The 72,089-nt window shown below is 34.5% G+C and overlaps 5 protein-coding genes and 1 non-coding gene across 8 annotated transcripts; 4 read left to right on the top strand and 2 right to left on the bottom strand.

Annotated features, from left to right (window-relative positions):
• Nucleotides 1-23,921: 23,921 nt before the first annotated feature.
• DCP5 (decapping 5) lies at nucleotides 23,922-29,808 on the top strand. The gene is made up of 8 exons (XM_085739618.1): nucleotides 23,922-24,239; nucleotides 26,012-26,112; nucleotides 26,471-26,542; nucleotides 26,619-27,659; nucleotides 28,218-28,289; nucleotides 28,698-28,883; nucleotides 28,975-29,085; nucleotides 29,181-29,808. The coding sequence occupies exons 1-8, from the start codon at nucleotides 24,089-24,091 to the stop codon at nucleotides 29,343-29,345; spliced, it is 1,899 nt and encodes a 632-aa protein (XP_085595744.1). The 5' UTR covers nucleotides 23,922-24,088; the 3' UTR covers nucleotides 29,346-29,808.
• A 2,560-nt stretch (nucleotides 29,809-32,368) lies between these two features.
• LOC146957952 (protein CHUP1, chloroplastic-like) lies at nucleotides 32,369-37,741 on the top strand. 2 transcript variants are annotated; one of them, XM_085739617.1, is made up of 10 exons: nucleotides 32,369-32,841; nucleotides 32,950-33,044; nucleotides 33,410-34,189; nucleotides 34,487-35,800; nucleotides 35,894-36,025; nucleotides 36,171-36,352; nucleotides 36,657-36,768; nucleotides 36,848-36,991; nucleotides 37,456-37,528; nucleotides 37,670-37,741. In XM_085739617.1, exons 1-10 carry the CDS (start codon nucleotides 32,760-32,762, stop codon nucleotides 37,681-37,683), a joined length of 2,928 nt encoding a protein of 975 aa, XP_085595743.1. In that variant the 5' UTR covers nucleotides 32,369-32,759; the 3' UTR covers nucleotides 37,684-37,741. The 2 variants fall into 2 exon arrangements, with proteins under 2 accessions (XP_085595743.1, XP_085595742.1); XM_085739616.1 differs by having other exon boundaries at nucleotides 37,456-37,741.
• Nucleotides 37,075-37,193, bottom strand: LOC146957953 (U5 spliceosomal RNA). Its single transcript, XR_015025076.1, has one exon. It is a non-coding gene; the product is annotated as a U5 spliceosomal RNA (small nuclear RNA).
• Nucleotides 37,742-56,576: 18,835 nt separating the features above from the next.
• On the bottom strand, nucleotides 56,577-61,842 carry LOC146957951 (uncharacterized). The gene is made up of 3 exons (XM_085751345.1): nucleotides 60,646-61,842; nucleotides 59,496-60,306; nucleotides 56,577-59,413 (listed from the first exon to the last, which is right to left on the bottom strand). The coding sequence occupies exons 1-3, from the start codon at nucleotides 61,840-61,842 to the stop codon at nucleotides 56,577-56,579; spliced, it is 4,845 nt and encodes a 1,614-aa protein (XP_085607471.1).
• Nucleotides 61,843-64,695: 2,853 nt separating this feature from the next.
• On the top strand, nucleotides 64,696-66,501 carry LOC146957950 (uncharacterized). The gene is made up of 2 exons (XM_085739615.1): nucleotides 64,696-64,853; nucleotides 65,941-66,501. Exons 1-2 carry the CDS (start codon nucleotides 64,851-64,853, stop codon nucleotides 66,343-66,345), a joined length of 408 nt encoding a protein of 135 aa, XP_085595741.1. The 5' UTR covers nucleotides 64,696-64,850; the 3' UTR covers nucleotides 66,346-66,501.
• Nucleotides 66,502-67,970: 1,469 nt separating this feature from the next.
• LOC146957949 (coiled-coil protein (DUF572)) lies at nucleotides 67,971-71,434 on the top strand. Of its 2 annotated transcripts, none has more exons than XM_085739614.1 (7): nucleotides 67,971-68,098; nucleotides 68,868-68,931; nucleotides 69,015-69,094; nucleotides 69,545-69,653; nucleotides 70,172-70,331; nucleotides 70,613-70,776; nucleotides 70,865-71,434. In XM_085739614.1, coding segments are annotated over exons 1-7 (939 nt in total). In that variant the 5' UTR covers nucleotides 67,971-68,096; the 3' UTR covers nucleotides 71,225-71,434. The 2 variants fall into 2 exon arrangements, with proteins under 2 accessions (XP_085595740.1, XP_085595739.1); XM_085739613.1 differs by having other exon boundaries at nucleotides 67,971-68,105; nucleotides 68,869-68,931.
• Nucleotides 71,435-72,089: the final 655 nt, after the last annotated feature.

Below are 72,089 nucleotides of genomic sequence, written 5' to 3'. Positions count from 1 at the left end.
GCAATTCAAGAATCAAAGCTTGAAGTGGTTACGAATGCTTTGTGTCGTAGCTTGTGGGGGAGTGAGGATTGTGCTTGGGCCTTCCTCCCTTCGGTAGGCAATAGTGGTGGTATCATTTCAATTTGGAGAAAATCGGAGTCCAATCTCCTTTTTACTGTGGTGGGTGAAGGTTTTGTAGGTGTTTGTTTGGAATGGGGAAGAAGTAGGGAAAAATGTTTTGTGGTGAATATTTATTCTAAATGTGACTTGGTGGCAAAACAAAGGTTGTGGGATAAACTTGTTTTGCTCAAAAACACATTTGGTGAAGGGGTGTGGTGTATGATTGGTGATTTTAATGTGGTATCACACATTGATGAAAGGAGGGGGGTAAATGTTGATGCGTCCCCAAGTATGGTAACTGAGATTAATTATTTTAATTCCTTTGTCTTGAATGTGGAATTATTTGATGTTGCCCCCTTTGGCTGAATTGATAGAGCTTTAGTTTCGGAAGGTTGGAATAATTGTTGGGGGGATGCATCTCTTTGGATTCTTCATAGAACTATTTCGGATCATTGTCCGTTGATCCTTAAAAGTAGGAATAGGGATTGGGGTCCGAAGCCTTTTCGCTTCAATAATTTTTGGTTGGAGCACCACAACTTTAAAAAGGTTGTGGAGGAGTCGTGGAGTAATCATAATACAAGTGGGTGGATGAGGGTGGTGTTGAAGAGGAAGCTCAAAGGTTTGAAGGAGGACCTTAGAATTTGGAACAAACAAGAGTATGGGGATATTGATACAAAGGTGGCCGCTTTGGTGAACGTTATAGCGGATCTTGATGTCAAGGGCGAGTTAAGGGCTTTGAGTAGTGCCGAAGTTGTTAATAGGAAAGCAAAATTTGATGATATGTGGAGACTTCTCAAATCTAAGGAGGCTAGTGTATTCCAACGGTCGAAATCTAAGTGGCTTAAGGAGGGCGATGAGAATTCCAAGTACTTCCATAGGTGTGTAAAGGCAAGGGTGGTTAAAAATTCCATTAAGGCTCTCAAGGTGGATGGCGGTTGGGTGGATTCACCTACGGATGTGAGAAGGGCGGTGGTTGATTACTTCCAACGGCAAGTGGCGGGTGAAAGATGGGAGAGGCCGATGTTGGATAGAGTGCCTTTCTCCATGCTTTCTAACGAAGAAAACCGAGATTTAATTGCTCCTTTTACGCTTACGGAGATTGAAGCGGTTGTCAAAGGTTGTGATGGAAATAAAAGTCTGGGCCCCGATGGTTTTAATCCCGCTTTCTTCAAGGAATTTTGGTATCTCTTGAAACATGAAATTCGGATTATGTTTGACCAATTTCATGCAAACGAGAAAATACCGAAGAGTTTCTTATCATACTTTGTGACGTTAATTCCTAAGGTAAATGACCCATCATCCTTGAAGGAATTTCGTCCCATCCCTCTCTTAGGAGGCCTTTATAAAATTCTCTCTAAGGTTTTGGCTACTCGGTTATCTAAGGTGATGAATTTGATCATTTCTGAGTCTCAATCGGCATTCTTGAAAGGTAGACATTTGGTGGATGGTGTGTTGGTGGTAAACGAGGTGGTTGATTTGGCCAAAAAATCAAAACGGGAGTGTTTAATTCTCAAGGTAGATTTTGAAAAGGCTTATGATTACGTGGATTGGGGCTTTTTGGAGTATATGATGAGAAGAGTGGGAATGTGTGACAAATGGGTTCGTTGGATGAAGGCTTGTATTTTTGGTGGTAATATGTCTATACTTGTTAACGGTAGTCCGACGGAGGAAATCAACGTGCAAAGAGGTTTGAAACAAAGCGATCCACTTGCACTGTTCTTGTTCCTATTAGTGGCGGAAGGCTTTAGTGGCTTGATGAAAAATGCGGTTCGCCAGAATTTGTTCAAAGGATTTGAGATTAAGAATGGTGGCTTGCTGATTTCTCACTTGCAATATGCCGATGATACTCTTTGTATTGGAGAGCCCACGGTGGATAACCTTTGGACTTTAAAGGCTATGTTGATGGGATTTGAAATGGCATCCGGGTTAAAAGTTAACTACCACAAGAGCTCGTTGATATGAATTAATGTGCTCGAGAGTTTATGGATGCGGCTTGTGGTTTTTTGCATTGTAGAGAAGGGTGTGTTCCATTTAAGTATTTGGGGCTTCCGGTAGGGGCAAATTCAAAAAAGATGGCGACTTGGGAGCCAATGGTGGAGCAATTGCGGAATAGGCTTAATTCTTGGGGGACAAAGTATGTGAGTTTTGGAGGAAGAATCACCCTACTCAATTCCGTCTTGAATGCGATTCCTATTTTCTTCTTGTCTTTTATGAAGATTCTGACAAAGGTGTTGAAATTAGTCACCCGGATCCAAAGAGAATTTCTTTGGGGAGGGGTTCGTGGGGGTCGGAAAATTTGTTGGGTAAATTGGAAGAGGATTTGCCAACCAAAGAGTAAGGGTGGTCTTGGGGTGAGAGATGTTAGGAGGGTGAATTTAAGTCTTTTGGCAAAATGGAAGTGGCGCCTTCTACAAGAGGGAGCTCCACTTTGGAAATTGGTGTTGAGAGAAAAATATGGTGAGAATATTTCCGGGGTCAATCCGGTGGTGGAGACTAGGTGGCCGCGCTTTGTATCGGGTTGGTGGAAGGATTTGATGACTTTGGAAGGCGGGATGGGTGCAAGTTGGTTCACAAATAATGTGAAGCGCAAGGTGTCAAATGGGAGGGCTACTAGCTTTTGGAATGAGAAGTGTATTGGTGATCAACCTTTAGCCTTAGCTTTCCCTCGGATTTTTTCTATTTCTACACAAAAAGAGGCTAAAGTGGGTGATTTGTTGAGTGGTCATGAAGGGGTAGTGTCGTGGAATTTAACTTGAAGAAGGCAACCTTTTCTTTGGGAAAGGAATTTAATTGCTAATTTATTTGCACTTTTAGATAGTTTTATGTTGGGTGTTGAGGATGATAAGTGGGTTTGGTTGCCGGAAGAGGGTGGTAATTTCTCGGTGCGTTCGTCTTATAGAGTGTTGAATGAGATGGCACTTCTTGACGAAGGTTTGAGTGTTCAAGAGGAAGAGGAGTTTGCGAACCTTTGGAAGAGCCCGGCACCATCTAAAGTGGTGGCTTTCTCATGGATGGCGATCTTGGACCGCATTCCTACTCGGCATAACCTTGTGAGTCGAGGTGTTTTACCTACCGGTAAGCCTACTACTTGTGTCTTGTGTGGGGATGGGGAGGAAACAACGTCCCATCTCTTCTTGCATTGTGAAGTGGCTTCGGTGATTTGGCGCAAGGTTCTTAATTGGTTAGGCATTAATTTTATCACATCGCAAAACTTGCTTTGTCACTTTGCTTGTTGGAGTGGGGAGGTGAACTCGAGGAAATTGCGGAAAGTTTTTTGGTTGATTTGGCACGCTTCAATTTGGATGATTTGGAAGGAGAGGAATGCCCGAATTTTTAAAAACCAATTCAAGAATTTTGATGAGGTTGTGCATGAGATTAAGGCGGTGTCTTGGTGTTGGTCCTTGTCTAGACTTCGAATCGCTTCTTGCCTTTTCTATGAATGGTGTTGGAATCCGAGAGAGTGCATGGGGCGAAGTCGGAGGACTTGATCATTGTGGTTGGGTTGGTTGTAGGCTTTGGTGGCGGTGTGTGCTGGTATTGTGGGGCTGCAGCTGTGCTGTCATCATGGCCGTTTTGCCTCTACGTGTGCTGCTACTGTTTTTGGTCTGTTGGAGCCGTTGGTTTTTTTGGCTTGCTGGCTTTGTATCTTTGTTTTGTAGCTTTTGCTGTTTTCTTGCGATACTGCCATTTTGTTTTCTGGTTCCTACTAGTTTTAGAATCAGTTAATTAGGGGGTTTTTTATTGAGTTGGTGTTGCAAGGTTATTTGCTTTTAGGCCTTGCTTGTACTCTTTTTCCTCCTATTGCGGGCATTGTACGCCTTGTGCTTGCCTTGCTTATTAACATTATGATGATTCAAAAAAAAAAATTTGGCATTTGGCATGAAACAACAATTCGGGTGTCACTTGTCAGTTATACTATTGTACCCAACTTTTTTTGCTGTTGAATGAAACTGTTGTATAAAATTTGTAATTATAGCATTATTACATTACCGAAGCTATTAAAGGTCCCCATTAAAAATAACTTGATTTTTTTTACAAAGGACTAAAAATAACTTGTTTTTTTTAACAAGCAAAAATGATATATATTAACACTGACATGCAATCTCTTCAGCATAAGGTGTACCAAAGAGACCACGGAGAATATACAAAGTCAGCACCTAAATAAAATACAAATCAGCCGATGTCCAAACAAACAAGCGGCCTCGACCACCACATATGAGTCCCAAAAACAAAATGAACTTTCTTAGCTTGAAGCCACCATAAAGAATACGACTTAACTTTTTCTAATAATTGAAACATGGTATTTTCTTTCTGCTTAAATAACTTGTTGTGGCGCTCATTCCACACAATTCAAGCACACAGTAACCAAATCAACTGAAGAAAGGACCGCCACGATTTCAGACCACATGTGTAATAAATAAACTGCTGAAAATGATCTGAAATCACCTGAGAATCCACGTCATCAAAATCGATCCACGACCGCACTAACTGCCACAAAGTACCAAATGTGCTACATGAGAGGAACAAACGTTGGACGCAACAATAACATTAAGGAAAACAACTTGGTTCATTTGTCAAAAAAAAAAAAAAAGACAACTTGTTTCAAGTGGTAATGGGCTTGTGCCCTTAAACAAGTAATCAGAGTTCAATCTCTGACTTTTGTATACCAAAAAAAATTATTTGAGATGAGATAATTCATCTTATGTGCCTCCACAAGTTTTCCGGTAAAAATATAATCGTTTACATTCGATAAAATCTCTAATGAAAATTAATCATCTTAACTTGCTAAAAAAACAAAATCACTGTGGTAGCACGTTGAATGGTCTAATTTAGCTAACTACCCTTCCATTGTGTAAACGAAATTTAATGGGAATGGCAAAGAATATCATAGGGGAATTGAACTATAGCTAACAAAAAAAAGAAGCTACAACAAGTACCACCTATTGAGGAAAAAAAGAAGAGATCGAAGATCCAAACGAAAAGGACTAGGATTCTAGGAAATTTAGGAGGAAGGAAGGACCACTCTTAATTGAAGTGGATGGGAAGGATAATAATGAAATCATTCATAAAAGGCTAAGCAATTATAGCCAAAGCAAACATAGCTTTGGTGCTTCTCATTGCGGGCCTAACATAGCTTGATAAGTCTTTTTCTACTCAACTCTTTTCTGGCTACCTCTTTCTATTGAGGATAAGCTACCTAGCTAGCAACAAGGTACTACTTAATTAGGATCACAAAGACATGCAAAAGGCCAAAAAATGTCACGCACCATAGTTATGTGTTAACTTAAATGCGTAATGATAAGTGGTACAAAAGGAACCATCTTATTTAGCCTCCTTTATTTTTTGAATAAGCTCTAATTTAGCCTCCTTAACTTACCTCACCTATAAATCTTGTATTTTTACTTTAATCTAGAAATTATTATCATAAACGGGTCGTATGTAGTTCACAAAGAAAGTACAATATACTACATTTTTTTAGTATGCAACAACTGGGTTTTGTTTCTTGGTTCAAATCTGATTTTTATTTTAAATGATTAAAAATAAGTGTACAAGCTAGCTTTGCTAACTCAAACTTTCAAATTACAAAAAATCAATGAAGTTGGTTCAGTTGGTTAGAAGTTGACTTATCCGTAAGATTATAGATTTAATTTTCGTTGCCGATGTAAAAACTTTTTGACAGGTGATTTGTAAATACATTTTCAAATGTTCTTTGTACATTGAAAAATGTTCTAAGGTTGATTTTAAAGGGGAAGGTAATGTAATGATCCTAAATAGAAAAAACCATGTCATCAAATGAAGCTAGCGAATTGACATAGTTGTAAAGACACGTGGGAAAATATTGGATAAAAGGAGTTAATCAAGTAGTGTTCAGTTGGTTAGAAGTGGACTCATTAGTGGGATTGTAGATTCAATTTTTGTTACCGATGTAAAAACCTCCTTAACGAGTGATTTGTAAATACATTTGCAAAAATTCTTTTGAACATTGAAAAATGATCTAACCTTGGTGAACCCCAAACACAACTCACATAAAAAAAATAAAAAACTTTTTGTAAAGAAAAAAAACATTCCAATTACATTTATGGACATAATTTTCCAGCATGCGTTTAATTTTATTTATTGTTAATATAAGTTGTTAAACTTTAACAAGCCCCTAAAAAAAAGTTGTTAAACTTTGTGATAGAAAATTAATTCTTTCATTTACATGCATTCAGAAGAAGTTGAGCGATGGGTGTTGACACGATCCACTATATTTTTTTTTTTTTGACAAGAGACACGATCCCACTATATCATCAACATTGATTACTTCTTTATAAATATCGGTTTTCCTATCATATATCATCTACAACCTCGAATGTGCTAGGTAGGTACGACCATATTTTTCTGCTGGATATTAAGTGTTGTGGAGGTACTGTTTCAGTTCATTGAAGATAAAACACTTTATATTTAATTGCACATAATTAATGTGTGATTTGATTTTTTAAATAATTTTGTGAAAGATATTCAATAATTCAATTTAAATTTGTTGGCTTAAATATACTTTTAGTGTCACACTTAACTTTTTTTTTTTTAAGGAAAAAAAGCTTATATCATTTCATTATTTAAAATGTGTTCAATACAATCTGGTATTTCTACCAAAATCTGAAAACTAGCTGAAGATGTAGTCTCCTTAGCTAATCTATGGGCTGCCTCATTTGTTTGTCTCCTCACAAACTCAACACTAGAATTGACATAATATTGTTCAAAGATAGTTTTACAATTATGGATAATCATCCCAAATTATGTACCATCATGATGTGCAGATGAAAAACTATCCACCATTTTTTTGGCATCAAGCTCAAAATCGATAGGTCACAAGTGTAATTGATGAACTCATTCGAAAGTTGATAAGAATCCAAGAGTTTCGCCAACATGCACCTCACAAAAGTGCATGTATCATCCCTTATACAAACTCATGTTCCCACTATCAAACTCATGTTCCCACTATATTATAAAGCTATCAATATTGAACTTAAATCTTTCTTTTGCTGGTTTGATCCATTTCACATTTTCTTCTTGTCGCGGTTGTGCACTAGATGTATTACAAAACCTACAATCTATAGGTGTACTGAGAACAAATCCACCTTGATTGTTGCCTATGACACTATTACATTATCATCATTGTTGACTTTCCTTAATTCATGCATAACAATTATTATTTAGGATCAATTGTAATTACTTAGTATAGTTGACATACCATATTTCTGCATAATTATTTTCCTCTACTGTAATTTCAATTCAATGCATTCAATTATATTGTAAATGCATTTGATTACCTTGTAAAGCTTGGCAGCTATAAAACTATGTACTGCCGTGTGTAAATTATCAATCAAAATATATTAGCCTTTGTTATTTTATATGGTATCAGTTTAGCCATTTGCTTAACAGCATATCCTCTTTTCTTTCGATCCTACCATGACCACTTCATCCTCCACCACTGCTACCACTTTCATATCTTCTGAGCAAAAGGATCTCATGGAATTTAACACTGCAACTCATCTTCCAATCAAACTCACATCCACAAATTACCCAGCCTGGTTCAAACAAATTAATTCTCTTCTCATAGCTCGTGACCTTGTCGGCTATGTCGACGGCACAACACCCTGCCCTGCTGCCACCACTGGCTCAGGAGCTTCTGCAGTATCAAACCATGCACACTCCAAATGGATCCGTCAAGATAAATTTCTCTATCTTGCGCTTCTTGGATCCTGCGACTCTGAAGCACGCTCAGTTATGGCTTCTGCCGACACCTCTCGCGAGGCCTGGGTTGCACTTGAAAGAGCCTTCGCCAACAGGTCTCAATCAAGAATCATGTCGCTTAGAGAGCGTCTTAGCTCCATATCAAAAGGAAACTCTTTCCGCCTATCTCAGTCTATTCGAAACATTGCTGATGAATTAGCCCTTATTGGCCACCCCATTGATGATCTTGAAATGGTCATTCATGCTTTAAATGGTCTAGGACCAACTTTTCGAGAGTTTACCACCTCTATTCGCACTCGCGACAGGCCTATTCTCTTCAACGAATTATATGACAAATTGGTCGATTTTGAAATGTGTCAACAACACGAAGAGCGTCTTTCCACCAACACACCTGTAACTGCAAATCATGTTCAGCGTCGTCATCATGCCAATGGACGGGGACGTCCTTCATATCAGCCAAATACTGAGACTCCCTCTTTCAACCACAAGAAACCTGCACATGCTGGTCCTGTCATCTGTCAGTTTTGCGAAAAACCAGGCCACTCAGCCAAAGAATGCTACAAGATACATGGCTATCCTAAAAAAACCTCGCAATCCAACTGTCAACCTTGCTCACCTATCCAATTCATCTCCTCCTGATTGGCTTTTTGATTCTGGAGCATCGCACCACATTACCAATGATTTCAACAATCTCTCAATCAAGAGTGATTATACTAGAGATGATCACTTGCAAGTTGCCAATGGTAATATACTTCCAATCACACATATAGGCTCCACAATTTTATCTAAATCATCTCCTCCATTGTTACTGTCTAATACTTTATGTGTTCCAGCAGTTACACAAAATTTAGTTTCTGTTTCTCAATTGTGTCAAACTAATAATGTATCTATTGAATTTTTTCCTTGGCATTTTGAGGTAAAGGAGCTGCGGACGGGGGAAGTGCTGCTGCGAGGACTGAATGAAGATAATGTGTACAAGTTCAACCCCAACTCAACCATCCCTCAGACATCCTTAGCCAAAACCGCAACCTCACTTCAGCTTTGGCATCATCGCCTCAGTCATCCAGCTTCAAAACCTCTTCTTCATGCCCTCAAAACTAATAATGTTCCCTTTACCGGTTCTTTTAATGCTTGTCATAATTGTTTTTCCAATAAAAGTCACAAACTTCCATTCTCTAAGTCTACAATTTCTAGCAATTATCCTTTAGAGATTGTATACTCAGATGTGTGGGGACCTGCTCCTTTCAATTCAATAGATGGTTTTCGTTATTATGTTATTTTTATTGATCACTTCTCTAAATATGTTTGGCTTTATCCCATGAAATTTAAATCTGAGGTTTCCATTCTTTTTCCCGTTTTTAAAAAATTAGTAGAGAAACAATTTGATACCACCATTAAAACCTTTTACTCTGATAATGGCGGTGAATATATAAAACTCAAATCATTTTTCCAACAACATGGTATAACCCACCTTACCACTCCACCCCATACACCTGAACATAACGGCCTCTCTGAACGCAAACACCGTCATTTAACTGAAACTGCCTGCTACCTTATCCACCGTGCTTCCCTCCCACTTACATTTTGGTCCTTTGCCTTTCAAACTGCAGCGTATTTAATCAACCGCTTGCCAACTGAAACCCTGCATATGACCACACCCTACAATGTCCTCTTCAAAACATCACCCAATTACACCAAGTTAAAAACCTTTGGTTGTCTTTGCTTTCCTTGGCTTAAACCTTACACCAATAACAAATTGGAACAAAAATCGGAACATTGTGTCTTTCTCGGGTACAGCCTCACTCAAAGTGCTTACATTTGCTATAATTTCAAAACAAACAAAATTCACCACTCACGCCATGTTCAGTTTTTGGAAAATGAATTTCCATACTCATACATTTTTAACTCTACAATTACTCCTACAACCTGTCCCACCACATCTCCTTCCAACATTAACCAATCACTTACTCCCCTCACAAATCACATTCCCTTGTCTACATCAGAGTCCACTCCATCTCCAAACTCAACCTCAACCTCACCAATAACCCCTACAGCCTCAACAAACCAGCACCATATCACTAATACCCCCACAATTACTCCACCTCAAAATTCAAACTCCACTCCATCTATATCCCCTACGACTTCAACCAACGAGACTCATACCAGTAATCATCCAACCATTTATATCTCTCCAAATCCAAACTCAAACTTACACTCTATACCTACTCCAAATCACACGTCCTCCCCATCCAATGAAACCTCCTACAACTCTCCAACATTGTGCACATTATCTCAATCTCAGTCAATTCCAGCAGCACTACCCCCTCTAGTTCCTACTCATACCATGGTCACTCGTGGACAGAAAGGTATCTTTAAGCCAAAAAAATTATTTTCAGTAAGCAAGTATCCAATTCCTCCTTCAGTGGAACCTACTTGTGTGTCTAAAGCTCTTCAGCATGTTGAATGGAAGCAAGCGATGTCTGATGAATTTATGGCTCTAATGAAAAATGGAACATGGTCTCTTGTACCACCTGAACCTCACTTCAATATCATTGGTAACAAATGGGTTTTTAGATTGAAAAGAAATCCAGATGGATCGATAGCTCGCTACAAAGCACGGTTGGTTGCCAAAGGTTTTCATCAACGTCCTGGCATTGATTTCAAGGACACATTCAGTCCTGTAATCAAACCTCAAACAATCAAACTAGTGCTTTCTATTGCTATCTCAAAGAAGTGGGTAATCAGCCAAATGGATGTTAACAATGCCTTTTTGCATGGAACTTTATCTGAGGAGGTCTATATGTCTCAGCCTACAGGTTTTATTCACCAGAATTTTCCGCATCATGTATGTAAACTCCACAAAGCTCTTTATGGTCTGAAACAGGCTCCGCGTGCATGGTACAATGAGCTTAAGTCATTTGTTGTAGAATATGGGTTCAGCAATTCAAAATCTAATCCTTCACTTTTTATTTACAACAAGGACAATGTCATTTCATATTTTTTAGTATATGTTGATGATCTTTTGCTTACAGAAAATGATTCAGCTTTTCTTCACAACTTCAAGCAAGCTCTTGCCAAAAAGTTTTCTCTTAAAGATCTTGGAACACCTAGTCATTTTCTTGGAGTTGAGCTTCTCCCTACATCCACTGGTATCTTCATGACGCAACATCATTACATTCGTGAGTTGTTACAAAAGGCAAATATGCTTGATGCAAAACCTGTAAGCACACCCATGTCTACTTCGTGTTCACTTACTTCAGAAGATGATCCTTCAACGTGTGATGCCTCATCCTATCGCAGCATCATTGGCTCACTTCACTACTTGTCTATCACTCGCCCAGATGTAGCCTTCCCGGTAAATAAGCTTTCCCAGTTCATGCAAAAGCCAAATGCTACTTATATGCAAGCTCTCAAGAGAGTACTTCGTTACCTCAAAGCCACTATATCTCACGGATTGCACTTAGTCCCAGCAAAGTCTCTCACTCTGCAAGCCTTTTGTGACGCTGATTGGGGTGGTGACATCAATGATAGAAAATCCACGGGAGCATATATAATCTACCTAGGATCAAATGCAATATCATGGTCTTGTAAAAAACAGCCCACCGTCGCTCGATCCTCGACGGAAGCTTAATATCGCACCATTGGCTCAACTACTACTGAACTTCTCTGGCTACAACAGGTCCTAAAAGAACTTGGAATCAATATTCAGCAGCCTCCAACTATTTTTTCAGACAACATCGGTGCAACATATCTATGTGCTAACCCGGTTTTTCATACTCGAATGAAGCATCTTGCTATAGATTATCATTTCGTTCGTGACCTTGTAGCCAAGAACCAGCTCACCGTGTCACATGTACCATCCAGTCATCAACTAGCTAATCTCCAAACTAAGCCACTCTCTTCGGCGAGACATAATTTTCTAACCTCCAAGATTGGCGTCGTGGAGTCCTCCTCCATCTTGCGGGGGCGTATAGGTGTACTGAGAACAAATCCACCTTGATTGTTGCCTATGACACTATGACATTATCATCATTGTTGACTTTCCTTAATTCATGCATAACCATTATTATTTAGGATCAGTTGTAATTACTTAGTATAGTTGACATACCATATTTCTGCATAATTATTTTCCTCTACTGTAATTTCAATTCAATGCATTCAATTATATTGTAAATGCATTTGATTACCTTGTAAAGCTTGGCAGCTATAAAACTATGTACTGCCGTGTGTAAATTATCAATCAAAATATATTAGCCTTTGTTATTTTATACAATCTTGTCAATCATGAAGCATAGTTTTTGCTCTTTCCACAATATAAAATTGAGTATCAATTACCTCATTCCACACTTTGTTGTTTCTTTGTTTTCATATATTCCACAACACATAACAAAATAAAGCCCCATCTTTCTTGGATAAATCATGTAATGCTTTAAAAATAATATTTTTACTATCCATATCTTGTTGTAGCAAATGTCACACCGTACTTATTCAAAAATATGGTCCCTCATTTTTAAATCTGGGTAACAAGAAAAAAATCCATTATCAACCAATTTAAGGTCACTTATTTCTAAATCAAAAATTAAACTTTTAACTTTAGAATTTTAGAGAATTTATCCACCGCTGATTTTATGTTCTAAATTCATTAGGACTAAAATTATCTGGAAGTATATTCTCTTCCAAATTCACTTATACAAAAGAATAAATTTTCTGAAAATAACTTTTTATGATCAAATCATTCTCTCACGCTCCCTCTCCACTCTCCAGCTGCCGACTTTGGTTTTTCTTTCTAAGTTTTATCTTTCATTTTCATCATTGAACGGGGTGATTGTGGGTCATTTTCTAACTCAAAATCACACACTCTTCATTTTTTTCTTTCTTTTTTAATTTAAATGTTTGTTTGGTGTTTTATTCATCCTAGTGTGGCATTGTTTTGTTCGTCATCTTGACGTGACATGGATTGATTTTTCATCTTAATGTGGTGTTTGTTTCGTTTTTAGGGACAAATAAGTTTCAATCAACAACAAATTCAATCAAATGACTAGGTCGTCAACATTGCAGATACAGAGACATGAGTATTTCGGTCATTTTGATTTTGGCGACATTATTTATAGGCTTTTTTTGGTTTCTATTATTAACTTGGATGTCGTGAATTTGTTCGCGTATTTATTCGTTTTGTTTTTAGAGACATTGAATGTTTGTTTGGTTCAAATGTATTCTAACAATTTAAATGTGTTTAGTTCTATCATTAAGGAGTGGACTTCTTAATACATCAAAAAAAGACTTCTGATAAATGAAATGATGTTGAAGAAACGAGGTATTTTGTTGAATGTCGAAAATGACATGATCAGCGTCCTTTAGGAGGGTTCTTCCCATAAGTAGTAGCACGAAAATTGAGAAGTAGTTTGACCTCTCCCATGTATCGTAGAGAGATTCACCGTCCTCTTGACTAAAGCTTGTGATCTCTTGATTTTTATCTGTTAAAATAAAGAATCTTTATATTCCTTTAATTGTACAACTTCCTAGATTGATTGTATAACTCCTAGAGTATTCAACTTCATAGGCTGGTGCTTACTAAATAAGCATTCAATGTATTTATTGTAGAGCCATTATAAATACAAGGTGTGTGATCTCATTATTTACACATATTTTACATGGTATCAGAGCTGGTTCTGATTCTGTGACATTTCTCTGTGCTTTGCTACTGCTGCCGGTGGCGGCATTTGCCGCGGGCAGCACTTGCCTCTGGCAGCACCACCTATTAGTAGTGTTTTGTTCTTAGGTATGTGTTTATCACTGTGCTCATCGCTTCCGCTGACCTTCACACCCTTTCTGCTGTGCAAATACCAACTGTCAAAGGTGTTTATCATTGTGTTCATCCCTTCCAGTGACCTTCACACCCTTTCCCGTTGTGCAAATACCGGCTGCCACTTTTTTGGTACCATACCGCTGTGAAATCCTCCGGCGTGCACGATGACTATTTCTCCGCTGCCGTCTTCCGATGCATGCACCTCCACGCTCCACTCCTTTCCCTGCGTGTGAGCCACACATGCCGTCGACAAATCAGTGCATGAGAGAGTGTGTCCAACTATCCGGCCACCACGGCTCTGCCACATTCTGAGACGTTTTCATCATTTGGTGACTTGGTGACTATATTCACATATATGATTATCAATGGTGCATTCTCTCCCCGTTGATGATCATTTATGTGAATATAGTCACCAAGTCACCAAATGATGAAAATGCCTCAGAATGTGGCAGAGCCGTGGTAGCCGGATAGTTGGACACGCACTCTCACGCGCTGATTTGTCGACGGCATGTGTGGCTCACACGCAGGGAAAGGAGTGGAGCGTGGAGGCGCATGCATCGGAAGACGGCAGCGGAGAAATAGTCATCGTGCACGCCGGAGGATTACACATATTTTACATTATCCAAGTATTTTGTTATTTGAAATAAGCTATCAAGAAACCTTCTATTAAGATCGTCTCAAGTGGTAATGGTACCACTCGAAAGTGTTTTCAACCGCTCTTTAGCTCGACATGTCAGAGAATACCCAAATAGCATCAACCTTTTATCAGATTCAGAAACATCAGGAGGGTTGATTGTGTCGCAAGCTTCCAATAAATGTGTCAAGTGTTCATTACAGTCTTCATATTCCTTTTGAGAGAACTGATTGTGCCGCAATGAAGTTAGAACATAATTTATTATGTCAAACGTCACCAAGTTCGACGATTGGAACCTAAAAGACACCCTTCAAGTTGTCGAGCCTCCAATGATCACCAAGAGTAACAATTTAGCATGTCACTGATCTCTTCGTCATACAGGAAATATTTATCAGTAGCTAAACCACTTGCCCGAACTTCAGGTTACTATAAACTCTTTTTCCTAAGAGTTGAAGGGTTTATATATATATATATATATATATATATATATATATATATATATATATATATATATATATATATATATAAAACTCGTTAGGGAGCATATTAGCAAAAAACAGGGTGCTAATAATAACTTTCCATATGAAAAATAAGTCAAGCGGCCCAACACATTTTAAATAGGGCACATATTATATTTCTAAATAGTTGAAGACTTTTCGGATTTTTTAAAATATAAAATTTGTATTGCTTGTAACTTAAAATAATCTACTTCGTTTTAGTAAAAAAAATATATAATAATATATGTGTATTATTGTATACCTCATATTTTCCTACACACGTTTAACGTCTTATTTTATCTATGTCTTTCTCTTCTTATCACATTAGTAAGATGAGTGCTATATATCCCGAAGGATATTATAGCGAGAGTGTCCCGACAAACATTCCAGCCAATGAAAATGGTTGCTGGCCACAAAACATGGGGGGTGAGGTTTTAATTTTTAATTTTTTCATTAAGCAATCAAATGAAACTGAAATCTAATGGTCATTATTTTGCCAACACTTTCGGGTATTGTTCACGAAATAGCTTTTCGCTGGATCTATCTTTTCCCCATTAGTAATATATCACATTTATCATTCTCTCATACATTTTTCTTTCTCAAAGAGTACATGTATAAACCAAACATTTTTCAAAAAATTTAACTTTTACTAGTTTAGTATTGTTAGTAAAAATTAAACAATATTTATTGAGCATGACTGTATGAGTAATAAATGAATTGTCAAAGCTTCTTCCAACTATATAGTCCGATTATAAAAAGTATTCATTTCGGAGAGCCACGATTGTTGCACATTTTACGCGTTTATATAAGTATAAACAAATTTTTATGACAAGTCATTACCTACCTCGCGATCAAAATCCGAATAATCAAAACCAAACGGTTTGTTTTCCGGACAGAATTTAAACACAACCCGTATTTTTAAATGGGTGAGTTTTGAATTGTTTCTTTCTTTCTTTGTAAGTGATTTTTCTCTTATCTGGTGATCGATGCACATACTTAATTTTATGTAATTTTAAAATATGGAGTTGGAAATTGTGTGTTCACATGACCCAACACCATTTCAAATGGAAAACACTTGCTTAATTATTTTTTTTTTACAAATCGTTTAATCTTTTAAAATAAAACAAACGCACCAAAAAACACTATAAGAATAAAAATAAGAAGGGTTGGTTTAGTAGACAAATAATCTTTTACTAACAACTACCTTCTATTGCCATTTCTTCACAAAGTGAGCCAAAGCTTTGACTGTATGGAGAGAGAAAGAGAGAGTTTTTGTGTGAATAAAAAGGAGAAGAATGATAACAAATTAGAGAGAAGATCAAGAGGGGAAGAACAAAATGCAAACACATAGAAAGATGGAAGGAAATGAGGTGTTTTTACTATACATTTTGTTTATGTGCTCGAAATATGATGGGCCACTTTGATGTTCTATGCTGTAAAAACCTGACAATTAAAATACTCTTCAGAACAATGCAAGTTTAACAGTTCTAATTCTTTTTTTTTTTTTTTTTTACCGTTTCAAAATATAATCATTTTCATGTTTTTACAATATACTTACTGGAAATTATTTTTTCTCAGGTTTTCAAATAAGCTATCAGACCGGCTTCCCCACCACAACAAGGTAGTCAATTCCTTCCCTCTCCCTAATTTTCTCTTCTTTCTTTTCTCCATTTTTTTTCTCTAGCTTTCTCTTCTACTAACTATTAATACCTTCGTCTTTGAATATATAGTTTCTTTGAGCAAACCACATAAATTAAGAAAGTTGGTTGTGATATTACCGTCCTAAAGAGTGTCTAATATTCACAAACCAACTCTCGTCTCTAATAGCATTATCGTTGCTACTTTCAATTATCAAGTACTATTTTTTAGAGTTATCTAATATGGACACGGTCCAATGATGGATCATCCTATATTTTGGTAAGTTTCAATAAAATATTATTTTTGCCATCAATTTTTTTATTAATATAGAATATGTTTTTTTCTTTCTAAAAATTATGAAAGTCCATCTTAATTTAGATGTTTTTTAGAGGTTCAAATTAAACATGTCCCTATCTCTGTAGATTTTTCTTCTGTGTTTCCTCTTTCTTGTTTCGTCTATGTGCACCATTTGTTTGCTTAGGATAGGGTAAACATAAATCAAGTATATTTTCGGTAAAGAAGTAGTGTTCAACTTATTTGTGTGATTGTTCTTAGCTCAATGTGTTGACACAGTCTAATGATGCTCCATTTTCATGTTTTTTGTTGGTCTAAGTTAACAAACCCCTGTTGTTAAACCAATATTTGTTTCATATAAATGTTAAACCTATTAAATCCACAAATGTTACATAAAGATTAACTAGACGTGACATTTTTTAAATCTTTGGTTTTCATGACACATGTTGTGACAACGTGGTGGTTCTAAAACTTATATTTATGTCAAAAATTCGTTTTTTCAATTGTTAATCGGATGAGAAATCTTTTTAATCCTTAAGTATTTAGGACACAAATCGTACAATTTGGTCATGGTAATTGATAATAACTTTAGGACACAAAGTGGTAGATCAACAAATCGATTAATTGATAATAATTGAGAGAGAAATCATTTACTATATGTCACTACATTAAGTCAAATTGCAATCCACTACTTCAATTCTCGTGTAACTATAATAACTTCTGTGAGCATTTTTGATTATGTGATGCTCACTTTGATCTTTATCAATTGCTCTCATAGAGCAACTAATTCAAACAGATAACAAAGAGCACATTCTGACCAGACCAAGCTAGAAAGGCTTCACGGCATTGCTTTCATGAACATCCAAGAAATTATGGACGATAATTAGAATGGGTAGCATTGAATGTTATCTTAATACCATTGAATGTTAGCTTGAATATGAATTTTGTGCATTAGTAAATTTTGATTTCATATATTCATCGAAGTGTGTTATTTGTTTTTTTTTTTTAATTACTTTAGCCCTAGTCAGTGAGTGTGTGCACCCTCATATTTTACCAAATAAACTAGTGATCGACAGTTGCATTTTACATAGTTGTTTTGAATGAATTTTGACATGGTTAAATGTGTATGAAAATCATGGAAAGGATCGAGGTCATGTCTCTCAAATAAGTGTATACCTAGTAAGCCAAATAAGACCAACCCATGAGATAACGACTTTTTTTCTACCCCTTTTGAGCCCAAAAAATTAAAAAACATTGTTTTGAATTTTGTTGACCCTAAATTGATAAAAGAAAAAAAATAATGTCATGTCGTTCTGTCCTACGATGGTAAAGAGTATTTGTTATATTAAGGTTTCATTCAAGTTGGGGTTGAGAAAAATAAAATAAAATAGGTGATTGTGAATAAAAATAAATGCTTTAAAAAGTTAGCTTGACAGTACAAAAGAAAATACAAATCAAAAAAAGAAAAAGAAGAGTGAAAAAGTTGTCAAGCATTATTCAATAAGAAAATCATCAAAGAATGAAAATGTTTAGTGGAAAAAAAAAAGAGTGATGGTTATAGATAGCTAGTATATAGAATGCTCTCTTATTTTTAGGTTATTTTAAATCCAAGAAAAATAATGAATTTTTATAGTTAGGCCATGTTATAACCATGAAAAAAGACTGTAGTGATCCACAACTAGATGCATGTTTGATTAGGTTGCTTATATTTATTTGAAAACGAATTTGATGTATATGGATTTCTTGAATTGAGAGAAACACCACCCGCTCGAGCGTATATAGTTGAGAGGATCATGATTTTGAATTAACTAACCCATGATTTAAAAATTTGAAATCTTACTTTGAATAATTAGTTAATTCATCTTCATGCTATGATGCATGTTTATTCATAGAATTTGATTTTGAATTTGCATTTTCATATATCATGAAAACTTACACTGTTTGAGTAAAGTATATGATTGATCACAAACCTTGTTTGCATTGTGCACTATATTTTTTTTTATAAATATTGCCCTGCACCAATTTTTTGTAAGACCCATATACTTTAGAACACTTATTAACTTGTCTTGCAAGAAACATAATGAAAATTCCCGATTTTGTGCAAATATTACAAAGTTAGGTCATATATAAATTCCTTGTATTGTTACACTTTTTCAAATACATTTAGTAGTATTTTAAACATCAAAGAATGAAAAGTCGATCAAACAACCAAATATAACTCAAAGTGAAGCAAATTAGTCTCACAATCCAAGCAATAGATCGACAAACTAGGCCCGAAAAGTTGAAGTATTGGAATGGAGAAGGTTTTCCACATCGAATTCCATTTCTCCTGACGAATATGAGTGGTTTAGCTATCCACGTGGATGAGCTGCCAAAGACTTAATGGCGAGGAAACATCAATTTTTTCGGCAAGCACATAAATGGCCAGTCAAAAATTCATTTTTTAGAGTTCTAAAAATAGAGGACTTCACTTCACATTTGGGCATTCTTTCACTTGGAGAAAACCAAGAAATATACAAAGAGAGTTGCGGAAAGGCTTTCAAGTCAATGTGGGTCATTAGAGGATTATAGATCAAGTCATTTGATGCAATATCTTGTTACTTTATTCTTTGTACTGTAAGTTGCCTGTGTAAAAAAAAATCATTTAGGCTTAGATTAAACAGATTTAGTTTAAATTCTAATGCAAATACTTGGTCCTCCTGATTATATATAAATTATATTTCATTATATGGATGTTTCTATTCTCATACTTAATGTTTTTATGATGTTCAATCCAAAATTAATCTTTTGATTTAGAAAGTGCTAGACATAGAATTTTTATCTAAGGGGCATGGAATATAAGCATTTATCGATGCTAGTTGTGAGACATCGATCTAGGTTTACAATCACATACACTATCAGAACGCAACGCTATTTTATTAGCTAACTGAGCGAGATATAAAATGTTAGAGAAAAAATAAATCTTCAATTATCTGGGAGACATCAAGATGTATGAAGAGCGATAGGTGGAAGTATAATTGAAGTACGAGTATATAATTGATCAAGGAAAGACATTAGAGGATTAACGAGCGAAACTTTATCCTAACAAAGTTTTCTCATTTGAAAGTTTCAACAAATTTTACTCTTTCACTTTAAAGTATATGTTCACACAAAAAAGAAAGTAGTCAAATCATATATTTCCAACTAAGATGAAGTGGAATGATTTGGTTATCATCTAGCATAATCATCCGACACTTGATGTTAACTCAACTGATAGTTGGTGCAAACTCAGCATGCCTACAAAGTCTAAACAATCTCGGAGGTTGTTTTATGCCTTATGGGAAATATTTGACTGCCAATTATGTCACAATCAACTGATGTTGGGATCAATCGAACCGTCAGTTGATGACTAAATCCACAATTTTAAAAATCAGTTCGGTTGTCGACTTGGTAAGGGTGCTGAATAATTGTGTTACTGGACGAACCATTGGGTCACTCGTCCAATGACTTAATTAGATGATTCGGTCGCTGTATTGATTTTTTTATAGGTATTAAACCAAATTAAATCGGATGACTTAGTCGACAAAATTACAAATTTCCTAAATTTATTACAAATTCTCAATTTTTTTACTTATATTTTTCCCAATTCATTTCATCAATTTTCCTTTCCTATCGCATTGCCTCTTTAAATTTTTTCTAACTTTCACATATATGTATAAATAAATGTCATAAATTATGTAAGGCATGACATATTTATTGACATGTAAATATAAATACTTAAAAGGACAAAAATGGACCACAAGTTTATAGTATCAAATTAAAAGAAAAAGTAAAACACATGCTTAAGCCCATTGTCCCCTCCAATATATAACCCTAATTGTAAATTACCATGTCTCTTAAACGGTTATGGCTGTCACCGCTGCATTTTTATCGTCTCTCATTCCTATTTTTTCAACTCAATCAAGGCCTCTTCCTTATTGCTTTGTCTTCGATCGTGTCTTTCCTCTCACTCCCTTGCCTGTGATTGTGAGAGGCTTCCACGACGACAACAATGTATCTTTCTTGCGACAATGCCTTAAGAGAGGACATCGAGTGACCAAATAAGATGCATACGCAAGTTTTAATAAATGAACCTGCTTGACCAGGTCTGGGTTGAAGGAAATCGACGATTCCATGGTTCATCCAAAAAACTGGTTGAGTCATTCGGGTCACGCTAGGTCAAATGTGTTGGAACAAAATGTGTTTGACAATGAACCTTAAAGAGTTTTGATGATAACAAGGTATTAAAAATTGTAAATTGGACTAGCTAATATTTGTTCAAGTGTACAGGACCACAATTATAAAGTTACATCATCATTGGTTCTGAATGAGCAAATAAAGAGCAAAGGAAACAACAAAAATTTGAAGCTTGGACGCTCCTGAAGGCAACTTGTTACTGAAGGGAAAAAGCACTCCTGAAGTTAAGTCGCTTCTGAAGTAAGGATAGTGCTCCTGAAGTTAAGACGCTTCTGAAGTAAGAATAGTGCTCCTGAAGACAAAAAGTCCAGAAGTCATATCATCAGAAGCTGCATCATCAGAAGCTGCAGAAGTCATATCATCAGAAGCTGCATCATCAGAAGCTGCATCATCAGAAGCTGCCTCATCAGAAGCTATTTCACCAGAAGCTGAATCTCAACTGGATTTGCAAAAGATTCAAGAATTGAAGAATTATCAATGCAAAAGCTGTCTATTGGATTCGAAAACACAAACAAAGGATTAGTGGAATTTTGCAACGGTCATTTCAAAGGTGTTTGAAGGCTTGTGCTTGCAATTTGGACGAAAGCGTTGACATTGTACTTTGTATGAATTGTACAACCACGTTCTCCACCACTCTGTTTTGTGTCCACGCTACAAGACAAGAAAACAGCTCCAGAATACGGTCTCGCCTGCATATATGTTCCTTTGGATAAGGAATGGATTTCAAATTGGTTCTTCATAGGACAACAACCAAATCAGGCAAAAGATCATTGGTGAAAGATCAAGCTTCAACAACGACTCTTTGGTGTGCTGGCAATTTCACAACGTCTCTTTCACACCTCTATATAAAGGAGTGAAGACTTAGAGTTTTGGTAATGCAAGAACGCTGAACGAAAGACTCACAAGATTTTCACAAGTACCAAACCTCTGCTGAAATTGTTCTGCATTCACTTAGAATTTCTGTGTCTCAAAGTCATATCTTAGAAATTCTTAAGTCCATTGAGTCTGTATCTGATTTGTATTGTGAGCACCTCTGATTGTATATCAAGTGTTCAACCTTAAACAATTTTTTGTGTAATTTTGTTTAGTTAGGAAGTCTCTTGCAGTTGTGCTTGAGCAGGAAGTCTCTTGATTGTGTTCTTGAGCAAAGGAAGTCTCTTGCTTGTGTGCTTGAGCATTGGAAGTCTCTTGCTTGTGTGCTTGAGCATTTGTAATCAGATATTACTCATAGTGAAATCTCCTTGGAAGTGCAAGGGGGACTGGACTACTTCCGGATTGTGGAAGGAACCAGTATAATTGCTTTGTGTCGTTCTTCCTCTCTCTCTCTGTTTTATTCCGCTGCATTTAGATTCTGATTATCACTTCAGAAGCTGTCTCACTTAGCTTCTGATCAGTGTGTTCAGTTTTTAGGAGAAACGAAGAATTTTTCAAAACACAATTCAACCCCCCTTCTTGTGTTTTTTCTCACCTTCAAAATGCATAGCCGATCCAACTAGTGATTTGAACCGTTTATATCACCGGTTCACAGTCCGACTATTTCGACCGACCAATTCGATATAATTTATTATACTTTGACTAAACCAATCCTCGACTGATGACTAAACATGGCTACCAAGTCCACTAAGACGTGGAGTTTGTTATTAGGTCTCATTAAGGTCTTGGTAATGTTTAATGAAAGTCTAAGAGGATACAACATAGATAAAATCAAAACCAAAAGTTATACAACAACTTTTCTACAAGGCGGTTTTCGACTATAACTCGATATATGGGGTAGTTACTTAGTGATGTTAGTGATGACTTTACGTTATATGGTAAATAATAGGCAAAAAATAAATGCCTCATGTAAAGATTATTCAAGACACACACCAAACGAACAAATCTTTACATATATTTTTGTATTTTCTTTATTGATTTCCTTAATTTTTTATATCTTCCTAGGTAGTAGTTCACCCTTCTACACTAGATGCTATTTTTTTGGTAGTTTATGAAGCTACAACTAAGAAACGAAGTCCCTTTTTCAGCATAATCACTTGATATAAAAATGAGATTATTATCTCAAATGCAAAATCAACCTTCATGTCATCTTATCAGCTGGAGAAATGATATTTGTACAACCACTTTATTACAACTTTTTGACAACTTTCTCTCTCATACTCACATTATATTTTTATTCTCTCTCTTCCTTTTTCTCTCTCTATTGTTTTGGACCAATGAAAAGGGAGAAAATGAAAGTTGTCATCAAAATTGTCCCTAATAGTTGTACATATATCACTACTCTATGAGCTGAGGAATTCATAAATCAACCAAGTTGTCATGGCCTCAATTGATCACACATCAACTAGATTTTGCACGAAGACGAGTATATTATTGACAAATTATCATTTCAGTTCATTATATGTCTTTTCAAGATCAGTTTTGACAGTCATCCCCATTGAATGACAGATTTCTCAAGCCTTAATCACGACATCCCCTCTTTACCACTTAGAAACAAAACTACTTTGACACAAGACAATCAACTTCTCCGCGAAGCCACACATACATTGAACAATTACTACAAATATCTTGCAAGTAACATTACACAAACTAATAAGGTGTAATCCTTCATGCAAGACGCTACATCGTTCTTGCAAATAAGCCTAATCAAAGTACCATTGATTTCTATTATCTTGCGACATCCTCACTAACCCCTCCCACCATCTTGCACACATCTTCACCAACCACATATCAAAACAAAAACTCGATACATAATAATTTATTTAGTTTTTACAAAAACATTACCAACTAAAATAAAAAAATTATTTTGCTATGATGTAAAACTTTTTTATACATGCATCGAATCTAATGACCCCATTATGTCATTTTATAAGATTACAAATATTTATTTGACATGATTTTATGCCATGAAATATAAAAAAATTAATCTCTTTATTTATTTTTTGGGTGAACTTTACTATATTATAATGTTATAATATATATAGATATTTGTTTTTATCAGACAATCAGACACACACTCACTCATCGTCGAGTCTATCCCTCTCTCTCTCTCTCTCTCTCTCTCTCTCTCTCTCTCTCTCTCAAGAACCGCTTGAACCCTAACGTGTGTGTAAGCGTTTTTGAAAGTCATACACACATACACAGACAGTGTATGGTTTCAAATCTTCATAGGTTATGATGGCTTCGGACACAGCTTCTCGTTCGAGTTCCGCGGCCGATTCATACATTGGTTGCTTGATTAGTTTGACATCAAAAAGTGAGATCAGATACGAGGGTGTTCTCTACAACATCAACACCGATGAATCCAGTATTGGTCTCAAAAACGGTACTTTCCTTTGTTTCTCTTAGATCTTTCATATCAAGATAAAAATTTGTTTTTTATTCGGGATTATTTGTGGGTATTTTGATGTTGGGTTTAAATTGATCTGAATTTGCTGTTTGGTTGAATTTTCTGTTGATTTGATGAAATGGGTCTGTTTAGATTTGGCTTAAAGTTGAATTTGAGTTTGTGTTATGATGATTATGTTTATGAATTGTGCTGGTTTTATTGATGCATGTGAATGTGATTTTTTAACTGGATAATGTTTAACTAGGGTTTTATTTGGTTTTGACTTATGAGAATGTGAATTTTGTTGATTGTTTATATGTTTATTGAGATGGGCAGGGGTGGGGAATTGTTGTTTTGATGAAGGAAGAAATTGATTGCTATTGTGGTTTTCGGGTTTTGGAAATTTTTCAGTTGCGATGAGGTTTTAAAGCATGTTTATTGAGATGGGCAGGGGTGGGGAATATGTTGTATTGAATGCAAATTTGATTGTGAGATCTTAAAGCATGTTAACTGCAATTTTCGGTGTGTTTTACGTGCTTTGGAAGCATTTTGATTATCTGTTTGGGTTTTAGGTTTTGAATTGTTATGTTTTCTTTCTGGATGATGGTTTTTGAGTGTGGATCATTATTTTATTGTTGCGTGGCTGTCACGGTTTGTTTGTTCTGTTCGGAGGATGACCGTTATTGTATCATTTATGGTTTTGCTGCTTTATGACCTAGCTGTTACAGGTTCACTCATGGTAATAGTCTCTCGAACATTGCTAGTGGGGGTAAGGATGTTAAAATTTGACTGTTCCGAAATCCCCACAAGGATGTAATACTGGGCCCCTTTGTGCCATTAAACCCCATGTTAAATGTGTTTTTGTCGCGATCTCTTCGTCCAAAAAAGTTTTAACAGTTCTTTTTGATGGAACGAACCTAACGGTATTATGGAAAGGATTTCGTTATTTATTGAAGAATGGTAACGTCAAGTTTTTTTTACCTTCATGGATAATTAATTATCGGGAAAGAATAAGAATTGCCATACTTATTTCTATAAAAACGTGGCATCCATATATATATATATATATATATATATATATATATATATTTTCTTTTCTAAAAGAGTGGCCCAGCATATAAGTTTCCCGCAATTGTGGGGTCCAAGGGTGGTAAGATGTACCCCACATTTTCCCTATCAGCAGAGAGACTATATGCATGATTGGAGCACGTGACAAACAGGTCGAAAGTAGGGTTTTTTTTGTGACTGAATAAAACCGACCGAATGCTTCGGAAGTGAATCGGTCTGCCCGGTTTTCGTTGCATGAATTTCGGCGCCTTCAATTTGTTTTTGGTTTTTATTTATCATTCCGATACTCAATCCAACTCAATTTTTGATGGTGATCTATGCTTGTTGCTCTTCATATGGAATGCTGCAGGCCAATTTATTGTTTCTGTCAGGATTTATAGGCTAGTTTTTGTTAACTGGACAATAAAACTGTGAAGTTAGGTTTTTCTCGAAAAAACGAGGCTTGGTAAAAAGTCGATCAATTCAAACTGAATCCACGGAGATCTGTTCAGTTCTTTGATGTTTTGTTTGATTCATCAAGTTTTCTGTCAAATCTAAACCAGGCCATTCGTCAAAACCTCTACTTTCTGCAATTATATTATTTCCATGACTTTATGTTGCTATACAACATGTTTCAATGTTTTTCTGGTTGCAAGTTGGCTTAGTCGTGTGATTTTTTTTTTTTTTTTTCTGTTTTTTTTTTTTTTGTGGTTGTGGTGCAGTGCGCTCTTTCGGAACTGAAGGAAGGAAAAAGGACGGTCCACAAATTCTGCCAGGTGACAAGGTCTATGAGTATATACTGTTCCGTGGGACGGACATCAAGGTAGGATATGCGGAACTTATGCAAGCACCTTTGCATAATAGCTACTGATCACTTAGGAAAGAATGGCATTAATTTCTCTGTGATGTTTTATATGGGGATTGCTTCATCCTTGAAGCATTGTAATATTTGGTTATGCAGGTTTTATGGCATTTATTTTATCTTAAGCCTTTTGTAGAACGTTCCTTGCACTTGCTTGCAAATGATAAATGCTAACAGTAGATAGATTAACAGGCAGACGGAAGCGAATCCAGCTTTTTACTCATGGATATTGTTATTATATGACACAAGATGTATTAAATATATGTGCCATTCATACAAATCCGATAAGCTGATACATCTTTTATAATTCTTTCTGCAGGATTTACAGGTGAAATCTTCTCCACCTGTTCAGCCTGCTGTACCAACAAATACCGATCCAGCTATTATTCAGGTTGATGAGTGCCCTTTTGAGTACAAAATTTGCATCAAATTATATTGATATCCTAATTTTTGGAATTGCCTTGCAGTCTCAGTATCCTCGCTTAGCCACAACATCTACAAGTTTACCAGCTGTAAGTGGATCTTTGACTGATGCTAGTCCTAATCCTAATACAACACAGCTTGGACACCCAGGGTCAAACTTTCAGGGGCCTTTGTATCAACCTGGAGGAAATGTAGTGTCATGGGGAGCTTCTTCGCCTGCTCCAAATGCAAATGGTGGTGGGCTTGCTATGCCAATGTATTGGCAAGGATATTATGGTGCCCCAAATGGGCTTCCTCAGTTACACCAGCAATCTTTGTTTCGACCTCCGCCTGGCTTATCCATGCCTTCATCTATGCAGCAGCCAATGCCGTCATCTATGCAGCAGCCGATGCCTTCGTCTATGCAGCAGCCGATGCCTTCATCTATGCAGCAGCCGATGCTTTCATCTATGCAGCAGCCATTGCAGTTTCCCAGTTTTAGTTCCTCATTACCAACTGGACCTTCAAATTTTCCAGAATTCCCATCAGCTTTCCTACCCGTGGGTACTAGTTCCCCTAACATAACATCTACTTCTGCACCTCCATTGAATCTTTCAACAACAATTTTACCTCCGGCACCTTCAGCTACACTAGCTCCTGAAACTTTTCAAGCATCAGTTTCAAACAAGGCACCTACTGTGTCACTTCCTGCTGCCACACTAGGTGCTAACTTGCCATCGCTAGCTCCTTTTACCAGCGGTGGTTCTGATATAAATGCTGCAGTACCATTGGCCAATAAACCTAATGCAATTTCAGGTTCAAGTTTGTCATACCAAACTGTACCCCAGCAGATGACTCCTTCAATTGTTGGCTCTTCAAATTCTGTCCGCACTGAACCACCAGTCCCTTCTCTGGTAACCCCAGCTCAATTATTGCAGTCTGGACAAACTGCAGCAGCTTCCTCCAAGCCTTCACAAACACCACATAAGGATGTTGAAGTGGTTCAGGTATCATCAACATCGGCTCCAGAGCCGTCTGTGCCTGTTGCTGCTGAATCTCAGCCACCAATACTTCCATTGCCAGCAACTTCTCGGCCAATTCACAGGGTATTCTTCTCTTGCTCTCTTTTTATCCATGCACAGACACTTTCCCAGATTTTGGTTTCATATGACTTGTAGGTTTATAACTTTATATATGACCAGCCCAATGGAGACTGGACTTTTGTAAATAGGACGGATTGTATATATGTCTATTAGATTAGTCTAACCTATCACCCTGAGGCTACTATGGGCAGGTGCTCCCTGTCCATCCCGTAAGCTACACTTTGTCTATTAGATAGCCTGCATGTACTTTTCTGAGTTTTCTCTGTTCATTTACTATTTGTTTCATTCTTTTGGCGAGATTATGAAGTAAGATATGGCCTCTTATTGGTCTATAGTTTAATTGGTCAATTGCCATATATTATTCATGACTTGTGATAATCAATGAACAATTGAGCTTCTATTTGCTTGTCTCTGTGTTTTTACATTTAGATAAGTTTAGCCATGTATACTACTCATACATATTACTGCAAGCATGTGCATTTTATCATGTTAGATTTTCTATTAAAATCTTGTCTTTTGATTCTGGACCCCTCACCTGACATTTGGTTGCACTTTCTCCAGCCCGGTGGAGCTTCTAACCAAACTCATCATGGCTATGGTTATAGGGGGCGTGGAAGAGGCAGAGGAATTGGGGTAATGCTCTATTTACTACTTTATTTTAGATGAAGCAGGAAAAATTTAATTTCTCTCAAGTATGGAAGCTAAGAAATTGTTAGAAAATTTGTGAATTTTTATAGTTAAAGTTGGGACTAGAGAGTATTTATGGGGGGTATGGGTGTTATAAGGCTTGTTTGTTGTTTTAGAATTTTTGAATTTGCCAATCTTATACTTACTATTGTGTCAAAAAAATGAAATTTGCTGAGTATTTCTTGTTTTGTTGTTTTTATCGGGTTAGCAATTCAGATAAGATAAAAATTAAAAAGAAAATGCAGGATGTCTTTTCTGTCACAAATTTGATATTTTTTAAAATCGATAATTAAGATTGTGATGTGAGTTGTGACAATCCAGTTTAGGCCTTATAATTGAATTAATGTTTTGCAGGGTTTCCGCCCAGCTGAAAGGTTCACTGAGGACTTTGACTTCACGGCAATGAATGAGAAGTTCAAAAAGGATGAAGTATGGGGTCACCTAGGTAAAAGCAACAAGAAAGACGGGGAAGAAAATGCCAGCGATGAAGATGGCGGTCAAGATGAAGACAATGGTGATGCATCAAACCTGGAGGTTAAGGTAATATTCTCTGTAACTCATTGCAGTCAGTTGTTAATGTGAATGTACTTATGTTGTCGCAATATATGACTGTTTTTCATGGTCTCCACAGCCTGTTTATAACAAGGATGATTTCTTTGACTCACTCTCCTGCAACTCGCTCAATCATGATCCACAAAATGGAAGGGTTAGATATTCGGAACAAATCAAGATGGATACTGAGGTAATGTGTTATCACCACTGTGGGTTGACCTCTTTATTGTAGGGGAGGAGGAAGAGGGATAATGTTTATAATTCACATACTGTTTTATGGTGCAGACATTTGGTGATTTTTCAAGGCATCGTGGTGGCTGGGGTGGCCGTGGTCCATGGCGCGGTGGTGGTGGTGGACGTGCCCGTGGTGGTTATTATGGAAGGGGCTATGGTGGCTATGGCGGAAGAGGAAGAGGAGGGGGACGTGGCATGCCTGGTGGCCGTTATTAGATGGAGGCTGCAATGCTAAGTTGTGGTGGTAGGGAGGTAAGGAACAAAAGCCAAGCCACCCACTTAAAGCAGCTTTGTTGAGGCTAGGCTTCAATGTTGTGATTTCTGTTGTTCTGTTTGGTCATAAGTTGGACAGTTTTTCTGGTCATTTTGAGTCGTTGACACCTTATTACCCAAAAGAACCTGGTTTAGTTTGGTGGAAAGATGTTTCTCTACCATTTTCTATATTCATACATCTGGAATGCACAAATTCTAGACAAGTTTCTTGCGGTATATTGTTCTGTGTATGTAAGCAATCAGCAAGTTCTGGAATGCACACATTCTAGACAAGTTTCTTGCGCTATATTGTTTATGTATGTAAGCAATCAGCAAGTTTTCCATTTGAGACAGGTCGAATTGTTTTGCATTGTTGTAAACGCATGCGACAGGTTATTTTAAGACTAAATTATACTTTTGAACCTTATTATTTGGTCTATTTTTGTTCCTGATTGGTTTATTTTTCATTTCATTCCTTGCTTAGAAATCGAATTTGATTTGATTTGATTGTTTTCAAATGATCCTTCACTTTACAAAAGTTATACCATGGTCATGTTTTATTTAAAAATGGTTCTTTATTTTATCGAAGTTATTCTGAACCACATTCAAATTCGAAAGGACCACAATGGTATGATCTTCCACCAATATTACCAGATTTAATAATAATAATTAACAATGCTTTTATTTTTATGAAGTATTGGGTAGTCAAACATCTATTTTGAGAAAACTATGTTAAATATTTTTCAATGGCTGTAAGTATAAACATGAAACCTTTCCTCTCTATTTTCTACAAAGGTCTGAGGTTTTAAAATTGGCTCACTCTAGCTGTTAATTATATTGGCTCAGCTATTCTGTGTAAGTTTTGTATCTATGCTACTATAGTATGATGATTTCTCTAAATCAAGGAACATGGATGGTAAAATGTTTAATAATGACAAAAGCATTTTTATACAACACAATGTCCTTCTGCAATAACCTTACCTAGTACTGTTATATTGTGAATTTGAATCGAGTGATATGATTGTTATCTTGCTTTATTGGACTGATCGATTGTTATCTTGTTATCAAGTTCAAATTCCGAATAAGAATTTTCATATGTGGAAAAGGCAAGAAAAGAAAAGTAAAGAATTATTCGACAAACTTTTGTGTTTTTGTCTTTTTCTTTAGACGAAAGGACAAGAATGAAAAAAGAGCTTATTTTGGGTTTGTTTGTACTTTGCATTGTTAGTTTGTTACCCATTCCACTTTTCTCTAAGCACACACCAACACCATGACAAGCATGTTCCGGTTCTAGATAAATGCCAAAAATACTAACATGTGATGTAATATATAATAGTATATGGTGATAATCCTGAAGAGAGAAAAAATAAAAACCTCTTGAGCTGTGTTTCCATGCCAACAGCTCATATTGAGCCATCCACAACGTAGAACGATAATAAAGGTTACATGTGACACAAATAGTAGATAAAAAAATATATAAATAATCAAATCTTTTGATTATTTATGGTTGTATAAGGGTTTTTATAAGGGAGCTTCTACGGTGCAGTCATGAAACTGACTTGTTTGAAAAAGTTAATTTTAATCTTAATGTTTGATTCATTTTTAAATTGTTGATTACTGATTAATGATCAATAGTACTCCCTCCGGTCCTAAATATAAGCAAATTTGACTTTTTAGGTTCATTCAATTAATGATGTATGTGGTTCATAATATGGACCACATACATCATTAATTGAATGAATCTAAAAAGTTAAATTTGCTTATATTTAGGACCGGAGGGAGTAATTCATCTAGTAATGCTTGCAACATCTTGGACTTACATGTACTATTTTATCGTTGGTATCTTTAACATGCAAACAAAGTTGCTGATACCATGTGATAGACTTAAGTGTTACACTTTGTTGGGTGTTATTAGTTAAAACAAGGTAGGATAAAATTAGATTAAGTGTATTCTTGTAAATCTGATGAATTGATGATACTATGAGAACTGAACTTTTGATGCCGCTGTACAAACAGTGGGGTGTTACTCACAACACTTTCGATGCTATAGGTGTTAACTTCACCAGAAAAGTCATTATCATGACTTCACCATAGAATTTTCCTTTTTTTTTTTATAAATGTATCAAAATGAATGGAAAATTATGCTGTTTCAATTTCAACGGCACTCTTATCTTTCTAAGCTGTATTAACATTGCTTTTTTTTTTTTTTAAAGTTTTTTTAAGGGTTTTTTACAATTTTTTTTAACAGGTTTTTTACAAAATTATTATGTTGGATGATGAACAACAATGTTGGACAAAATCACTAATGCAGAGCTGAATATTATTTTTTTAAACCATCAATTCTTTAATCATTAAAAAAATTAAATAAGAGAAATTATAGAAAATTCATAAAATATAAGAGAGCTATAGAATCAAGTAAAGTATTTTTTGTAAGCATACACCGTAAGCCTCATCACATTCACTCTTTCTTTTTCTTAAATATATATTTCGTATAATTGAAGTGGTGAAAGATGCATATAAATAAAAATAATCAAAACATTATATTCTTTGGGAGATTGTAAACAATAACAACAATGACAAGATGGGTTAGATTTTTTATTCAAAAAAAGCTTGGTTGAATTTTAAGCCTTAAAAAATAAATAACCTCAATGTTATTAGGAGGACGAAAAGGCAAATGCATCAAAAGAGAATGACAGAGAATAAAAATAAAATGATTAAAACATATTTTGGTCCTTTACATACTTACATTAGATTAGTCCATATAATACAATAAATCAGAAACTAAATTTAAATCTTTGTAAAATAAAAAATGTAGAGAATAATTTGAGTATTATTTTTTATCAAGTGACAAATTAATAGTGAAGGACCAACAACAATAAAACAAACGAGGAAACAAACCTGTCTTTGTTCTTTTCTTAAAAAAAAGAAACATGTCTTTGTTTTGTTCTAGTTTTACTATAGAAGGTTATTTTCAAATTTCAATCAACGTTGTTCCTTTGTTGTATTTAAGGGTAACTCTAAATTCTCCCACTTCTCTCACCAGATCTTCTAAACATATTAATTAATATTAGTATAGTCCAAACCCATTTGTGAATTTTTGTCATTAACTGTTATGTGTCTCTTTGGTATCAAACTTGTGTCTGTAACTATGAACATGTTTTCAGTTTCTCACTGAAAGGTGGTGAAGTTGAAAATTTAGTAGCATTTTCCTATGATTAATTCTGCATGTAAATGAAATTTCTAAATCTGTATTTTTCTTTAACAATTATGTGGGTCACTGTGGTTTCATTTTCAAAGCATCAATGGTTTGAAGAATCAGTTATGGAGGTTAGTTTGGGAAATGGGATTAGTTAGGATTTTGATTTGGCTTATAGTTTCATGATAGTTAGGTTAGGATTTCTTATAGCTGCTTCAGTTGCAGCCTATACATTCCAGCAGAATGTGAAAGGATCAAAATCAGGTAATTGGTGCTAATTTACCAGTTTTAAAAAAAGTTCTCTACTTTTTCTTATTTTATGGCTAATCCTATATAATTAAGCTGACCCTTTATGTTATAATCTTCATTAAGAACATGATCAAGCAAGGATTAGGAGGAAAAATCAAGATGAGGTAACAAAACAGAAGCAGTCCACTTGTTCTACTAATGGTCTCAACCAGAACGAGGTAAAGTATAATTAGATAATAGACTAATGACCCTATTTGGTCCCTCACAATTTGCTCACGACCCAATTTAGTCATTCACAAAATTTAATAATCAAATTAGTCCCTGATATTTGCATACGGAGGACTAACTAGTCCATCGGTTATAATGAGTCCGAGTCTAATTTATCTCCTATATGAAAACGTTCCAAACTAATTTGGGAATTATTTTTATCCTAAATGGTCCGCGAACAAATTGTGAGGGACCAAATTGGATCTTTATTCTAGTTACCATTGCCAATTTTTTATTTTATTTTGTTTTGTATTTATGGTAATGAAATGTGATGATTTCTCTTGTATTTTTGCAATATGTTTTGACATTGTTGTAGAGGGAAGAGGAAGAGCTAGAAGAGGAGGTTAAGTTAATGGGCAGCATAATGAATCTAGCTAATGATTTTGACGATGAAATTCTATCTGAATTCAAAAACCTTCTATCTGAGCAGATTGAGTTTCCATTACTTGCTGAAAAGACAGACGATTCCAAGAAACATGGAGGTGACGAAACTGAAATGGCAAAAACCAGTAGTGATAGTGAAATAGAACGGTTGCGGAATATAGTCGAGGAGCTGGAGGAGAGGGAGGTGAAACTTCAAAATGAATTGCTTGAGTATTATGGTTTGAAGGAGCAGGTACCAGATATTGAGGAGTTTCAGAGGCAGTTGAAAATCAAAACTGTAGAAATCGATATGCTTCATATGACGATTAAGTCCTTGCAGGAAGAGAACAATAAACTTCAGGAAGAACTCACACATGAAGCTTCAGCCAAGCGAGAACTTGAGGTTGCCAGAAACAAGATCAAGGAACTGCAAAGGCAGATAAAGATCGTTGCTAACCAGACAAAAGGCCAGTTGTTGTTGCTTAAACAAAAAGTTTCTAGTCTACAAGCAAAAGAGGAAGAGATTGTGAAAAAAGATACTGAGATTGAAAAGAACTTGAAAACTGTGAATGATTTAGAGATTGAAAAGAAATTGAAAACCGTTAATGATTTAGAGATTGAAGCCGTGGAGCTTAAGAGAAGAAACAAAGAACTTCAACACGAGAAGCGAGAATTAACTGTTAAACTTAATGCTGCTGAGTCTAGAATTACAGAACTCTCCAGTGTTACAGAGGTGAGAGTCCAATCGTAGATACATCTTTCCAGCAATAAGTTGAACAGACACGAGAAACCAATATTTAAGATCTGCTAATATTTTGATAAAATAAAAATTTGCTCATAATTGAACCACTATATGCTTTGAAGTTTTCAGTTACTTAAAATGATTTTGTTTTAAATGATTAGCATCTGAGTCATCCTTGTTTGTGTACTTCTTTCATGATAGAGACACATTAATATTTATTAGATTAGTGTCTTCTTTTACATGTAATGAGCGTAGTTTAATTTTAAGATGCATTGCCTTGAATCGCAGAATGAAATGGTTGCCGACGCAAAATCAGAGACTGGCAGGTTAAGGCATGCAAATGAAGATCTGCAAAAGCAAGTGGAAGGACTCCAGATGAATAGGTTCAGTGAAGTTGAAGAAATTGTATACCTTCGCTGGGTCAATGCATGCTTGAGATACGAACTCAGGAATTACAAGGCACCTTCAGGAAAATCATTGGCGCGTGATCTAAACAACAGTTTCAACCCAAAATCACAAGAGAAGGCTAAACAGCTAATGTTAGAATATGCTGGATCAGAGCGCGGGCAAGGTGATACAGATCTTGAGAGCAACTTCTCCCATGATCACTCTTCACCAGGCAGTGAAGATCTTGACAATGCATATATCGATAGCCCTACTTATAAATATAGTAATCTTAGCAAGAAAACTAGCTTAATCCAAAAGTTGAAGAAATGGAATAAAAACAATGATTCAAGTGCTTTTTCATCACCAGCTAGATCTCTTTCAATAGGCTCTCCTTGCAGGGTGAGTACGAGCTATAGGCCGAGGAATACACTTGAATCCTTGATGCTAAGGAATGCTCATGATGCTGTAGCGATCACTACCTTTGAGCAGAAGGAACACAAACCTACTCATTCTCCTGAAACTCCATTTCTTCCAAGCTTGAGAAAAATTTCATCAAGTGATGACATCCTGGATTCTGTTTCGGCTTCATTCCAATTGATGTCTAAGTCAGTTGACAGGTCTCTGGATGAAAAGTATCCTGCATATAAAGATCTTCATAAATTGGCATTAGCAAGGGAGAAACAACTTAAGGAAAAAGCCGAGAAAGCGAGAGGGGAGAAGTTTGGTGACAATTCAAATCTCAATACGACCAAGGCTGAAGAAGAGAGGTCGACGTCTTTGGATTCAGAACTTACTCAAGTAAATGAGAAGGCATGTGTTTTTGATGGCTTAAATAAACAATCTGAAGATGTTAAGGATTTTGATAATCAAACCATTACCAAGATGAAGCTTTTCGAAATTGAGAAAAGGCCTCCAAGGGTGCCTCGACCACCCCCTAAACCATCTGATGGTGCTCCTGTTTCAAATTCTTTGAATGAAATACCATATGCTCCATCTGTGCCTTCTCCACCTCCACCACCAGGAAGTCTACCAAGAGGAGCAGTAGGTGATGACAAAGTTAAAAGGGCTCCTGAGCTTGTTGAATTTTATCAATCATTGATGAAACGGGAAGCAAAGAAGGACGCCTCATTGCTAACTTCTTCAACAAGTAATGAAGCTGATGCCAGAAGCAACATGAATGCGGAAATTGAGAATAGATCATCATTTATCTTAGCTGTATGTGTTTAAGATTTTCCTTCTGTTATATTCTTTTTAAAGAATCTTGGCATTTCAGTCATTACAAATATTATATATTTTTAATGGATGTAGGTGAAAGCTGATGTAGAAACACAAGGTGATTTTGTCATGTCCTTGGCAACTGAAGTTCGAGCAGCATCGTTCTCAAAGATTGAAGATGTAGTAGCTTTTGTGAACTGGCTAGATGAGGAACTCTCTTTCCTGGTAAGCTTTTAAATATAATTGCCCCTCCATTATAGAAAAATATGCTTCAAAACTAATTCATTCAACTTGTAGATTTTGGGAGAAATCATGAAGTTTGTACATTGATTTTTGCATTGTACTAATTTCCTTCTATTCCTTATATAAGAGTGACGAACGAGCTGTTCTCAAGCACGTTGATTGGCCTGAAGGGAAATCAGATGCACTACGGGAAGCATCTTTTGAATATCAAGATCTGATGAAATTGGAGAAACAAGTCTCCAACTTCACCGATGATCCCAAACTCCCATGCGACAATGCTTTGCAGAAAATGTACTCATTGCTTGAAAAGTAAGCATCTTTTTGAATGTTATAGTTTTTCGTACCATAAATAGTTGCTTAGGAAGCTGAGATTTGGTGGACATTCTCTTGGATCTCAATCCAGAAAGTCTCTTGCTTGTAAATGAATATAGTTTTTGTCCTGATATCTGCTTTAATGTTTTCGATTCAGACTTTGCAAGTTACAAATATAGAACATGACATATGTATGTAGATTAAGTATTCTTGGTGTATGCGTTCCTTACCATTTTCTAGATATAGCATGAAATTTATTTATCAACTAAGTTCTTCAATTTTGTTTTGTTTTCATTTGTAGATTAGAGCAAAGTGTATACGCACTCTTACGGACAAGAGATTTTGCCATTTCACGGTACAAGGAGTTTGGAGTACCGGTAAATTGGCTATTAGATTCAGGAGTTGTAGGCAAGGTATGCTTCCCAAATTCCTTGTGTTTGATTATATCAAATGACCACGTAGTAGTTACTGCTGATAACTCCACCATTGCAGATCAAGCTTTCTTCTGTTCAACTGGCAAACAAGTATATGAAACGTATTGCATCTGAAATTGATACACTATCTGGACCAGAAAATGAACCGACAAGAGAGTTTTTAATTCTGCAAGGCGTGCGATTTTCTTTCCGCGTTCATCAGGTAATTTTAGTCCTCTTTTTTCACTTGTCTGTGCTAACAATACATAATATTATCTGATATACTGAGCGAGCTAAATTGTACAAAATCTCACTTAAATTATAATTCTTCAAAATATTTGACATATGCCTCGATGTGTGGTGAACACACGGTATTCTTTAGTAAAAGAAGAAAAAATAGTTCGCTATGTACTCACTACGAAACTGTGTCTAAACTAAAATGTCTCTTGTGCGACTATTTCATACTCAACATGATAACATAACATAGTTATCTAGTTGCAATTGATCATTACTAACATCGTGCCTGCAATAACATCATGCTAAAACCTAAGAAATTCTCTTGCACTGTACCATTTAATCTGCATCATTGTTTGTCACTTTAAATACATTTTTAATATTACATTTGTAATGTGGATAGTTGGGAGTACAAAAACAATGCATTCAATGATAGTGTGAAACTGTTTTCAGTTTGCAGGAGGCTTTGATACAGAGAGTATGAAGGCGTTTGAAGAACTAAGAAACAACATTCATGTTCAACCAGGTGAATATACTAATAAACCAGAAATGGCGACAGAAGATGATCATTAAAAGTTTTTTTTTTTTTTTCATATATAATTTTTTTACTTTTACACTTGTAGTTGTACTTGTTTCTAATATAAATGTTACCACCTCAACTGTACAGTTCAATTTTCATAAAACATATGCAAGGACAAGCGCTTAAGGAAAGTGTGTGACCTCCACTTCCATAACACAATACCATCATGTTTTTTTTCTTTCATAAATTGGACGTTTCCATGCATGCACAACTGCAAAAACTAATCTATAAGTGTGAAACGTGACAAACTCATTCTAAGAGTTTTAGGGTTTCTTTGGGAGTTTAGAAGGACAAGAGAGGCGAGGGCTTTGGAAATATGAAACCGAAAGGTGGAAATAATGATGGACTTTGAGAGTGGAGGGATTATTGAGTTTATTTTTCTTCGTAATACAAAACCTCTTTAGAGAAACTCTTCTATTGACACAACTACAAATGATAAATATTTACACACACTCACATCAAATGCAAATATTAAAAGAGAATAAAACTAATTGATGTGATTTAATTATTTTTGTTTTAAATTTTTCCATTTGATGTGAGTGTGTACAAATATTTATCATTTGATGGTTGCGTCCATAAAAGAGTTTCTCACCTCCCTAATTTAAGAGTTTAGATAAATTATTCAAATTTAATAAAATAAAACAAATGGAAGCATGTCAATGGACATTGGACACATACCTTTCTCCTACATTGGTATTTGGCACTATACACAAATAACTAATACTCAATAATGATCAATATAGACCGTATTTAGGTTCCACAAGACTCATTAAGTTAGTCGCTGCACTTGCGCATGATATACTTGTTTTACAAAAAAAAAAAAAAAAAAAGATCAGATTTTTGTTTTTGGTGTGAGCGGGATATCATTGGGGCGTAAAGTTCTCCTTTAAGAATTCACAAAGCTAAATTCAAACTCATGACCCTTAGTTAAGTTGCAAATGACCCTTTATCTTCTCATCCAAATACTCTTCGATTATATAGACCACGTTCTATCCCACTAATTGAAGGAATTTTATCATCAAAATTAAAACAATTATTAGATAAAAAATGGCAGCATAATATTACAAATTTGCCATCAAATTAAATCGGCAGAGGATTTTTATTTTACTAAAATATTATAATTAACAATAATAAGATTAAGATACGAATATTAGTTTATTTAGAAGAAGCGTTGTTGACTTTTAAATCAATTTTCATAATAAAAAAAAGACTTTCAAATCAAACATCGTAAAAGGTTAGACTTATTGACCAAAAAACAATAAATGTTGGTCATAATTTCGTCCTTATGTTAGGAAATATAATTAATGTATATATTTTTTTCTAGGTGCAAAATATTTTTTTAAACAAACAATTTTGGACTAAAATCGAAATTATCAAAATTTAGCAGCGATGTTGCTTTAATTTCTGATAATATCATTTTAGTAATTATGTGAAGTAACACTTATTTATTGTCGATGACTAATTTTTATCGAAGAATTCGATCGGTCGTTTTTAGTCAATCTTTCCTTCCAACCATATTTGTTTCATCCCACGACTTGAGTGTGTGTCCTTAATGCTAGTGTAATTTATTATAAGGAAAATGCTAACCAACTTATCATGATATGATCGGTATTAAATGAGAGAGGAGTTATAATTATTTATTTATTTATTTATTTTTGAGTGGTTAGTTTTTTTAGTCAAGAGAGGGTTATAGTTTTTATTACTCCATTTTCCAATACCTCAAATAAAATAGAATAATATATTTGTGAGTTGACATTCATAAAAAGGTCGGTGTTTTAAATTTATTTATGGGCGGTTATAGTTTATTTTTTGTCGAACAAGTACAATTCAATTAGTAAAAGGTTGCATGACATTTGATATGATATATAACGTAGAGTTGATCGTGCAATTCTCCATTTGGATTCGAACCTCACTTCTCGATACTTGGTGTTGACGAAATAAATTTATCAATAGTATTGGTATGAGCTTCTTAAAACCACGGTAAAAAGGAATCCAAACGTACGACCAAACGCTTCGTAAAATGTTTTGTCTCTAAAATTTGTACTAAAAAGTACCGTAACCGTGCATATATACATCTTTTTAGTCTTAAATATTCAGCACCATTTAATTATTCCATTAAAATTACACCCACACGCCATGGACGACATACACATGAAGGTCTAAGACAAATTTGAACAAGGTTTTGTTAAAGACGGTGATAGTACTTAGGTAATCAAAATCAAGGGCTAACACAAAATGGAAGGCCGACGACCCAACACATATGGAGGTCTAAGACATATTTTTATAATCGATTTCGTTTGATATTACTTTTTAAATTAATAATAAAGTCAATTGATTTGATCTTTATTTATAAAATGCTAATTTTATATCTGATTTTATTAATTTTAGCTTTGAAAATGAGGCTTTGCAGATTTGATTTTAAATATCAGATCTAATTTAATCTTACCCTTGATCCACCCCAAATATGCCCGTACACATACATGCTTGAAAAGTATGATTGATAGATAACTTGAATAATTTAGATCAATCCATTAAATCATACTATTTCACAAATCAAACAAAAATACTATGCAAAAAAATTAAGAATAAATAGCCAGACACTATAAAATTGCACTTCAATTTTTATTAATATAGCTCTCATGATTTAAAACATAAGATTGTTTAGATCATGGAGTTTGTATTATTCTTGACCTTACATAAGATTATTTAGTTGATTTTAGACAAAGGCTACTCAAAGGAACTTGAAGGACTACTCCTTGGTGTCCTTGGTGGCTCAGAAAGCTGATTCCCTTCACTATCATAAAAAATTGCACCTGGAAATTCCAATGGTTGACATTTTTCCCCCATCAGTATGGTCTTCTTCCACAAGCACTTATCATCTTCTTGCTTCTTCTTCATTTTCAAAATCTGGCCATAGATTGCCCTGTTGATTTTCTTGATGATATTCTTTGTGCTCGTTGATAACTCCTCCAGCTTCTTTGTTTTGAGGCAAATAATATATGAGATAATTGCCTTGTTAATCTTATTTATAATCATCTTTGGGGAATTAATAAGTGATGATGCCATTGGAGAAACACAAGTGATGTTGATGGAAATTGTTGGTGTGCTAGGATGGTCTCTGAAACGACTCAAACTATCCATCTATTGTGTCATATGATTGTGATATTGTGAATGGATTTATATACTTGGGGTTGGTCAAATGTGAATGGGTTTATATGCTTGACGTTGGTCAAAGGAAAGTAAGAAATAAAAAGTGCTTGAAAATATTAAAAAGAGAATAAAATAGTTTAAAATGAGGTACATCACTTATTTTATGAAGAGAAATGATATTTGTATAACCATTTTATAACAATTTTTGTGACAATTTTCTTTATCATATTCACATTATCTTTCTACTTTCTCTCTTTATTGTTTTGGTTTCGTGTCAATACTTACTTTTCTTTATAAATCTATAGTTGTCACATATGTTGTCATACAAATGGTTGTTCAAATTACATATCTCTTTTATAAATCACCTTTTGTAAATATAAAAAACCACAAAAATCTAGAGTGTCCAGTAAAAAAAACCTCTAGAGTGTCGGTTACAGTTATTAAATTATGAATAATCAATTTTACATATAATTTGTTGCAATAAAATAATAGTATATTTATGTCATAGTACTTCATCTCCTTAAAAAAAATGTCATAGTACTTCATTGTAATTTTTTGGAAAATGCCTCCATCAAATATTTGACTAATATTGTTCTTATTCTAATGAGATTGGTTCAAATTATAATGAATTTTTACGTTTTAATAATTAAAAATTTGATTATTAATATTATGTTTGATATAATTCTCTAAAAATATATTCTTTACCAATGTTAAATCTCCTGAAGGGGAGATATGTCATATATTTTGATCCTACCCAGTTCGAAAGATTAGTCTCTGCCGCTGCATACATATGTTACTCGATTAAGAAAATCATAAAAGCCATTAACATATTATAATTTATTTTAGATGTTACCTTGATGAGTTAATAATGTAATTTACCACTGTAAAAACTCAAGTAAGATTTTTGGTAACAAACATAATATAAAACAATAGTGTTAAATATTTATTTGGTCCCTATAAATATTTCAATTTTTGTTTAGTCCTAAAAAAAAATTCTTTGACTTTTTGTCCCTTAGAAGTTTTCCATCCACACTTTTGATCCATGCTATTATGTCAGACCAAGTATACCCTTCAAATATTTTAATGAGTTTTGTTATGAATGTTTAGAATAATATAAGGGTAAAATATGCTTTTCGTCCCCGCAATTATAGGCCATTTGAATTTTCGTCCCTGAGCTTACTAATCCTCCCATTTCGTCCCTGTAAAAGTTAATCACTTGACATTTCGTCCCTCTCCCCTTTTAATCACTGCCATGTCAGCAAATTACCAAAATGGCATGGGAATTGGCGAAAATACCCCTGGCTTATTTTTTTTTGTTTTTTTCCTTCAAAATTTTTTTTCCCAGTTTTTTCCCAAATTTTTTTTTACGATTTTTTCTCCGAAAAATTTCAGTTTTTTCAGTTTTAATTTTTTTTCTGAAATTTTTTATGATTTTTAATTATTTTTTCAGATTTTTTTAATTTAAAAAAAGAATTTTCAAAATTTTGAAATTTTTTTAAGGAAAAAATAAGCCAGGGGTATTTTAGTCAATTCCCCATGCCATTTTGGTAAATTGCTGACGTGGCAGTGATTAAAAAGGGAGAGGGACGAAATTTCAAGTGATTAACTTTTACAGGGACGAAATGGGAGGATTAGTAAGCTCAGGGACGAAAATTCAAATGGGCTATAATTGCAGGGACGAAAAGCATATTTTACCCATAATATAATAACCTCTTCAAAAGAAATTAGAATTTATTAATATTTATATTTCAAAAAAGATTCTGTTAAAAACATAAAAAATTATTAATCTCTTCAAAATAATAATATAATAAGAATTTTTAAGCGCGAAAAACATAAAAATTCATATTTAATTCATGTTTTGTTAAAAGATTCTAATATTTTTGGAAGAGATTTTTATAATATTGTAAACATGATTGCGAAAAAGTTCAAAATTTTGAAAAAAGTAGGGACCAAAAATGGCGATCGAAAGAAATATTTTTAATGACTAAAAGCCGAAAAGAAAATTTAGGGAGACTAAAACGAAAAATTAAAATATTTATAAGGATAAAAAACATATTTAACTCAAAATAATAAAGTTTACTCTAACATTGTCTATGAGAGGTCAATAGGTAAAAACTTGACATTTTTTTTTGTGGTGGCTGGGGTTTGAACCCTAGACCTTGCATATATTATGCATTGTCCCTACCAGTTGAGTTAAGCTCACAAGGACAAAAAAAAAAAAACTTGACATTTTAACCTCAATAGACGGAATTCAAATCTCCCGATAATTATTGGAAAATAATTTCCTTTTTTTCTTCAAAAAAAGTTTGATCCAACATTAATTATTATATTTTTAACTAAACATAAATTAATCATTTATTTTTTTTCAAAAATAAATGATTAATTTGACATGAAAGATACAATTTTTAAAACATTAAGTTTAGTTAGTGGAGTCCTAGCACAATTTTTCCTTTCTGTTTGTTTTGATTTATTTTTTTATTCTTTATTTGTACTACCTCCGCCTCTAATTATATGACCCTTTTGAAAAAATAACGAGAATTAAGAAAATTAAAAGTGGTAATATAATTAAGGACGGAGGTAGTATTTTGTAATTCTTTCAAACATTAATTATGTTTAACACACAAAAAAAAAACATTAATTATGTTTTAAGTATCACTTAAGTTGGTCTTTCATTGAAACAATAGTTTATCATACTTATCTTTTTTCCTTTGAATTTCAGATCATATGGATCTCTTTCTTGTATGAAAACACCATTTTGGTTAAATGCCATAATACTTCACTTTACTAGCAATCAGATTGGTCTAATGGTGAACATTGATAAGAATAACCTCTTGCAGTTTAAGCAACCTTTGTTGACCATGCATGTTTGCTCTAAAAGAAAGATGCTACAAAGTGGAATATAAAGGATTGCACTTGTTTGTGTTGTACGTGGGGGAGGTCGTGGAGGGTTGTGCAGAAGTCACTGAGTCTGAGATCCAGGAGAGTGGTGGTGCAGTCTGTGCATAGAGATCAGAAGTTACCAGAGAAGGTAGCTACAAGGCCGGAAAATACAAGATCAAGATCACTGTTTGCATCATTGCATGTTATCTTTGGACGCGATAAATCAAGAGAAAATAGAGAGAGAATTTAGGGCTAAACGTAAGGTAAAACATATGACCAATGAGAAATCAACTAGGTTCACTAGCGTGAAAGCAAAAGGTGGGGCCAGTAGTGGAGAGAGTGCTAAAATTCAAGTTACAGTTGTAAATTTTAAAGGAAAGAAAATACGCATTGTTGGATAGGATAAAAAGAAAGTTTCACTGACTTATTGGACTTCAATAGGATGGAGAAACTTATTGATAGTTGATAACATGATATTTTGTATATTTTTTTTTATAGCATATTTTATTTAATAACTTAATGTTTTTATTTATGTTTTATTTGTATTTATTACATTTTACTTTATTTTCAATATATAGGATAAAACAAGAGGAAATGAAGAAATGATGGAAATATGATGGAATAATTGTAAATATTGAAGTCTTATCGACAAATCAAAGTTTTACGGCAATGAAACATTTTTCAATTAAAAAATATTGGAAAATCAGTTATAACACTCCAAATGTAGGGAAATACTTGAGTGATTTTGTATTTTGGTGACTTTAGTGTATTTTAACTGAGTGAGAATTATTGGTTATGAGAGAGATAGAGACAACGTCACCAAACTTAAAGTCATAGAAGTGTTACCCCAAATGTGCTGCTTAAGTCTCAGTCGCCGAATTGTAACACCGTACGTATTAACAACCTATGATATTCAATTTTGTTGTTTTTCTTTGGGCAATTGGATGATCATATGTAAATATCATTCATAACACTTGTAATCACATAGTAATGCACGAGTTTAGTAGTGGTTAGGCTGTAAATAAGTTTGTAAATTGTAACCACATATTTTTACAATTATTCATAAGGCAATTGGACCACTTTTCGCCGTAGATTTGGTTCAATATTGTTTGTTTCAGGATCGTAAATGTTGAATATGATTGTGAGAAGTTAATTAGAAGCATCTACGAAGAAGATAAGTAGAACCAACACATTTGGAGGGAAATGGTGAATTGTATAAAGAAAAACTAGGTTCATTCCAGAATGTTTTGTTCAAGCTTACTAAATGATGGAATAATTTGTGATGGAATAATTTGGCCGCTCATTACTTATCTAAGCAGACCCATATTGAAGGAGATAGGGTTTACTTTGAGGAAAAGTCCATAGGGCTATTTTTTTTAACATGTTATAGAGTCGAAGTTTTTAGCGCCGATCAATAGTGGTTAATCTTTGTCCGAAAATTTGTGGAACACATGGTTCTCCTCTCTCAATTGAATTTTCTGCACACGCAATAGTCAGAGATCAAACCCCTAATAACTTGGTTAAACGATCAAAATATATTACTACTTGAATCAAATTTATTATTGGTAGCTCATGACTATTAGCACCTATTTGTATCAAGACTTACACACCATTAATAATTTCATATTTTATTTATAAAAAAAAAGTGCTTGATTTGGTATATAAATAGTTTTAAAAACCGGAACGGACCGGCCGGTCGGACCGGTTGGACTGTGAACCGGTGGTGTGTCCGGTTCGGTTAACTTAATGAATCGGTTATGTAATTGGACCGGTGCAAACCGGAATGGCTCGGTTAAAACCGGCCAAAACCGGTGACTCGGCCGGTTTACAGAACCGCTGGTCCAATGCTTGGTTTTGAAAAGAAAAAAAAAACAGAAACAGAAGAAAAGTCTGGAAGCAGATCGCACCCTGCTGAATTCATTCAGCTCTCTCTCTCTCATGCGTTTAATCCAACCGTAAAAGGGATTTTAAAAGAAAAAAAAATGGAAATAGAAAAGCTGCTAGTTTTATTTCTTAAGGTTGAGTTTGCAGCTGAATGGACAGCAGGAGAGGAGAAGAACAAACAGAGAAAGAAAAAGAAAACTTGAACTTGCTGTGCAGCGGCTTTTGTTTGGGATGATGTTGTTCCAACTATCAGCTAATTAGGGTTTTCACTTTTTGTTGATGGGCTTGTGAAATAAGCCCAATTCAAATGTTTTAGGAACGAGCAATTACAATGCCTATGTCAAGAAAAATTATAAAGCATCTTTTAAAAATAAAATAAACTTATAAAGCATTGTATTTTAAGAAAAAATTATAAAATAACTTGTTATTTCTTATTGAATAATTGTTATTTCTTGACATTCTATGGCTTTAAAAAATAAATCTAGTTTGCTATATACTTTTAATATGTCAGTTTTTTAATTTTTAAGTGGCCGAGTCATCGGTTGAATCCGATTTAATATGATTAAATATCTATAAAATTTAATCGTATGACCGAGTCATCTAGCCGAGTTATCCGATTTAATTTGGTTCAGTCATGCGGTTCAACCAGTGACTCACTGGTTCGACCATTAACTCATTGACCCTATACCCCTATCGAGTCGATGACCGAACCGAGTTTTAAAACTATATTATAAAGTCTCACACGGTTTGGGCATTGTGGTTTTTGATCAGGTGGCCTTTCATTTGCAGTCGCAGATACTTGTGTCTGATCTATCTCTATCTCGTAGGTTATTATGTACAAATTGTAATCAAGCACTTTGTTGATTTCATCATATAGGAAAAGCTATTGACAGTGGCAGTGGATCCACTACAAGTGTTAAATGTCTAAACTTGAAAATGCATTTTTGACAAAGACGTGGCTTGCTGATTATTTAAGAATGAACCCACTAATTATTATGTTTGCTATATATGGGGCAGTCGGCAAATCCTATTTTTAATTAAAAAAATTACAAAGACTTTGGAGATAAGACATCACTAGTTTCCTTTTACTTAACGATTTTAGAATAGTTGCTGGTTTTTTTAGAGGAGAATAGTTGCTGGTTGTTGGCCTATTTCTAGATTCACTTAATATAAAATGTATGCAGTCAAACCATGATTTTTTTTTTCTTCTTCTGATGGGTATATTATTATAAACTTAAAGGATTTAAACTAATTTCATTGACATTGAACAAAAGAGAAAATATTTTATTTTGTGAAATTTTTTTGCACAACTTTCTTTCTCATATATTTATTATTGACAACGAACTAAAAGATCTTGAACCTCTCGCGAAAGAATTGCTGCCATTAGATATGCATGGATGGAAATCATGGAGGGTTAGATATAAAATTGAGAGAGTGCTACAGTTACAAAAAAGAAACTTCCAAAGCGGTCGGGATGATTTCGGCATAAAGTTTCTCGAGAGAACAAGCATTACCGATTTATTATATACTTACTCTTTCTTTTTCTTCCTATATTGCTTTTAACCAACAAAAAGAGGAAGAAAAAAAAAAGAATGTTGCACTAAAAATTATCACAAAATGGTTGTATAAATATCATTAATCCAAGAAAAAAATTAGTATTATTTTACTTCACCACTGATCTATTTTGGTAGGTGTATTTTGAAATTGATTGTATGAAATGAAAATTTGAAATCTCACATTAGATATCATAGTATGAGAGATACGTAGCTCACTTGGTTGAACTAAGAGACTAAATGAATTAAGAAGTTAAAGATATCTAGTGTTCGACAAAAAAAATACTAATATAACAATTAACATACTAAAATTTATCATTGAAAAAAAATGTTAAGAGTACAAAATAACATACTAATATCAATTAAACTCTATTATTGTTTCCTGGTTACCATATTATCTATTAGTATGAAGTTTTCACTTTCGATTAGTAATGAATAATTTATGTCGAACCTCTAACCACTTGTGTAAGGGGTCCAAGTCCCTTATCACATGAACCATTCTGTTGTTCGTCTATTATTATTTTCTTGCTACATGAAAAAAATATTAATAGCCTTGGTCTTTGTCGAAAAATGTGGGTTTTTTTTAGTTTGGATTGAACCTTTGCCTAACTTATTGCATAATTATAATTTCTTACCAACATGTATATATAAACCCAATTCAAACTACGAGTGAGTGAAAAACATGTCAAAACAAGATGGAAAATTGTTGCTTTTGTTGAGGGTGTTAATTTGCATTGTTATTTGGTCCCATATGTATGAGTCATAACATGTTAATCGGACCAAGTTAAACATTCTCTTGGAAGGTTAAGGGTGTTAATTGTACAATGCTTATAGAAGGATAAGTCAAGTTTATTTTACATATTAATGCAATATAATTATATGAGAGTGATCAATACGTAGATCGTATGTTGGTTCTCTAAAAAAACGTAGATTGTATGTTGGTAAATGTCTCATCTTTGATTAGTTTGGGTCGCCTGTTTCAATATGGTCCCAATGTTTGTTATTTTTGTATATGGGTTGAGTATCTCCTCACTATTCTATTTATCATTTGCCTAATTTTAAAAACTTATATAATAAGTTTTTTTTTTTAAAAATGGGGAAGGAGGAATTTTTTTATTAAACATAGTGGCACTAATGGTCATTTTACCACCTTGAGGTCAATGTTAAGCTCTTACTAACACCTTTAAGTGTTTATTTGTAAATTTAATTTATATACATGGTTGACATAAATACTTTTTGCACATCATAATAGTTAGATCAATAAAAAATATAAACTCAAATATATATGATTGATTGTAATTTATTAACACGGTAAAACTTATCAAAATTAAACACATTTTTTTTATTTTGGCTTCTTATATGAACTACCTGTTATTTTTCCCCTAAAAAAAAACTATCTGTTATTTTTAGTTTGTAATCTGTGAGATAGAAAGTAGAAAAATGTATATGATGATATGAATCCAAAAAAGGATGAAGTCTTCATGTGCCTAATATATAACCAGTAGGGTTATTATGATCACGTGAATGCACAAAATGTATTTTATTAATCTTCAAAGCTAATCTTCCAAACTCATCATATATATTTAATTATTATGCTCCAACTGAAATCTTCCCAATGTGTGCCGTGCCGTCTCAGTTATGTTTCGTTGAGATCACTCACCTACGCATTATAGAATAATATAATGATTTCTTGTTCACTTTCATGTATCTTTACATTAACGAAATAACCAAATCATAATAATCACCAAATTAAATTTGAATGCCCTGAAAACATGAAAATGCATATAGTAGTACTATTTACTTTCTGTACAATATCTCATGCAATAGTGTATCATATAGTATGATACTACACAAAAGTATTATGGTCAATTCTGGTCCCTGGTTTCATTAATATCGATCAATAAGCAGACAATGATGGAGATCAAAAAGAGAAAGTTAACAAAACAAAAAAAAAAAATATATTAATTTAGTATATAGCATCGTGTTACCAGGCAGAACCTCGTTCCCCTGAGAATCAGAGGGTTAACACAAAAATAAACTGAGAATTCAATCAATGGTGTAACGGGTTTGGACCAGTAGGCACACGACGCTTCTCAACCCCATAACGTGGATCGATCTTTGTGTCTGAAGGATCCTTCTGCACTGCAAAACCTTGAGGATGATGATGCTTAAAGAAAGGAGAGAAGTGAAATTTTTTTGCTAGAACTTTTCTGCTGTGATGAGAGGGTGATGAATGATGACTTGCTTGTATGATTTGTTTCTTGTAGATCTTTGAGTACTTGAGATTGTAATACTGATGAAAGAGCAAAAATAGAAGGGATAGCCATAGTAGAATGTGAATTACTTGATAAATTTTGAAGGCCATGATGATGGAGGAAGAGAAGGAGGTGGTAAATGGTGAGAAGGGGAAGCATGGAGCATGAATTAAGATATGGAGGAAGAAATACTCTTAAGATAGAAAATAGTTTTTGAGTTGATGGAGTTTTGACAACTTGGACTTGGTGGATTAGAATGTGAGATGAGAAATGAGTGTGAATGCCCTTTTCATATGAAACATGAAAGCTTAGAGTAACATTTTGATGCTATAATCTCAATGAGGAGAGTGAGGAATATGAGAGGTGGAAATTAATAGTACTTCTTCCAATGAATGTTTCCTTAGAAATAAAGAAAAAACTTTTATTATCATAATGTCAAATGTCAAATCCGAAATTATGCACTATTATTTTGCTTATTATTATTCACAATATATTCTAGATGCACCGGGAAAATGAATAAAAAGAGATGATTGGGTGTAAGGAAAGATCCATGCTGGTTTTGAGTGTATTGCAACTCAATAAAAGGGTGGGGAATGTGCAATCTATATTTTCTATTGGCAAAGCAATCTAAATCTAAGAACTATTTGACAAAAGGTAAGTTCATAAGTGACGGTGCAAATTGAAATATTGCATAAATGTGAAAGACAAGTTTGTTGGATAGTTCATAGAGTGTCGAGAGTAACAACGGACTAATAATATATGCCTACTAAGAGATTAAACATCACATGATCATTATACAAATCATTAAGATACGGGATATATGAACCATCTTTCTTTAATATTCAATAGTTAGTTCATCCATATTTGACGTGAGACTAATCACTCACACTTGAACTCTGATGGAGAAATGTCCGAGCTCGAAAGAGCTCTTATCAACTAACATAGCACATGAAGCAAAGTTAGGAACTACAAAGAAATTCTCAAGGCCATCCGACCTATTCAACCTTACGATAGACATGTTAAAACTTGTAACTTACAAGCTTAACAAACAACCAAGAAATCTAAAAAATTATATATGATAACAAAAAGATGTCTTCTACCGCACCCCTTCACTATAAGCTCAAGGGCTTCTTGCGAATCTAACTCAACAATCTCCTTCTTATAACAATAATCTAGAGCTAACTTTAGTCCGATGTGAACTACCCAAAGTTCTTCCATGACAATGGAACCATCAATATGATTACAAGAAAACCCAAAAAAAAATTCCCATTTGAGTTTCAAACTCCACAGTTTAACTTTTTTTTCCCATCGGCTAGCTGGTTGAGTTACGTACCTATATGATTTTCTTTTATATTAGTTGTTTTTCTTTTGAAGTTAAATAATTTTTTTTCGGGTTTATCTAACATATGCAACATTACACATGTTAAAACAACTAATAATAGTAACTTTTTTTTAGAAAACAACAATTATTTATTCAAAAAATTTATATTTAATATAAAATATACAAGTTTCAAAACAAATTTTCTATTTTAAACTTCTTATCATGTGCAAATTTGCACATCATAGAAAAACCCGTTTCTATATTAACTAAACATTTTTCAAAATTCTTTTTTTTTTTTGACAAAATTTTTCAAAATTCTTTGTTACTCCTAAGTTTTGTCGGGTACCATACATAACTCTGTAGACAAAATTAATTCATATTTTAAATTCTTTTGAAAATAATGAAATAATGAAATAAAGATGTTTCTAGGTGCAAAGTAACGTCTCATATCTTTTTTAATACATTGACTAGATCATTTAATATTTTTTGTGACATTGACTATCTCAAATAATTTTAATTTCAAAAAACTTTTGATTTTGGCGAAAGGGTTTGAGATGGTGAAAGGCTAGGGATTTGAACTTCCTTTTTAACATCACAATAAATTATAAATTGGTCAACAAAGAATTAAACACATTACTAACGATCACACCTCCCATTAAAATTTAAGTAACTAGTATGGAGCCCGTGCCAAGCACGGGTGATTATTGTTATTTGCATTTCGCCAATTCCTTGTTAAAATAAAAAGAGTTAACATTTGTAATTAAAAAAAATATACGATGTATATTGTGAGCTATTTAGGAAATGGAAAATATTTGAGAGTTATTTGGGTCCTACTTACAACACAATTGTAGTTATGACATTAATGTCATTGTGGGATTAACGAATGGTGTGAAATAAATCAGATTCAAATATTGTTTCAAAAACAAAGTAGGCTCGTTTGTTCAACCCAAATACACTTGAACGATGGCAACCAAGATTTTGTGATTTGTTTGAAATTGAAGGCTAAGATATGTAAAGAAATAGTGAATTGGATTGTTTTCTAATATTTGGTGACTTGACAATTACCTGTTAATACACACAAGTTTGTTGCAGAATTGTAAACGTGTATGAAATTGATTATGGATATAGATTTGTAGGCATGTTGTAGAATTTGAATCAAGATGTACACAAGTAAAATAAAATATTAAATCCATGCTCAAACCAAATTGTCTTCAAATCCAGGATCACTTTGTACCATATTCATTCTTGGTGTGAGAATTTTGTCGCATGCACGGCAGTTGCCCTAAGCAAGTTCATGGCCAACTCATTGATTGTTATTCTAGTTCCATGCATAACTCAACTGTCTAATCATTGTGTTTTATTAGCATTGCATGATATCATTTCAAAGCCTCAACTTCTGGTTTGGAACACCTGAACACTTTGTCAATCAAAAACTCATTAGCATATGCATCACTTTTTTAGCCTCAACTTATGGGAATACCTGAACAATTTATGCAAAATGGATTCCACGATGTCAATAAAAACATGCAGTTAGGACGAATTAAAACGCCCGATCGAGATCGAACAGTTTAGAGAATATGCATGTTGATTTTGTTATTTTATTATTAAAAATATTGAGCTTGAATCTGCACCATCCAATCAAGATCCATCGTTCCACATCGTACAACTGCATGATTGTAGGCTTTTATTGCTTGCAGAGAATCGCGGTCCCACTTTCTGTCATTCAAAAATTCATTATCATAAATCATCTTTTTTTAAAGCTTTAACTTGTGGTTTGAAATACGTACGTGAACACTTAATGACATTCAAAAAGGCATTAGTAAACTATTCAAGGTTGACTTACAAACAAAAGTCGAGCTGAAATATTCTTTCTCAATCCCTGAGATTAATTTTTTATGAGTTATTCAAGGTAATAGTATAATCAATTCAAATATGTATCTCTCATACCCATAAATTAAATCCAGGTTCAACAAAATTGTATCTATCATACCTTAATAAGAGTAAAGTTATTATAAATGGCATCATTGCATTTTAACGTCATGTGTTGGTTTAACAAATTGTTGAAAAATTTATTCAATAAAAAATAAAAGAAAAAAAAACTATATATGATGTAGACAAAACATCTATCCTTCTTGTCCATGTGTTGCACCATCATTAGCACCATGCAAAGACACACCAATAGTAGACTTATATCAAAATTTAGAGATATACTAACAAAATGATCATAGGTAGTCAAAAGTATAACATTGAATAGAGAGAGGAATACATCTAACCAGATCCATCATATCTATATTCGTAGATACAATCTTCTAGTGAAGGTTACTTGCATCAAAAGTTTAATTGAAGGCTTGTTATAATCCTCTATCTATGTCTAAATCACATATAGCATCGCATAACACTGAACCTTTAAATGATATAACCGTATACATAGGCGGAGGCTTGGCTACCCAGTTTTTTTTTTATAAGATAGTGTATTTTTATGTTTAGCTACTCTAATGATGTAGATTTAGTTATGCCAAATGTGTTTATTTTTTAAAAGTATTAGAAGAAATATGAAAGACAAAATTATCACTTGATACTTATATTTATTTTTTTTGTTTTGACACTTTCAATCTCTATGGTAACTACGCATAGAGTTTTCCCAACAACAATAGATGTAAAAATCATATTCGTAAATATTTGTTTTGCTTTTTCTATATACCATGCCCCTTCGTAAAATTTTGGTTAGATTTATCACTGGTAGTATAGTGGATAACATGACAACCGTTATTGCAAAGACTAAAAATAAAGTACAGAGTAAACATAAATAATAATTAAAAAAATACATCAAGATTAAAGAGTCCTTCATAGTTAATAATTAAAGATCCTATAGTACAAAACAATATAACTTTGAACATAAAAAGGTTCAAATAGACATACATATCCTAAAAAAAAGACAACAATTTAATGAAAAATGATTTGAGAAATTTCTCCTGAAAACCCTAATGTTGGGTGCTATAACGGTTTGTGGCCACAAATTGTAGCTGCAACAACTACTATTGTTGATGGAAGCATGCAAGCCAAAAGCATTGTTTCTGGACCCTACCACTATTGCGTTATCTCGTTGTAGTAGCGCTAATGTCGATATTGCTCCCACAAGCACCCTTTATTTGTCTTTCACTTACTTTCATATATAGTTCATTTAGTAGTTTAAAATATATCCGTAAACAAACTTGTATGGTAGTCCAATGTTTGAACTAACTGACCACTTCTACCATAAAGAGTAAACCTTGTCCAAATCAATTGGAAATTCCAGTGACAAAAATGTAAAAGCTCTCATCAGTATCATTGACTTGATTCTAATATGAGTCACTTTTCTACTTGTAACATAAAGAGTAAAGTTACTTTACAGCATCATGGTTATAAATGTATTTGTCAAGAAATTAATTAGCTATTGTACATAAAACTTTAAATACTTTAAATAGTTTATGCAAATGAAATTCAATAAGACTACAATAACATAAGTACTTATAACCATGAATAATGTAAGCAACGACAATGTTAAGTAAAATTGTTCCATAAGTAACTTCATTATATTATCAGGCTACAAAAACACAATATTGTAAAGAAAATGTGAAAGATTATTTTTAGAAAAACTTTTAATTGCCTATTAGTAGTAGAAAATATGAACATGGATCATAACCTGTACAAAAGAAGGATTACTTTGACACTTTCAATTGTAAAACTGAATTTATAGAATCGACCTCAAATATGGAAATGAGAAAGTATCACTTAAAATTAAATGCATTTATGTTTCGTCATATTATATTGTTGTGCACTAACTTGCTAAAGACAATTTTAAAAATAAAGATTTGCTAGAACATGTCCATTTGCCGAAACAATATTAAAATGAATCAATTACATTAAATTGCATTTACGTTCCATTAAAGATATTGAAAACAAATAATACTGATATCGATCATTCTACCAAAAAATATCGATTTATTAAAATAGAAACATTGCATTCTACCAAAAATACAATTAAAATAAATTTCACTAATATAAACAATCCGAGAAGTGACTCATATTAAGAACATTGTTTAAAATACATCATAAGAACATTGTTTAAAATATAAATCAAGATTTTAAATAAATAAAATTTTCCTAGATTTCAAAAAGATAGTAAATTGTAATTAAAAAAAAAGATAGTAAAGAATACAAAAGGGACTTGGTTGCATGTCCTTGACCTTGCAGAATACCATATTTCAGTTGATACTTATACTTCTACGAACTGGCCTTATTAAGGGGTTCATATATCACTCTTCTCTACTTCTCTATTGTAGAAGGTAGCAGTAACACTAATGTCTTTGATACTCCCTCTTGGTCAAACAAATTAAAAATATTTACTTCACATTATCATTGAAGCTCAATAAAAAGAGTAAAACCAAATATAATAACCTTGAATAATAAATATAAAGTGGAAACACAGCTAAATAAAAAATATTAAATTTAAAGAATACTCAGCTATGTCACTACTATTTTCCTATCAGATATAGAGAATATTCCTTTGATTATAATCGTTGTCATTTAGTGTCGCCAAATTTGAATTACTCTCTGAATAGAGTAATTTTATGTACCATTCAGATAATGCTAGTTTTTTTAGCCAAATTTAAAATCTGTTACTTTGACTTTAATACGATTTGATTTGCATATTAATTATCTATGAAGAAGAACGAATATTGCTTTGATCTGAATTATCCTTAAAAAAAATTCCTTTAATGTGAATTAGAAAACTATCAAATGCAAATTAGGCCAATAACATTCCTTTGTAGGTATAGTTTCTCTATAATTTCCAATAAATATTATTTCGTAAAGTTTTCATCTTTGAATTTGAAGCTCTCTATCAACTTCACATTATTTTTTAAATGGCAAGTATTTATATTTATATACTCCAACAAAAATATAAGACATAGAAGGAGAGTGTGAAGGATCATATATATTAGATCAAGGGCAACTACATAAATGTGTTGAACACCTCATATTTGCCCAACAACTTAGAGTAATTGACTCTAATTTTTTTTATAGGAATTAATTTTTTTAAATAGATAATTTTTGTGATCAAATATGTATAATTATATATTATATATAAATAATGAGGATGCATATATTGACTCCAAGAGTAAGTTGATAGACTTATTTTAAATCTCTACCTTTCATCTTATTTTAATCTAATGGTTTAAATGTTAGTTTTAATTGTTAATAATGTGCCCATCTTTTTGGATCTCCTTCCTAAAAAATACTTTCTCCATTTTTTTTAGTAAAATACTTTCTCCATTTATTCTTTCTTAATTAATTAATGTCATAAATACCCCTGCCAATTCTTTCTTTTTTTTTTACGCACCTCCACCAATTCAAAAAATGTTTCTGATAATATATTTCATTTTGGTTTGTTTAAACAAAATCAAAAACGTTTTTTATTTTTAATCTTTCTTTCAAACATTACAGCAAGGTTGCACTTTGAATTATAAAAATCAAATCTGATTTGAGTGGAAGTGAAAGCCACCACTCTATATAATGTTGTGATTTATATGATTATAACCAATCAAAAGAAATTGGGCGTATACGAAATCAATCGGGCGAGTTACTTATCGAATTGAGTTGGGGTACATAAGAATAAGCATAAACATTATTGAAATTGAAATTATTGATATTGAAGCATAAGAAAAGTGGCAATGATTTCTAAGGTTTATTTTACGTGCCTTATATAGGCCAAAGATTTACAAAGTCTTTGAATGCAGAGTTATGGAGAGCTTATGTGCTTGAATGATTAGATATGGAGAGGTTTGAATTTGATTTTCATAGAAGGAATGGTGAGTGGTACAACCAATTGAATAGGTAAAAAAGTCTTTGAGTATGATTTTTTATAGAATTTAATGTTGCGCTGAAGATATTTTTTTTTGAAGGAAACATGCTTATAGCATTTCATTGATAATAAGAGTCTCAATACAATTGGGTATTTCATAATAAACTGCGGAACTAGCGGAACACGTGGCCTCTCGTGCAAGAGTATGAGCCACCGCGTTGGCTTGTCGCCTAACAAACTCCACCCTAGAGTTAGAAAATAAAATACGAAACAAAGAACGACAGGAAGATATGATACAACCAAATTCAGACAAGTCGTTGCGAGTAGACTGGAAGGCATCAACTGTTAACTTAGAGTCTGTTTCAAAGTCCACATTATCGAGCACCATGTCACTCAACCATTGTAGTGCAGCGTGCAGCCCTAAAGCTTCACCCACATCTACTGAAACAGTACAGGGATATGTAAAAGTCTTAGCCAGAACAAACGTACCTTCCGAGTCGCGAACACAGACGCCAATACCTGTGCGGTTAAGATGAGAAGAAAAGGCTGCGTCAATGTTACATTTGTATCTACCTGGCATAGGGGACTGCCACAGTGTTCTATTTCGTTGGCGTGAGTTGGAGGTCCCCATATTCACGGCCAAAGGCTGCTGAGAAGACGAGTGGGATGTAGGAATTTCCAGCTCATTCGCTAGATGCCAGTCTGTAACCATGTTCCTAGCACGCTCTACAACCTCCGCACTTGTTTCTGTAGCATCATCCCAAACTTTAAGATTGCGGTGTTTCCACAAACTCCACATAACAGTTGACAGACGTTGGGATAACTCAGCAGACAAATTCTCTAAAAGGCATGCGACACCTTTGTCTAACAGACGAACACGCGTCGGTAAACATCCTCGACACATGCGCCAAATTAAGTTCTTAACCTTCGGTGGAACTTTAAGGTTCCAAATTCCAGTCCAATACCCCGGACGCCATAAATGGGAAGAATCAATTAAATCTGTTACACATAACCTGTAGGCACTACGTACAGAGTAACGTCCGTGCCTTTCTGCCTTCCAAATAAGTCTATCTTCCTCGACCTGAGAAATAAGTGGCGTATGAAGTATTTTATCCGCAATATCCACACTAAAGACCTGTCTAACTGCCTGCTCATTCCAGCTTTTATCTTGTAGATTCATCAAACTATTAATAGTGAAATTATGAACGAAGTGAGCACCTGTAATATCACTGCTAATGCACTCCCCATTCGTCAACCAAGGTTCATTAAGAATGGGAATGGTAGCACCTGAGCCTATGCTCCAACGTGCTCCCCCACGTACTATAAATCTAGCGCGCATGATGCTACGCCAAACATAGCTCGGATTATGTCCAACAGTAGCCGTGAGATAGGAGCCAGTCGGGAAATAACGAGCTTTAAAAATGCGAGCAACAAGAGAATCTGGTTCCGTAATAAATTTCCAACCTTGTTTCCCCAACATAGCTAAATTAAAAGCAGAGAGATCTTTGAAACCCATACCTCCATGAACTTTTGGTGCCGACAGCTTCTCCCAATTCATCCAATGAATCCCTCTATGCGTTGTTTTACCATTGCCCCACCAAAAAGAATTCATCATCTTTTCAATGGAGTCGATCAAAGTACTAGGTAGCTGAAAAATACTCATCACATAAGTGGGAATAGATTGCAAAACAGACTTTATCATTACCTCACGACCTGCTTTTGAGAGGCACTTACCACTCCAAGAATTGATTTTCTGCCAAACTCGATCCTTAATATATGCAAAGGTGGCTTTTCGGTCACGACCTATCATAGAAGGTAGGCCCAGATATTTACCTGTGCCCAGAACAACCTGAACTCCAAGAATGTCAGTGATAGTGATTTTAAGCTCGTTAGGGACATTACAGCTACAATAGATCTCTGATTTTGGCAAACTGATCGCTTGACCCGAGGCGACCTCATAAGTGGATAGTATATTTTTCATAATGTGTGCATGCGCCTCAGTAGCTTTAAAAAATAGAAAATAGTCATCAGCGAACAAAAGATGAGAAACATAAGGTGCTTGACGACAAACCTTTGTTCCTGTAAGGACTCCTCTCCTCTCAACATCTCGGATGAGCGCTGATAAGCCTTCTGCGCAAATAATAAACAAATAGGGGGAAAGAGGATCCCCTTGACGAAGACCACGTCCTGGAATAATAGGGCCAACCTGTTCACCGTTAACAAGCACAGAATAATCGACTGACTCTACACACATACGCATCCATTGAATCCAACGCTGATGAAAACCCATTTTATTTAAGACAGCCATCAAGTAATTCCAATCCATTCGATCATAGGCTTTGCTAATGTCAAGTTTGAGAGCAACATACCTATCTTCCCTGCGTGTCTTAGCTTTCATGAAGTGTAGAACTTCAATGGCTACCATAGCATTATCTAGAATGGAGCGACCAGGAACAAACGCAGACTGGTTATCAGAAATGCATTGAGACAACACGTTCTTCAACCTGTTTGCTAAAACCTTAGATATAATTTTATATAGCACGTTACATAGTGCTATTGGTCGCCAATCTTTCATGCTAACCTGCGTAGAACCTTTAGGAATAAGTGCAATGTTAGTAATATTTAAATCAGGTGGAAACTGTCCTGTATCTAACCAGCCACAACATTCCTTGAAAATATCATCACCACATAGAGTCCAAAAGTGTTGGTAGAAACCCGGACTATATCCGTCGGGGCCGGAGCATTTGTCCGGATGCATAGAAAAAATAGCAGCTTGAAACTCAGCCTTTGTAAAAGGTGCCGTGAGTGTATCATTATCAATAGCAGAAATGGAGGTATTAATAACATCAATTACAGAAGATAATTCACTGTTTTGTTGTTGGAAAATATTCACAAAATAATTCCGCGCTACTTCTTGCATACCTTGTTCACTAGTGACGTTATTACCTACATCATCTTCAAGAGAGATTATGCGATTTACCTTTTTCCGAGATGTGGCGGATGCATGAAAAAATTGTGTTACGATCACCATCCTTGTACCAATGAGTCTTCGCACGTTGTCTCCAATATGCGTCATCTTGGGATAATAAACGCTGCATACGTTTTCTTAACTCAAGCATACGGACCTGATCCTCACCAATAGCTCCTAGTCGTGTTTCGTGTAATTGTCTGCGACAAATTTCAATATCTTTTTTTAATTTGTGACAATGAGATTTTTTCCATTCGCACATGTCCTCCGCACATGAAGATAATTTTGGAAGAAGAGTACTAGTCGAGTAAACCTGCCAAGAGTTAGTAACAAGTTCCTTAAACCCCGGTTCTAATTGCCACGCATTTTCATAACGAAAATGTCGTTTAGGAATATGTAACCGAGGTGAAGGTGAAACATTTACAAGAATAGGGTAGTGATCGGAGGAAGGTGCCACAAGAGTCTCAACAGTAGCATTCGGGAAAATATGAAACCATAAATCATTAGCAAGGGCACGGTCTAACCTTTCTTCCACCGCTCGTGGAGTACCAAGACTTTTAAACCAAGTGTACGGATAGCCTTCAATCGGGACATCAGATAAACCTGAATCAATTACCGCTTGACGGAAGCCATTTATAAGCCAATGGGGTCTGAAGTTACGTCCCCTTTTCTCACTGGCATCTAAACTGTCGTTAAAGTCTCCAAAAATGCACCATGGACCTGAAAATTGAGAAGAAAGTTGTCGAAGAAAATTCCAAGCGGCTGTTCTACGACCTCCGTTAGGATAGCCATAATAGCCGGTGACTCGCCAATTACCAAGAGTGTTGTTAACAATTTCAACAGTGATGTGATTGTTAGAAAAATTTACAAGCTGACATTGCAAAGATTTTTCCAAAATAAAGCTAAACCCCCGGATCTACCGGTGCGGTCTACATGAAAACAAGAGTCGTAACCAAGCAAAAAACGAAGTTCTTCAATTTTATTTCGGTGAGCTAGAGTCTCACTTAGGAATAAAAGATCCGGATTGAAGTGTCGGACTAGGTACTTAAGGTCGGGAATTGCACTCGGGCTACCTACACCCCGGCAATTCCATGCTACTAGACTCATTTACCTAGGCAGGCCTGATCATCAGGGCCTGCCATAACAACTTGTTCATCATCTATAGGACCAGCAGTTACATACATATCATCATCCCCCCCCCATGACTAACATTTGATCTTATTACATCATTTCCCACAACCCCATCAGCAGCAAATGGTACTTCATTCTGACGGTTCAACATACGCTTCCTTTTCTTCAAGTCCGAGCCACTTTCCTCTTGTACCTCAGCAGCGGATTCACTGGAGAATGGGACAGCAGGTAAACCGAGCACCAACGGACGGTCTGGAAGCAGACTAGAAGCTGTTGTACCTGTGGAGGAAGAGGCCAGCAGATGCACCTTGCAAACAGAATTCACACCATTACCTTTTTTAGCCAAAACTGCATTTTGGGCAGCAAGCACATCTTGTTTCATAGCAGTGAGTTGAGACTGAAAAGCAAGCATACGGTCATTAAAATTTGCATTATTTCCGGTGCCTTCAGCAGTAGTGGTACGGCCAGTAGGAGCAGCAGCTGTGTGAGGAGTTTGTTGCGACATGGTGGCAGGAATAGGGTCCTGTAACCAACGGTTAGTAGCAGCGGTGCCAATTCTTTGTGAGGTAGGCTTTAGGTGCGGTCCCCAGTTACGGACTCCATCATCAGATTCAAGCTCAAACAAGTCCGGGCACACCTTGTCAGTATGTCCCAACAATCCACACCTGTGACAAAAAACACCGAGTTTTTCATACTTAAAAGTAACATTAACAAAATCTCCATTGGTAGCACGAACGCGCCATGCTTGTTTCAATGGAACAGTGACGTCGATAGCAACTTTGAGTCTCATATAAGAGCTATGGATAGTGTTGCGACCATCATAGACTTTGAGGTTACCTAGAAAACTCCCTATACCTTGACCTACCTTAGGTTGAATGAAACCAAATGGTAAACCGTGAACCTGAATCCAGAACTCGATATGATTCAACGGGACAAAACTCGGGACAACACCTGGGGAGATACGATCCATAACAATATGAAAGTTATCATAAAGCCACGGACCTTCATCAAGAACACGGGCAGCATCGACCTTATGGTGGAATTGGAACAAGTAGCGATCAGCCACAGATTTGGTGATCGTGACCTTTTTGCATGGCTTCCATGCACGAGACATACGCTCGCTGAAATAGGCAAATTGGATCTCGCGATCAGCCAGGACTCGACCTATGAGACAGTGTTCAAGGACAGCAGCGGTTTCGGGTTCAGACTCTAGGTTGAGGACGAGACCTTCCTCAGACAAGGTGAGACCGTCAAGGTTCAGGTTGGTGGGATCCATTGAATCGGTTGACAGAGAGATGACAAACGTGGAAATGATTGAGGAAACAAGGAAACAGAGAAGACACAATTTGAATCGCATAAACTGGAAACAGACAGACTAGGGTTTGTGATGCATACAGACGTCTGTGAAGCAGAAGTTTATAACCAGACTTAGAAACATCTAGATCGCGGATCAGATGTGGAGCAGCTTCTCACGAGGAAGATCCGGCCCAGGTGCGGCACAGCCCAAAGGAGGGTGGCGCTAGGAAACCCTAGGAGGTGGAAACCCTAGGAGACCGAAAAATTATCTCTCACACTTATGATACTAAAAAATTGAATGCTGCGCTGAAGATATGAATGCACTGAAAACTAATTTTCATATTGTTGAAAGCTCATTTCCATGTGTACTTTCAAATTTCAAATATTTGAATTAGTATCATTAATTAATTGTAAAAAAGCCTAGAACCATGCCACGTGTACTTGAGAATAGAAGATGCCTGATTATTATTTATTTATTTTTCTGACAAAGGTCTGATTTGTTTATATTGTAGATTTGTAATAGTAAGATCATTAAAAACATTTGTAGATGATTCTTCTTAAATACAATTTTATGCACATAGGATTCATAATTATTTTACTTTGGCCCCCAATTTTTAATTGCTTGATTTTAGTCCCCCAAATTTTACGGTTGTTCTATTTGGCCCTCCAAATTTCGTTTGCTCGATTTAAGTACCTGAGATTAGTCCCCTTTTTGCAATTTCTAGTCTCCCATTGTCATTTTGACTAAAAACAATGCTGTGACATTTTAAAATAAAAAATTTGTGTTTTTTTACAATTTTTTTTAAATATATAAGAAAAATGTCAACACATGACCTTACTCTCTTTCTTCTCCACCAGTTGGAAATTCATGTTCTCCGTCTCCATTAATGTGTTTCTTCATCTCTATATTCCACAACATTTTTTTAATCATTTATTCTATATCTCATCAACGTCTACAATGAATTCATCATCCACTCCACCTAATTTTGTCAAGTTTCATCTTTTAAACTCTGATATTTTTTCTCCTTCTTGTTCCTTTTTTTTGGTTACCGTTTCCACCATTTAAATCACCAAAAATGATGGAAAAATGTTCAAGCTAATCTCGTGTTACTAATTTATCATTGTTAGCAAAATAAAGAGGCCACATTTTAAGCGGAATCACCGTTGAACGATTGGTCACCTTTCTTTACCATGTCATTCATTTTGTGCAAGCTCATATTGTATTTCTAATATCAATTGTTAGAAAATTGAAGATGCCACGTTTTGGGAGGTATCATTGTCGAACAACCACCCACCTCTTGCATTTGTTAGTCTTGCATTTGTTGAACAACCACCCTCCTCTTGCATTTGTTAGTCTTGCATTTGGTAGTCTTCCACGTGATATTTTTAAATAAAAATTGTTTAATAAAATGTTAACATGTGACCTTTACCCTCTTTCTTTTCAAATAGTTGGAAATTTACCTTCTCTGTATTAAAACGTGTTTCTTCCTCTCTTTTTTTTTTCCTTACGGTTTTTCACCATTCTCTCTACAACTCATCATCATCTGCACTGAATTTATCATTCGCTACATCCAATTTTGTTAAGTTTCATCTATTAATTGTTGACATAGAAGCCTCATTTTATTCACTTTCTTGTTGATTTCTTCTGTTAATGAAAAAAAAAATATAAACAGGGACAGCGATAACGTTTTTTTAAGGGAGAAAAAATAATGTTTGAAAACTACAAAAATTAATTGTCAAAAAAATAGTATGCTTGCTCACATAGATATGGGTATCACAATTGAATTCATAATAGCCTTCTTGTAGTCAAAGTCATCTTCTAACATAATTTTTTTATTCATTAGGGAAGTTCATCCTAAAAACGTTTTGAAGCTACAATTAAGGCGTAGAAGAGATAGAAGAGAATAACTGAGATAAAAGAGCAGGTAAAAACATACAAAGCTAAAAACATAATAATATCACAATATAAACAGGGAGTACGAAGAATATGAAGAAGAAGAAAAAAAAGACCACCTTTACAACCTAAGGAATGAAGCTCAGAAAGGGATTTATTCGAGGAATTCACATTAAATGCTGTCATATTTTGTTTGAATAAAAATAATAATTATGTGAAATTAATTTAATTGATACCGTGTAATTTTTAATAATTGATAACAGTTACAAATTTACGACGTTTCCATTTTCAAGCGACTAAAAACATTTGTATAACAATGTCTACATTTGGTCAATTGGATGGTAATTGATTATTTTGATAATTTGATAATGATTTTAGGTGAGGTAATGATATGATTCGATTGCAATAAAGTGGTATATCAATACATTCTATTTTTAAAATTGATTTACATAGCCCGGGTATAAAGAGAATGAGGCGGTAAAAAGGAGAGATAAGAAGATATTTGAAAAGCTGATATTCATTCATTGGTTTGAAATGTTGAGATGCATAACATTAATTGTAATATGGTCTATAACAATGCCACGTGTACTTTATAATAGAGAGGGATTGAATTGTTTATATTGTAGATTTTTTTGGGGGCTAATGAATTCCTAATTTGTTTGATGGGACCCAAATTTCGCACTTATTTTTTAGAGCATAGAACGATCGCCCTACTCGTCTTGCCTCAGATACGGCCCTTCATCCATTCCTACCAAATATTGTGTTTAACCACTCTTCCTAGATCAAATTTTCAAAATCATACTAAATGGGTTCAGAAATTAAATGATACTCAATATAAAAGAAATTAAAAAACAGGGTAAGTGTATATTTAGTATAGATTATAGATGGAGTATGAATAACAACTTCCAGAGTAAAGTTTTTCAGGCCCATAAGTAGAGCCCAGAGTATTAACATTTGCGGGTCTAAGAACCCGATAGATTCAGCGAAGTGGCTTCTTTTCAATTTTCTCTTCCATTTCCCCCAATCACCGAGATCTTCGTTGATAAACCTTAAGATTCGAAAAGTAATCAAAATTTGAAGAAATATACATCAAAATGGTGCGCATTCTCTTTCTCTTGTTTTCATTTTTCGTTTTGTGGAATGAAATTATCATGATTAGGGTTTTTGGTTTAGAGTCTTTTTTTTCGTGAATATTATTTTTTTCTTCCGATTCATGTTTCTGTTGTTGTAATAATGTTACACAGTTTTCGCTATTGTGAGTGATGAATATGTTCTGTAGTGTTTAGTTTTGAAGCTAAACTATTATCAATTTGACACTGTTACTGAAAAAATACGTCATTTATCAATTTACTCCTTTTTGGATTTAGGAATCAAATTGATGAATTATAGATACATTCTTCACTGACTCGATTAATGTTTAATTCTTGATTTTGTTATGTTTATTTATGTTGTAATGTTGATTGTTATAGTATTGTACCATAGGAATTTAGGAAGGAAGAATGGATATAAAACTGATACATGATTATGACCATATATATTTTTTAAGTTATATCCTATGAAGCACGGAGACTGACAACGGACACAACATAAGCACCGACACTGCTAATAATTTGAGAAAATCACATAATTTTTTGTAATTATATGTGTTGGTGTTGTGTCGGTTTCAGACACGAAACATGTCCGACACCAAGACACGCATTATCCGAGGAGTGTCCGTGGCTTCATAGGTTATATGGCATGACAATAGATAGGGTATTGCAAATGAAATTGTATGTAAGATTTTAATGTGACGTTGCAAAAGTCTGCATTAGTTTTTATAGGCACCAAAGTATTGTTACTTACCTAATTTGTGTAGTATTCAACTCCAAACTACTATTGTTACAAACGTTTAAATAAAAATTGGAAGGATTTGGGGTGGCAGTATCCTTTTGTGCTTGTTGATTGTCTGACATTGGTATATAGTGCTTCCCTGAATGAAATTCTCACATACACACACTCATGGCAGAAACTTGTCATTTTAATAGATTTTAAATGTCTGGGTGATGGGGGGAGGGGATTTATAGTTATCCGTAGTGCAAATTCTGGATTATGTTTTGGTCCACGTCTCCAACAACATATATATGTTCGATGAATTATTTATTTACACCAAGCATGTACATAACTCTAAATCCTTTTTTGAAACAGGAAAAAATCGTCTCTGGTTCTTCAACGATTTCATTGCTTCAGAAATTTCTGAAAAAATCACCATCCTCAAGATCTGTCGCTGCTTTTCACCCTTTACAAACACCAAACCCCGTCATTCCTCTTAATCAAGAACACAATTTACCCACCGAAACCCTCCCAACAAACCCAATATTAACACATCAATTTGTTGGGTCCTCAAGTTCAACATTGATCTTCCCTAGTTTTCCGTTTGGGTTTGCTTCAAAACCCATTTTTGAAAATGGGTTTCTTTCCCATGTGTCAGATGATGCTGAGTTGGATGATGCTCGAACCCTTTGGGCTGATAGCGTGAAGAAGAAGCGGAAGAAGAAGATGAACAAACATAAGTATCAGAAGCTTAGGAAGCGTATGAGGAGACAAACTTAGATGAATGTTCTCAATTGTTGACAAGGCTAATGAATTATGATTTGGTTTTTCTGTGACCAAAAGAAACTCTGATATTGATTGTTTCAGTTAGTTTATAATGGAGGAAAAAACAATCGAGGAAAGTGGAATGATGTTTTAAATTTACTTGGATTCCAATTGTTTTGGTTTTTTGTTTTTGCCTGTAATAACCGCCGTTTCTTGATGATCTTTGACTTGAGATTGTAATGCCCATGAAAGAGCAAAAATAGGAAAGATAGCCGTAGAAGAATGTGAATTACTTGAGAAATTTTTTAGGCCATGATGGAGGAACAGAGTCTAGAGTAACATTTTGATTTTATAATCTCCATGCCATGGGGAGAGTGAAGAACATGAGAGGTAGAGATATCACTTTTCCCATTTATTGTTTTCATTAGAAATAAAGAAAAACCTTGTATGTTCGGTAATGTCATATCAAATCTGGAATGATTATTATCTTATTATTATTATTTTATCCTCGATGCACTTGAAAAAAAATGAATAATATCACTTTCTTGATGTTAATTGTTGGAAAATGGGGAAATAATAAAAATAAGAGATGATTGGCTGTAAGCAAAGATCAATGATGGTTTTGAGTGTGCTGTATTGCAATCTATGTGGCCTTCTGTTTTTCTTACACTAAACAATTTTAAGCGTGATCATATAAGATGGACAACATAAATTTTACCTCTACTGTTGATAACGGAGGCATGTTATAGAAGGAACAAAAACATAACTGTTTGACTAATAATCCCTCCGTCCCTTACTGTAACCCCCTTTGCTTTTTTCACATTTCTTAAGAAAAGTTGTCGGTGTAATTAATGTGTCTGTTTTGTGTATTAATATTACCAAATTGTCCTTTGTTTGTATGTGTAATAAATTTGACTATTCGTATTTCAAGACAAATTAGTAGTATTAATTAGGAGTATGTTTAGAAAAAAAGTAATAAATGCATCTAATATTTTGAAAAGGAGTTTATATTTAAGGACAAAAATAAAATCAAATGGGTGTTTAGATATAGGGACGGAGGGAGTATCATAATTTGAGGAGAATAATATTGCTCATTCGCCGGTTGCACTGCACCTCAGTTTGCCAACTCCTTCGTGATTGCTAATGGTAGAAATGAGTTGATTAAAAGTCACTCCGAAAAAGGCTAATTGGTAAACGTAGAATTAGTTAAGAATTGGTAAATGTAAGGCTAATTGTAAGTTATCGCCTCTATATATTGCTTGCTAAACTATGGATGTCAATTTTCACCTTGTGGTTGAGCTAATTGGTGATTCTAAAATGACATAAAAGTATATTTTTAATATTAATTTTTTAGTTAAGATAATGGTGATGAAAATGAGAGGAAAAAATGATATGTTATAAACTATAGATTCAAACAACGATGAGGTAGCATCTAAAAAATGCTATGAACTCGTTTATACGTTATAAGCTATCTGCTAAATAACTTCATGCAAAACATGAGGGGGTGTACAATAAATTAGGAGCGTGTGATTAATAACATCCATTTGTCTTTATATACGGCCCATAATGAGAGTCCAAAGTATCATAGACCCGCCTTAGAAACCGACTCAGACCAGATAATCAAAATATTCGGACCCAGGAATCACGATTTTGTTTTTCATTCATTCATTCATCCAACAAAACTTTCTCAATCAGATTCAATTCTTCATCGATCAATCTTCTTCTGATTCACGTACTAATCAAAATTTGAACAACCTTACATCAAAATCAAAATGGTGCGTATTCTCTTTCTCTTTTTAATTTTTTTTCGTTTTGTTGCATCAAATTTATCAGAATTAGGGTTAAGGATCAAATTGATGGATGATATATTCTTCATGAATGGACTCAATTAATGGTAAATTCTAGTTTTGATTATGGTTTCATGGATGATCAAATTGATGGATGTTTTATGTTGATTGTGGAGGAGCTTGGAGTAAATTTGTGGGATGTGTAATTCAGGAAAGCTGAATGTTTTGCAGAATAAAAAATTTAGAATATCGAATACGTAGAATTAGAATATGGGGAAATTTTATAAGTTATACGACATGGCAGTATTGCATATAAATTTCACAACAACAAAGAATTCATGGCCATCACAACCCATAAAAGCTCTTTCCTTCAATGCCCCAATACATGGTTTTAAAAGATAGATTATGTTGCTTGATTATGGGGTGAGTGGCGCTAGGAGAGTGTTGAAGAATTTGACGGTAGTAATACACACACTCACGGCATCAACATGTCATTCTAGTAGATTTTAAATGCCTGGGTGGGGAGGGAGTAGGGAATGCAAATTATTAAAATGCAATTTTGTACATGTTTGATACATGTAATATGAGTACTTATGGATATCTTGGCTAAAGTGTTTAATTTCTATTGTCGGACCCTGATCTTTGTCTCTATGTGGAGAAAAAAAAAATATGTAACTTGTATGTATTTGATGTGGTATTTGTTACTTTATTTTTCCAATAAACTTAACTTGCATTTGTTGTATTTCTACAGTCGTCCCTTGCAGCTGCTAGAGCAGATAACTTTTACTTTCCTCCAGAATGGGATCCAAGCCAGGTATATTTGCGTACAACAAGTCTTTTCTGTTAAATTATTTACTATTTAGTGCAGAGATCTTACACTATATTTCCTCCTTTCAGGGTTCTCTGAACAAGTTTCATGGTCAACATGCCTTGAGAGAGAGAGCAAGGAAGTTAGATCAGGGTATCTTGATTATAAGGTAAGTGATTCATTTTAACAGCAGCTACTAAGCGACAGTGTGGCCATTAATCCATTTGTCTTCATAACTCATTATGAAAGTTCAGTTTCCTACCGTAAATCCTTTATTCTCTGTAATATGCTAAATGAAACAATGTGGATGATGTTCATTTTGTACCTAGAATAGTCAGAAATGAGTTGAAGCTTAATCATATCTAAAAAGTATTTGATATGTTTCATGATTTATGAATTCTGACCAATTTAATGATCCATTATGATCGAAAGGGATAGTCTACTTTATGTAGGGGTGCTACTTACTGGCGTGTTATATGGTTTGTGTATTTCACTGCATGCTTTAATTTAACTTCGTGTGTACACTTGAAAGAGCTGAACCAGCTGGCCTCCTTTTCCAATCTGGGCTATTTTATTTTATTACCTTTTATTCCATATTATCTAATGACCATTCTTTCAGGTTTGAGATGCCTTATAATATATGGTGCGGAGGATGCAATTCTATGATTGCAAAGGGTGTCCGGTTCAATGCAGAGAAGAAGCAAGTTGGGAATTACTACTCTACGAAGGTATGTTGAAGTAGAGTGTGAAGCATCTAATGTTTATTTTGGCTACAGCGACAAATTATTTTTTCATTTTTTTAAACAAAGGCAGGTATAGAAGCACCTGCTCATGTGAACAAACTTGTTTAATATATTTGTATGCAGTAATTAATTTTTAATCAATGACAGTTTAAAATCTTGCAATATTAATAACTTACCATGACAAACTTTTTTCAACTTTCTGAAAAAACTTGCTTCAAATTTAAAATTTCAAACACAACCAGTTATAGTCTAATAGTGATTTATATACATTCCTTACATATTATTTTCAAGTGTTAATGCACTGTTTTCGACTTTCTGAAAAAACTTGCTTCAAATTTAAAATTTCAAACACAACCAGTTATAGTCTAATAGTGATTTATATACATTCCTTACATATTATTTTCAAGTGTTAATGCACTGCATTATCTTGGGACCAATCTAAATAGTGTGGTTCAATGTGTCTTGTTTACTAATCATTAACGTGTTTATCTGGATACATGCAGATATGGAGCTTTACCATGAAAGCTGCATGCTGTAGACAGGAGATCACCATTCAAACTGATCCAAAGAACTGTGAGTATGTGATCATCAGTGGGGCTCAGAAAAAAACTGAGGATTTTGATGTTGAGGATGCAGAAACTTTCGAGTTACCTGCTGATGAAGGTGTGCATGATGCAAATTTTTTTTTTTTCTTTCTGTTATTTATATGTACATATATTGATTTGGTGCACAGTTACCCCAGTAGTTTGAGACATGCTATTGCATCTTTCAATTGGCAAGTTTGCCTTTGAACCTTTGGGTCCAACAGCTGTTTTCTATGGATTATGTCCCTTTAACAAGTTTAATGCTTTTTTACCTAGCATTGCAACTGTGCTTAAGTGTAGTAACTGATTCACTATCGTGGATGTTAGCTAACTTCATTAATTTTAAAATTTGTGTTACAGAGAGAGGGAAGCTTGCTGATCCATTTTACCGCCTTGAACACCAGGAGGAAGATTTGAAAAAAAAGAAACAGGCTGAACCAGTGCTTGTGCGTCTCCAGCGAATGTCTGATGCCAGACATTCGGAAGACTATGCCCTAAATAAAAATCTCCGGGCCAAACTTAGAGTATGTTACTTGCTCATGTAGTTTGATCTTGTTTATTTATTCGTTCAATTTTGCTTTAATATTTTCCCCCTTTTCCCTATTTTCTTAGAGTCAAAAGAAAAGAGTTGCTGAAGAAGAAGCTGCATCTAGGAAAAGGGGCCTTGGGATTCGACTGCTTCCAGCTTCAGAACAAGATGCTGCCGCAGCAGCGAAAGTGAAGTTCTCTAGTAAGTTTGACAAAAATAGGAAGGACAAGCGGGCATTGATCAATGCTGCTCCCATATTCCCTGGATTGCCCGTCTCATCCATGTCTGGTAAGAGAAGGCTGGAGCTAGAGTCTAAAAGAAGAAAAATTTCTGCAAGCGCAGCATCTAGCCTTTTGGCTGGAGGGTATAAACCGTCATCTTGGTCACAGGGAGCTGTTCTGTCAAGCAGGCAAAAGGGAGCTTCCATGAATGCAAGACACTAGAAAGCTTAAAAATGTCAACAGAGTTTGTCAGTCACCTTTGATTTTGGCTTATTTACTCTTGATTGTACATAGAAATTGCTTGATAAGGTTCTTTATAATGCAGTTTTTTTGGGAGCTTAATATAGATGGAAGTATATGTAATAATGTTGTATTCTTAATGTAAGCCATATATAATGTGTGATGGAAGAGTTTAATTTCCACTTCGACAAAGTTGAATTCTTAGTTATTCATTTGTGGGTTAGACACCGGAAAAGTCCCGTTTTCATGTAGCTGGATTGTGCCCGGTTCTTTATCACCGAAATCTTCATAATTCATTTCGATTTGATGAAAAATCATTGAGTATTCAGTAATAGTATCATCTGATTCCAGCGCAGATTCTGTCTTTGCTGGGATGTGAAAATTTGCATGGTACTTTGATGAGCTATCACGATCTCTGAAACTTCTTTCATTTATTTATCCATCTAATTCTCATTACAGAAATATGGTCCTGATCTCTTTAAGTTAGCTCTTTAAATGTCCTTGATATTACTATTTAATCGATCTATTTGATCCATGGGAGCAAGCTTCAGTTCATATTTGGTTTTCTTGATCCATGTGACTAATGTAGTTCAAAAGTGTGACTAAAATGTTGAGTTACTCCTGTTTTGCTATTTCAACAACACGGTTAGAGTTACATCAAGTATTATGTATGTATCTGTTTTGATATTTCAGTTTTAATTTTTTCTACTAATATTTTCATAAGTTTTTATTTAAATTGATGTTGTTTGTATGCCGCATATGTTATGCCAATGTGGGCAAAATGTGGACAAAAAGATGCCAAGAAATAAACAAATTCGATCGATTTCAACTTCAGTGTATATTGGGA

Source organism: Medicago sativa, chromosome 1, assembly GCF_051527215.1.
Source record: "Medicago sativa cultivar Bolivia chromosome 1, Bolivia_mono, whole genome shotgun sequence".
Classification (NCBI taxonomy): Eukaryota; Viridiplantae; Streptophyta; class Magnoliopsida; order Fabales; family Fabaceae; genus Medicago; species Medicago sativa.
The sequence above is the reverse complement of the archived record's forward strand: the minus strand, read 5'-3'. Positions and strand labels throughout refer to the sequence as shown.

Excerpts from the sequence above, each read along its gene's own strand:
- DCP5 (XM_085739618.1), top strand. The coding sequence starts at position 24,089 with ATGATGGCTTCGGACACAGCTTCTCGTTCGAGTTCCGCGGCCGATTCA. Across the intron at positions 27,660-28,217 it reads CTTCTCGGCCAATTCACAGG|CCCGGTGGAGCTTCTAACCA; the intron begins GTATTCTTCTCT and ends CACTTTCTCCAG. Across the intron at positions 28,290-28,697 it reads GAAGAGGCAGAGGAATTGGG|GGTTTCCGCCCAGCTGAAAG; the intron begins GTAATGCTCTAT and ends AATGTTTTGCAG.
- LOC146957952 (XM_085739616.1), top strand. The coding sequence starts at position 32,760 with ATGATAGTTAGGTTAGGATTTCTTATAGCTGCTTCAGTTGCAGCCTAT. Across the intron at positions 33,045-33,409 it reads ATGGTCTCAACCAGAACGAG|AGGGAAGAGGAAGAGCTAGA; the intron begins GTAAAGTATAAT and ends ACATTGTTGTAG. Across the intron at positions 34,190-34,486 it reads AACTCTCCAGTGTTACAGAG|AATGAAATGGTTGCCGACGC; the intron begins GTGAGAGTCCAA and ends CTTGAATCGCAG.
- LOC146957951 (XM_085751345.1), bottom strand. The coding sequence starts at position 61,842 with ATGGATCCCACCAACCTGAACCTTGACGGTCTCACCTTGTCTGAGGAA. Across the intron at positions 60,307-60,645 it reads ATGATGTAATAAGATCAAAT|CTTGTAAATTTTTCTAACAA; the intron begins GTTAGTCATGGG and ends TTGCAATGTCAG. Across the intron at positions 59,414-59,495 it reads GACTCATTGGTACAAGGATG|GTAATAACGTCACTAGTGAA; the intron begins GTGATCGTAACA and ends AAGATGATGTAG.
- LOC146957949 (XM_085739614.1), top strand. Across the intron at positions 68,932-69,014 it reads CAGAATGGGATCCAAGCCAG|GGTTCTCTGAACAAGTTTCA; the intron begins GTATATTTGCGT and ends TCCTCCTTTCAG. Across the intron at positions 69,654-70,171 it reads GGAATTACTACTCTACGAAG|ATATGGAGCTTTACCATGAA; the intron begins GTATGTTGAAGT and ends GGATACATGCAG.